We start from the raw sequence: 69,730 nt of genomic DNA, 5'->3' as shown, positions 1-69,730 counted from the left end.
TGATACCGTGCTACTTTACCCGGCTTCTGAATCAGGCTGGAAGGCCGGTCCACAGACATAGTCGGTCTAGAAATATGAGGTTTGCCATTATGTCCTCGTAGCCCACATGGGCGTGTGGTACCCGTAGGAAGTGAACTTGTAATTGCACGAGATGGCGCGGTAATTGCCACTCGATTCGGCAGGCTCAGGGCCTGGCTCGACGGCGGCGTGGCACTATGCAGTTTGCAAAATCGGGCATTATGGCGATTGTAAACCTTATCGCATTCAAAGCCATACGGATCTATAAAACCACAAGTAGCATAATGAGCAGAGAGACCAATCTGTATCACCTGATGAGGCTTGTGGATCTTCAAAGACATGGCCGCAGATGGGGCAGGCCTTGAGCCTACAGGGTCCAGGAGGAGGCATACAGCACCAAGCGGTACGTTTTCACCGCTCAGTACAGCATCTCCGAATAATAAAATTTTGATAGATTGGCCTTTTAAATTATCTATGAACCAAACAATGTAATTGCACCCATTTTTACTCTGTTTTCGCGGCTCTTTCTCTCCCAAGACGCCCACCAAGGCATAATTCGGAGACAAGACTCCACCGATATCATTGACTTGTAGTAAAGGACGTCCCGCTATCGAGTTTTCGATCTCATCAGAGGATGTTTTCAAAGTTGATAACTCGAATGGGATCAGTCGAGACATCTTTGTCGGAGCAGCATCGATGGCACATGGATGTGTAAGCGGGAGGCCTTTGCAAGGGGAAAGCGGCTGTTCAAGGGTCGAGATCGTAAGTTGTTCCGACCTGCGATCAGATATTTTTTTCCGCTTGTCTGCGTGCTCCAACAAAGCTTTTATCTCCTCATCCATCCTGTAAACTTAAAGGATAAACCTGGGATTAGTGTGCATATCGCTGCTAAGTGCGCATGTCGCTGAGGCGAAATTCGAAAAAAAGGCGGGCTCGCCGTCACGCTGCTGGCGTGCGAATGTCAAAATTGAAGGCACAAAATCTGTATAGGTCCAACGAGAGACAGCTGGTTCTGTTCTTTTGCTTCTTTCATCTATATTTCTGTTTATGTTAATAACTAGGGTCTGTCAGCTCTTCCGGCATTTTTCCTTGGGGTATGATCTGACCGCCCAGCCTGGACGGCCCACGGCCCATGCGTGTGCCTCGTTCATCATCATCCGTTGCTTTTGAATTTCACGCCACTTTTTTTTATCGCAATGGCCAGCAACTCCTTCTCACGCTCCAATGGGACTCTTCTCTAAAGGTTTCCTGAGCCTGCACTGGTGACGAGCCCAAGTGTCTCCAGTCCAACCTGGGAAATGCCGCAAGTGACGCATAGCACGCCCTTGGACTCCGGAGTATACGACGAGCCACAGTATGAGCACTTCAAGCACGGCGCTCCTCGAGGAATGGGGAGGAGAGTACGACAATCGATGACAAAGGCCTGGCGGTCGTCGTATTCGATTGCGTGCTCATTCCGGGCCATTTGCTCACTTTTCTGAAGTACCTTTTGCGCTTTAAGTCGTAGTTCTGCGTTTTTTTCCGATGCCATCTCGGGCATTTCCAGCAGACGGTGGGCAAAAGAGGCAGCGGTGATGTAGTTCTGAAACTTGAATGCCGAGACCATAGCCATGCGGAGCGCAAGCAGAAGGTGAGCGGGTTGAAGGTTACAGTGCGTAAAATATGCCGAAAGTTCTATCTGTCGTACTGCTTGATCCGACGAAAGCTCTGCGATGGCATTCTTGATGCGGATAGCCGTCTTGTACTCCCTGCAGATATCGAGCAACTCCTTCAATTCATTGCTCTCTGCACGTGAGTCTACGACCACCAAGGGTATGGCCGACAAAAGGCCACCCAAGAGGGCTTGCGCCTCAACGAACTTCCCTGCATGAAAAGCCTTGTAGGCATTTTTCAGATCGTCAATAAGTGGCGGGAGGCGATTCGCCTGAGAGGGTAGCGAGGCCGTTCCAGGGTCCTTGTCCTGCGCATTGCGTTGAAGAGGCAGCCGCAGAGAAGCAACAAGTGGCAGACAAGGCAGAGACGAATAAGCTCCTGTGAAAGCCGTGGTAAAAAGTGGCCTCATAGGCGCAAACTCGACGGCTGCGATCTGTCTGTTCAAAAGTTGCATCGCCGTCTCAAAGGACCCTGCCGCCGCGTGATCCGCCGCATGCGAGGAATTTTCGCACCAATGAGCCGTGCAAGATGTTCCAGCTTGAGGGGGGACATAGATGTCTGCGTTTGCGTCGTCCCCCACTGCGAAGCCCTTCTCGCATTCATCTCCCTGGCCCGTCCCGGAAGCACCTTTTCCCCCTGGAGCGGCTAGCTCGCCTAGGTCCAATTCATCTTCCCCCCATCCACTGTCTTCTCCCACGTGTTGATCGCCCCTCCCGTCTTGCCTTGCGCCTGTCCCCTCGTCCAAATCCAGGTCGTCCTCCCAACCGCCCCCGCCGCTGCTGCCGCCCATGTCCTCAAATCCGTACGAAGCCATCGTGGCCCCGGTCACGTTGCCGGAGGGTTTGTGGTCCGAGTAGTCTTCAGGGGGGATGGTGCCCTCGCCGCCAGCCCAGCTTTCAAACGCGCTCTTGTTCGTTACGGCAAGCAGAGGCCAGTTGTCGGTGCGGAAGATGGGAGTAGGGGGCTGCAGGAGCTGCGCGCCCGCGATGGGCAGGCCTGCGGGCACGGGCACTCCTGAGGCCTCAAGCAGGGGAAGAAGGCGCTCTACCTCTTCCGAGAGCCCGTGAGTGAGTGCGCATGCGTATGCCAGAGACAGTTGACCGGTCTGCTCGAGGATGAGCACGCGCTCCCTGACCTCGCCCAGATAGAGCGAGTTGTGAAAGCGAGCCATTGTGTCCTTCCGCATCTCTGCGATCTTGAGCATTTTACGTAGCTTTGTTGTATTACCCGTCAGCAGATACAAAAACGACAAGCGCTCAAAGTTCTTGGTCCGCTGGTAGGCTGCCTCCACGACCGTGTGATTTCCTTGACGCAAGGCCTCGAGGCCCAGCTGATGCCAGCAGTGGTCCTCGTCCAGCTCGTGGGACGTATTCAGCGCTACTTCGATGTTGCCGCAGGCCAAGGCTAACTGAAAGCGCGTCTTGTTGTCTTTCACAAAATGCAGAGCCACCTCTGGAAAGCCCTTTTGTTGTAAGTAAGCGATAATCGCCTGCCCACACATCTTCGTGCCCCGCACCATGCGCATGACTTCTCCGTAGCGACGCTCGCTCAAAGCCAACTTAAACAGGGCCTCGGTCATATCGATTTGGAAAGTTCGCGTTTTGCCCTCTCGGTCCAGGGCATGCAGCGTCTGCCCTTGGCACTTGGTTAGGTAGATGGGAACGTCTAGTGTACGCACGATGCCGGAATCACCGCTTGGAAGGATGTACTTGACATGATTGACTGTGGTGTAAATGAAGACACGCGGGTTGTAGGTGTCCCAGGCCCCGCTCTTAATGCGCACAGTTTCTGTCACGGCGCATTGCTGCTCAAGATTGCGCGTGGCGACGACGAGCGAGTGCTTGCCCATCAGGGCCACCAGAGACCCGTCTTTGTTCCAGAAAATGTATTTGATGCGCGGCGCTTGCAGCTCAGCGATCACACGACGGGATTGTTGCTCAAAGAGCGTGACTTTATCTTCGGAGCGCAAGATCACGCGACCTGAGACGCCCGCGAAGAGGAGACTGTCGGTGTTGGGGTTGGGCGGGGCCATCTTCTTCGTCACCTCGTTTTGAAAGTTTTTGATCAGAACTTGTCTACTCTTGTCGAGCACCGCGAAACGGTTCCGAGCTATGAACACAGCCGCAAGTCCAGGACCGCGGCGCACGTCCTGAGCATCTCCTTGACCGTTGGGCTCGGTGGAAAAGGTTATAAGTTCATAGCTGCCGCCATCCGTGTCGCTATGAACGAGAACGTTGTTCTCAGCGGGGTTGAAGACATTATACTGCAGAGTTCGAATGACGTTACCCAATCCGTTGCTCTGGCTCACCCCCGCCCGACGGAGGGAGACGAGGGGCAGGTCCCGGCCGGACTCAAACTCGTGCAAGCGCAAGTATTTGTCTTTCACATAGAACATATGCAATTCTTCCGCGTAATAGGCCGGTCGTTCCCGTTCCAGCTTGAAAACGATCATGCCGCTGTCATGGCCAGCTGCCAGGAGGTTCTGCTCTGGGTGCGCCGCCAAGATCCAGAAGCGGTCGCTCTCCCGGCGAAAGGTCTGGACGCCCAGGCGCTTCGAAATGTCCCACACGCGGATAGAGCGGTCCTCCGAATTCGAGACAATCAGCTCAAATTTTGGGTGAAATATGACGCAAGAAACGTTGTTCGTGTGGCCCCGCAGAGTGTCCACCTCCCAGGCCTTGGTGTCGTTCATGCGCCAGAGCTTTACTTGCCGGTCGTCCGCCCCAGAGATGACGAGAGGAAGGGTGGGGTGGAAACTCGCCCAATTTACGCCTCGGTCGTGGCCCTCCAATACGTACTTTACAACAACATCACCGCCCCCAAACAAATCGTTGTTCACGCGCGAGACCATGTTGGCTGCGTCGTCGACCGCACCAGGGGCACCCCGCACCGTTTTCTTTCGGAGGCCCGTGGTATCCCACACGCGTACCGTTTGGTCGAGCGAGGCCGACACGATAAGATCTTCTTTTGGATGGAATGCTGCACACATCACATAATGATTGTGCCCTGTCAACACGGAAATGCAAGTGCGAGATTGCCAGTTCCAGACGCGAATTGTCTGGTCATCCGAAGCAGAGACGATCCATGGGTATTCGTTGTGAAATTGTACTGTCCGAATGTAGTCCAAATGACCCAAAAGTGTAAAGAGGCAACGACGAAGCTTGTAATCCCACACTTTGACCTTGTAGTCATCCCCGCCGGAGACGATCAGCGGCTGTGTCTTGTGGAAGTCTACCCCCCGCACAGGCCCGTCGTGCTCGTCAAAACGGTCCAGCAATGTGCCCATACGATAATCCCACAGCTGAATGACCCCATTGTGGAGAGAGGTGATGATCCAAGGCCTGACTGGATGAAAAGATAAACCCTTGACCCGGTTGCTTTTGGACTCAAACTTTGTCAACATGCCGGGGGCTTGACGAACAGCGAAGAACTGTTCAAACGGGAGGCTGCACTAAACTGATGTCTGGTTGACAGTAGCCCAACACGAGGGAAGCGCGCGGACTTGCGCTTGCAATTTTCCTCTCTATTTCGTATGGAGTGCGTATGAGAATTAGTGTATTGATTGCGGCCGTCAAAGCTGAGAGTGAGAAGGAGTTAAGCGGAGAACTCGCCTAAAGACCCATGGCTCCATGGGCGAGGAAATGCCCCGCGTCCGGCCCCCTCATGCCCGCCCTATCACCACACTGCGGCCGAGGCGCATGGCTACGTGCATCCATTTGAGGGTTACAGGCGCGGCTCAAAGCACAAGTGCCACGCTCTATGTAGGCGTGTGTCCCGACGCCTTCGCGCATGTTGTCCGGGAGCACTAAGTCGCCTTGACCATCTCTCCTCTCGCAGAGGCGGGCGACCGATCCGCTTGTGAGGAGCCCGCCCCCGGTTTTAGTTGCCGATGAATGGACGGTGACTCTAATCACTCTGAGCTCTCACACCACACCATCATATTACTGTCATATGTTAAAGGCAATGTGTTTCTTCATCTCTTCCCATTCCCTTTCCGCAGTACGTGCAGTCAGTAGAAACGGAAACGCACGCCGCGCGCGAAGCCAAGCAGCGATGGGCCAAGCGGCCTCTTTCCCATTTGAGGTATCAGAGCCAGCCGATGCTTCGCATTCAGCACGTAATCCTGAAGCCTATTGGAAGCATTTCAAAGGGCGGCGCAAAGCGGATCAAGCAGAGGTTTCCATTCATAAGCTGGACAAGGTTAGCACGCCTCAGCTGAAGGTCGAGGCAGGCCTTCATGGATTCCAAAAGATGAAGACAATGCGACATCCATACATTCTCCAGTATTTGGATGGTGTGGATTTGGAAAGAGAAGTGATTCTGGTTACCGAATCAGTGACGCCACTAGGAGAATGGTTGGCTGGACTGAAAGCAGAATTTCGCGAGGAGCAAGTAGCTTGGGGCCTTCGATGCATCTCGGCTGCCCTGGACTTCTTGACGGGATCCCCGCGCCACATGACGCACGGCATGGTCTGCAGCCAGAATATTTTTGTGACCAAAGCAGGAGACTGGAAATTAGGAGGGCTTGATCTGCTCTGCGAGTGGCGCGAGGGCGGCAAGGACATTTTTCACTTCCAGCTTCACGAGGCCTTGCTTCCTGCCCAATACCGTGCACCCGAGCGTAGAAGCAATGACATGAGGGCGATGCTGAAGGGTTTGCCGGGTGCCCTTGATATTTGGGCCTTGGGAATTCTGATTGGGGAGGTTGTAGAGCAAAGTCAAGGCAAGCCCCCATCTGGAGCACTGGCTAGCATCCAACGCCGGCTCCTTTCGGGGGACAGCTCGGATCGACCCTCGGCCGGTCAAATCTTGCGGCATTCATACTTCTCACCAAGGGGTACTAAGGAGCTGATACGCGTGCTCGATTTTTTGGAAAATTTTTCTTTAAAAGAGGACGGGGAGAAGATGGATTTTTTCAACAGCCTCGTTCAGTCGGTAGCGCGGTTACCCCCGGAGGTCGGGCTCCACAAAATATTGCCCACCTTCCGGGATTACGTGCACGTCGGAGTCGGGGGTAGTGTCTCTAACACGCAAGTCCCCGATCAAGCGCTTGTGCAGCAGCAAGCGCGACAACGTCAACTTGTGCTGGCTGCCCTGCCCGTGTGCCTGGAGATCCTGAAGAGCCTCGACGATGCTGCCTTCGCGGACATGGGGGAGCCTCTACTCGTCAGCCTCTTTGGAATGAACGACCGGGCGATCCGGGCAATGCTCCTGCAGCATCTCCAACCGCTGGCGAGCAAGCTTTCACAGAACAACATCAACGGGCGGCTCTTCGACTCCGTGCTGACGGGTTTCGCCGACAGCGCTCCCCAGCTCCGAGAGCTGACCCTCAAATCCATGCTCAGCTTCAGCCATCGCCTCAACGAGAAGAATCTCAACGATCGCCTCATGCGTTGCCTCACAAAGCTCCAAGTGGACCCCGAGCCCTCCATCCGTACCAACACAACCATCTTCCTGGGCCGCATCGCCGCACAACTCAAAGGCGGCTCCCACGCGCGAGTATTGCTCCCTCCTTTTCTGAAGGCTTGTAGGGATCCCTTTCCACATGCCCGGCTCGCAGGGCTGAAGGCAGCGGCAGCCTGCATCACTTACTTCGACCCCCAAAGCATGGCAACCAAGGTCCTGCCCGTGGTGGCCAGCCTTCTCATCGACGTTGACGGGGCTGTGCGCGATGCGGCCTTTCATTGCCAGGATGTCTTCATCAAGGCCCTCCAAGCGCACGCCCAGAAGATGAAGGAAGACGAGGACAAGCGCCAGAGCCACACGCTTGGCAAGCAAGCGGGGGGAGGAGAAGGGTCCGAAAGCCTGTCCTCCTCAGTGCTCGGTGCGAGCGCTGCCAGCCTGGGAGGGCTTACTTCTTCTGTTGCCGCCTGGGGGGCGCAGAGGATGTGGACCTCGCCTGTGCGCTCTTTGAGCCACAGTGGGAGCAGTGGGGTTGATCGCGACGACCTCGTTTCTAAAGAACTTTGCGAAGCTAGCATGAAGGGCGGCACGAGCGGGCCCAAGCAAAACGAGGATGATTTTTTCGACACTCTCGCTCCCTCCGCCCCCGGGAGTCGCGTGGCCGCAGCTGCTTCTGAGGACTGGGGCATTTTAACGGAGGGGGTGAAGGAGAATGGCTGGACGATGGATGATGATGACGAGATCCTGGGTATGCAATCATCTTTTGGTACACGTAGCGCTGGCGAGAAGGAGAATACCTCCTTGTCCGTCAGCGGCCTTCCAAGGGTTTCCGAGAAGACGGAACATGCAGGAAGAGCGGTCGGGCCAACAACGGCACGAAAAGCGTCCCCGTTGACGCTGGGAGGCTTTAGTAAGGGAACTACTGCGCCGCTCGGAGGGACAGGGACACTTAGGCCTGTGACGGACGACGACCTCTTCAGCATGCTCAACGATCCCAGCCCAGCTCCACCCTCAAAGCACAAGCTAATGGCCATGCAACCGAGTCTGAAAATCCCTTTGTCTATCAAAGATGGTACAGCTGTCTCGTCGCCATTGTCTGTTTCGCTGCCTGAGTCGGGACCGAAGAAAGCAATCGGAACGGGACGGTCACGCCTGCAAGCGAAGAAGCTTGTGGCGTCTAAGACCAGCGACTGGGACGACTTTTGAGAAATTATCCTGAGCGTAAATGCACCACATTAATTACATAAATTAAAGTAACTTGTAATAGACGTGTCTCCTCGACCTGAGGCCCTGTCCCTTGTGTTACTTTGTCGATGTTTCTGATGGGGGCCTTCGGAGTGCCAGATGCCGCTCAAGGTACACCTTCAAGTCTCCAAGCCCGGACAGTGCATCCGTGCTAAGGGTGCGATTTTGTTTGCCATCTCGTCTGCTGAACGTGTAAGACACCCGTACAGAAGTGCCGGTAACGCGAATATCAATGAGAAATGCCTCTGCTTCACAATCCTCTTTCCGGCCTAATAAGACAAAATGTGACTCGGGCGCCGAGAAAGGGAAGGTCACCCAGCGCCAGCTTTCCAGGGTAGTCGGGACCGTAGGATCCTTGACCGTTCTCACAAGCTCATCCAAAAGCATCACCAGTCTATCCACGAAGAGGAGGTGGGAGACTTCGACTGTAAGTCTTGCCAGGATACCCTCAGGATACTCGTCTTCCTGTACCTCGTGCTCTTCGAACGGTTTTCCCCGCCGCGACGTCAGCTCGATTAGACGCACAAAAGCCAGCTGGCAGACTCTATGCAGAGAATCCGACCGTGAGGGCCGCAGCCGCGGACGGCCATCCAATCCTGAGCCAAAACCGATCCCCAGGTGGTGGAAAGGGTTCACCTCAACGACGACCTCCTCGCCTGAAACCTCAACAACCTGATAAGGCGAGCCCACAGGGCGCAGCCTCGCTAGTCCATCGTACGTTTTGTGTCGCCCGTCAATGCTAGATGACTCGTCCCCCACAGCATCTCGCTCTGGAAAAATATTCCTGTCCACCCACGGCTGGGCGGGGGCCGCCACTTCAAGGCGAACGGATTCGAACACCTGGCCCATGTAGGCCTCGTCTTCCAAGGCTTGAAGAGACAATGCCAGGCCACCGGGGCCATCCACTCTACCCGTATCTATAGGCCGCCAGGATGCACACTCAGCGGAAGTACCTTGGGCGCCGTCCGTAAGGTAGACCCGCAGGCAGCTGGTGGGCGGCTGGGAGGGAGCCACCCTTGTTTCTTCCTGCTCAGCCTCCACTCCGGCTCGTCCTGAAACATGCGGGATTCCGCTAGCATCAATCTTCAAAGGAAGGGCAACAGGGCCTTGTTTGGTATCGAAAAGCACTGAAACAGGATCTCCCGCTGATAGCGGTCGGGTCAAAATTGCTTTCAGCCCACCTGCTTGTAATCTCGAAGTGCGACGGAGAGCCGCCATCGTCTTTGTGAGGCGGCGGCCTTTCTGAAGCGTCTCATGCATTCTTTTCACCCATGAAGTCATGTCATTCGCAGCATGTGACATGCTTTTTTTCTTCATTTCAAAAATGACTTCGGGCGCGATGTATGAGACGGGGACTTGGGGAGTGCCAATAGATAGATGAGCATTCGTCAGGCTGTCTTGCCCTATAAAAGAGCGCTCTTCCCGCGCAACGTGCATCAAATCTGCGACGATAAGCAGATCACGCATTGCCTCCTCAACACATTCAAGCGCGGAAGCCAAGTCTTTCTCTGCAGGCTCCAAGGCCCTCCTGGCTGCAGTGGGTAGTTTTGCCCCTCCTCCTGAAAAACCTGTCCATTGCCCTTTCGAACGGAGATACCAAAGCATTGATTGGAACAATTCTGCGGGAGGTAGGGGCTGCGGTGGGTATTCAAAGCCCTCTTTGTCGATAGCTTGCAAAGGTGGCGCAGGATAAGGTTCGAGAGGTGCTGTACTCTCCATCCTCCTCACAAGTAGACTACAGATGTCGATAAGGGCCCCAATATCCTGAGCCGAATATAATCACAGTCCCTTGCAGTGCCTACCCAGTTGCTATAAGCACTGTGCTGAGGAAATTCAATCAAAAACTGGTCAGTCCTGCCATGTTACTGTCCTGATCGTCGGCGATGCTGAGGGACGCTGAGAGGAGATGATCCGCGTGACTGCGTCCAACGTCAGACGGTTTAGAGCAATTTCGCACTGAAAGTGAAGAAACATTTGTATCTTGTCGCCCTGTTCAGATAGTTGCATCTCTTCGGCTGCGGAACCCCCCGTCTTGAAACGTTTTCACGGCTCCGTGGTAACCTCCCCACTCGCTCGCTCTCCTTGCTTCACTTTGCTGGGTCTGCATGCACCCGTGTCTGCCCTGACACTGATTTTTTGCGACCTAAGATTTTCATCATATAAGCTGAATAGATCATGGCTCTCATTTTGACTGTTTCCAACTATCTGGTACGCCCGTCTTGCAGATCAAAGCTTGGTCAAGACTAGTCATGACGGACGATGAGAGAGACGGTGATGCATCTGATGCGGCAGCGCGGCTGTTACAGAGGAAATTGCGCGCAAGCAATCAACGCGAGCTATATAAAGCGCTAAATGTGCCACCTTCAGCATCATCAGAAGAGATCAGAGCGGCTTACTTGCGTGTGGCTTCCTCATATCATCCTGATCGGGTGGACCCCCCCTTGCGAGAGGACTCTGAGGCCCAATTTTTAAAAATCGACAGGGCGTACAAAGTATTGACGGATCCTCTCATGCGCCAAGCATATGATAAATTTGGAGAGCGCGGTTTACGTCTTCTCCAAGCCGTGCCACAACATGAAATGCTACCGCTTCGCTTCCCGTGTGAGGTGGCCTACATTTTAGAGGACCTCTCTGCCGAGGAGATGCAGTACTCTGCATTGAGTGCTCAAGGCTCCTCAGGTACAGTCACGGTGCACATGGAGATACCAAGACCTTTGCAGCCACCCCGTTTGAAACAGTTGTCCGTGGAGCAGCAAGTGGAAGTCCCCTTGACCGGCGCGACGAGTCTGTTCGCCGGGATCTTCGTGATCAACCGGAAGGCTGTGGGGATGGGGATGGGGTACGTGGGTGCACGCTTACAGCTCAGCAAAGCAACTTGGGTATCCTGCACATATTTGCTTAGTCAGAAGAGAAAGCTTACCATAGAATCTTCGCGGGAGCTCTCCGGTGCCGTGAACGTGCGAGCCTCTCTGTCCTGCGCCGAGAACGGGAATCTCGGCCTGAAGTTGGCCTCCTCGCGGCGCATGAGCGCGAGCTTGACGGGCACAGTGGACCTGACAGCAGGAAGTGGGGAGGATGAGGCGATAGGCTTTGGATTGACGTCCTCTAATGGCAAGCGGGAGCTGACGGGCCGGCTGCGAGTGTCGGACTCCGAGGTGGCAGTGAAGGGTATTTACGAAAACCGCATCTCCAACGCCGTGCTCGTCAAGTGTGTAGGCAAGCTTGGCACCCGGGGCGTTGAGTGTCTCTTAGGGGCAACGCGGAACCTCTCCAGCCTGGCGACAATCAACCTGGGTCTGGGCGTGGGAATGGACGGCGTGACAGTCAGCATCCAGGCCCGCAAGGGCCGTCACCACGTCCACGTCCCAATCAAGATCTCTCCGCACCTCGATCCTTGGTCCGTCCTGGTTGGGAGCCTTCTGAGCGCGGGACTTAATGCCGGCCTAGTGCTGCTCGTACGTCCCTTTGAGAAGGCTCGCATACAGCGACAGCTGCGGATGCTGGAGCGAGAGGTCTCGGAGAGACAGGCCCGCGGGCGCCGGAACGCGGCAGCGCAGGTACGGCTCATGGCGGAGGCATCGATCCGCAAGGCACAGGTGGAGAAACGTGCGATGAAGGGACTAGGCGGTCTAGTCATCTTGGAGGCCCGCTACGGCACCTCCAGCATGCCGCAGAAGGCCCCGCCAGACCCAGAGTGGTACCTGCTCAGCCGGGACAAGGAGCAGGCCCTGGACCGGGCAACCGCCTTGGACGTGCGCGTTCCCTTGCAATTTTTTGTGAACAAATCGAGGTTGCAGCTGCCGCCGGGTAGCAAGGCAGGCATGCTGGGATTCTACGACGTGAGCGCAAACCCCACCTGGCTCTACGACCCATCCACGTCCTCGGACGGCAGCGAGCCGGACAAGAGCTCAGCAACCGCCTTCCGGGCGCCTCTGCGGCCTCCACGCCCACCTGAAGCTAAGCTGAAGGCTCGAACGCGCCTGTACGTGCGGTACAGCTACCTGGGAAAAGTGTACGAAGTTAGCGTGGATGATATCGAACCCCTTGAATTACCCCCGATGGACACGTCTCACACCTGCTTGGGCACAGAGGGGCAAGTTAGGTAGTTGGCGTTGCTGCGATTGTTAGAATTCGCACGTAAATATACAAAGAAAATGGTTAGAGTGTCAATCACAACATGCAAAAGGAACTGACACGCAGCTTGGGCAACATGTGCTTCCAAGACTTTTCATTTTTTCTTTTCACCTTACACACCCCTCTGTGGACGAGAGCTACGCGCACTCCGGCCTGTCGCCAGGCAAGAAACCGACCTCCGGCATCCTAATTGACAAAGACAATTGGCCTCATCCCTTTGGCAAGCTCCCGAGCCCCAGGCCTCCTTCTACTCATCTGGAATAGTGATGTCGCCCGAATCGATCTTGGATTGAATTTCCGTAGGTGCCTCCCCCTGCACCGTGCATCCTACTGAGTTTGCCGTTCCCAAGATTTCTTTGACTGTGCCAGACAATGTGCGGGCCATAGAACGAGGCCTCATGGTGCGAGCGATGCTGATGATGTCGTCCATGGTGAGGTTCCCGCTGTGCTTAATGTTCTTCTCCTTCTTCCGGTCGCGCGGGGGCTCCTTTAAGGCCCGAATGATCATCGAGGAGGCGGAGGGCAGCAGTGAAACCGTAGCCTGACGATTTTGGATGGTCAGCTTCACTGTCACCTTGAGCCCTTTCCAGTCCATGGTCGCCTTTTGGATGTCCTCGCCCACCTTCTTGGGGGACAGACCGAGGGGGCCTACTTTGGGCGCCAGTGTAGACGCTGAACCCACTTCGCCTCCGACGGCACGAAGTACGACTATGTAAAGAATGAACAGATGAAATGAACGAGGATTAATGTCACGTTTGCTTGTCTGGTGATGGAAGGCTGTGAACCGCACCACTCATCCACCTCCTCTATCCATAACCTGTCCCGAAAGCGAACTTACCAGTCTTGATCTCACCGGGAGCCGCAGGAGGAGGGCCCATTGTGCTAGCAAGAAGTGTGTCTGTGTTAAAAAGATGTCGAAATGTTGCGTCTACAGTGTGAATGAAATTGACTTCGGGTATACATCACCGGCAAGGAGGAACGGGTAAGGAAAGGAGCAGGGGGACGACATTGCACCAAGAAGGTCGAACACGCTCCCACCCAATTAATGCGACCGCGGAAAAAGCAGCCCTACGACCATCGATGCGCTTTGCAAATGATCTCAATACGCGCTAAGGCACGTTTTGTCGTGTATGGCGCTCGCGGCGCGTTCTCTACCCCTCGCTCCCTCCAGCCGCCACCCACAGCCACCCGCCGAAGGGCCTTTTCCATCACATCATCGCCGTCATCACCGTCACCGTCATCAGCATCCTCCTCCCCGGTTTCCCTGCCTCAGCGAGGCGGTACGCCCGGCTTCGGCTTAACTGCAGCGCGATGCAGTCCGATTTATCGCATCTTTTCGTGTCGTGCAGCTACAAACTTAGCCATGGCGCTCTTGACGGTACCCTTGCCACTTCAAAAGCCAAACAGGTGCTTCCAGGAGCCACTAGCTCATCACGCGAGAGGGGTCTGTTATGTCACGTAAGGTAAGATGGGTGGTATTTATGCTTGTACCACTAAAGGATGAATTTACCACGAACTTTTTTGCAAACATCCCAGCTCCTCGTTGCAAAGAGCCTGTCTGAAGCCACGCGGGCGGGGAAACGCTTGCGGGAGTTGATACTTTCCTCAAGTGAAGATTTGAGATGTGTCAATCTGATGTGTGAGAAAGTCGGGGAGCCATGCATCTGCCGACTTGCCAGGACCCTTTCGCAAACACCTGCCCTCGAGCGCCTTGTCCTGAGCAATAACAATCTTACGGTCTTACCGGAGGAAGTGTTCAAACTGCAAAGCCTTCGGTATCTAGATTTGTCAAACAACCTTTTGCGGGAGCTCCCGCCTTCCGTCCTACAGCTGTCTAGCCTCGAGGTGCTGTCTGTGGACGAGAATCTATTGGCGGATAGTTCTACTGGCAACATTGTAGTAGACGATTCGAAAAAGCAAGTACGTCAATTTATAAGAGAGAGAACGGCGGTACCGAGCTGTAAAACAACAAAGTAATGTTATCGTAAACGTGGGGTTTCTGATGTGGCACGTCTCCTCAAGCCCTCGTACTTATTTTGCCTTGGAGCCGTTTCGTCTTTCCAGTGGACGCCTGTTCCTCAAAAAGTTCGTGAGCACATTTGAGCATCGATCCTATCTCTTCGTCGCTAGGCCGCCCCGTTCCTCTGTGATGTCGAGGGGAGGAACCGTGAGAAGGGACGATTCGTTCCAAGCTGTTCGCTTCGAGATCCTTACCTCCAGCGCATGCGCCCAAGCTTATCAACCAAGAAAACGTAGCCAACCATTCGGTTGTCGATTCCCATGCCTTCGCGAATGTCCTGAGTGGATCCAAACCGCAAAAAGGATTGTCCGTGGCGCTCGCGCTCAATGCTAGCCTTCTGCCCGTTCACGAGGAGGAATTTAAGCAGCTACGTGTTTCGTTGTGAAAATGATGAGCATGACTGGTAAAGGTTGCCAATAGCACACAGGGTCAGAGGGCTCCTCACCTTCAGCCAACTTCTGTCCTCGAATGAGACCTGTAACACCGTCATTGCCGGGGTCTGCGCAAACTCCTCGAGGAAAGGCTTTATCCAGTCAGGAAGTACACGGAAACCGGAGTCCCGAAATGATACTCCCACAAGCGAAACCTGGTTATTCGTCTGCCTGAGAAGAGCCCCGAATTGGTGTGTCACCCCCAGCAGTGACTCAGCCTGGAAGGATGGGAACTTGAGGGCTTTCTGCGGCGGCACCAACTCCTTGTCCGCCTCAAATAGTTTACTTTTCGTCCGATTGATCTGGCCCAATTCGTAAAAGTAACCCCGTCGAATTTCTTCCTTGATTTTTTCTACCTTTTTCAAGCGTGCGGCTTCTTTATCCGATATATCTGGCGGCAGGTCGGGCTTTGGATCGATGCTGCCCTTGTAAGCTCCCTGACTCGAGGGTTTTCCGAGCCGGGCTGTACTAGTGCTCCCAATTCCGCGCGTAAAGTCGCTTTTAAAAAAAAATTACGCGTAAGGGCTTATTACATCAATATTAAAATATTGGCATTGTTGGATTAGCTCCTACACTACCGATTTACCTTCTAGCAATCTTGGATAACTCAAAGGTCTGCATCAAGGACAGGGGAGGTTGAACCCTCCCGCGCATTATCTTGAGTGTGTGCATGACCAATTTGCTGTTGTGCTATCAGTAAAGACGCAGATTGAGCAATCTCCTCATAAATTGCTGCACGAGAGGCCTCATGAGGACGATTCCCAGGACAACGAGTGATGAAAAGGGCGTAAGCAAGAACAGCGATGCCGCAAGGCTTCAGCTCCGTTGCTTCTCCTTTCGTAGGTCTACTCTATCCACGCAACACGCGAACGCGGCCTATACACACAACACTGACTCTCACAGGCATTAGGACGACACATAGAACTCAAATTAGGAATGCAGTTGATGAGTGGAAGGCCTGGACTTCTAGGGATCGTGTTCATGATCATGCTGGCGAACAAAACTTTTGCTTTTCGAGTACCCGGGAAATTCTCGTTTAGAAAGCCTGACATGCATAGATTGCGCGCTATTCAAAAGCCAGGCGAAGCCAAGCAAAAGAGTCGGAAAGATGTCATCACGCAAGGGCTCGCAGCGCTTGCTTCAGGACTCACAATTGTATCTACTGGTTCAGTGCAAGCGCGGGTCCCTTCTTTGAACGCCAGCGGCGGGCTCACCGGTGGACAAGGGAAAAAAACAATCTTGATCACGGGCGCGAATTCGGGCATTGGATTGGATGCATCGAAAAAGCTTGCCGCTGCAGGCCATGACGTCTTCGTGGCGTGTCGCACCTTGTCGAAGGCCAAAGAGGCGGCAAGGGTATCGAATGCAGCGGGCGCTTTTGAGTGCGATCTCTCGAGTCTATCTTCCGTCGAAAGGCTCGTGGAAGCGTGGGGAAATCGGCCAATCGACGCTCTTTGCCTGAATGCCGGTGTGGCCATGAGCACCTCTGAAACCATGCCACACTTTACCGCTGAAGGTTTCGAAGAAACGATTGGAGTGAACCACTTTGGACACTTTCTTCTTGCACAAAAATTGCTCCCTAACCTGGAAAAGTCGTCCCTGGCTCACCCACGCCTGGTCGTGACAGCCAGTTCTGTGCATGATCCATCCACCCCTGGGGGAAATGTAGGTCCCGGAGCGACGCTGGGCAATCTCAAGGGCTTTACGGATTTTCTAGAAAAAGGCAAACGATTTGAAATGGTGGATGGCGGATCCTATTCCGGCGATAAAGCATATAAGGACTCCAAGCTTCTCAACGTCCTTTTCACTCAAGAGATGAGTCGTCGACTGCTTGATCGGAAGAGTAAAGTACGCTGTGATTGCTTCTCCCCGGGTCTGATCCCATCAACAGGATTATTCAGATCCCAAAATCAGCTTTTCGTGGGCTTGTTCAATTTTTTCGCTGTGAACGTTCTAGGCGTAGGAACAACCATATCAGAAGGGGGTGACTGTCTGGTTTACATGGTAGAGGCACCCGAGTTAGAAGACACGTCGGCAGTGTTTTTGGCCACGCCGCCCGGGAAGCCGAAAGATCTCTTCTCAAGCCAGACGATTAGTAAGGAAGCTCAAGACACTGCCAAGGCGCAGCGAGTTTGGGATTTGAGTGAGAAGCTTCTGAACAAAGTCATGAAGGCGGCCTGATCGTGACCAATAGGAAGCCGTCACGGAACCGCACAATTAAAGTGTTCAATGTATTTCACGTACTTGATTCGTTCCCCTGAACCACGATTCCTGCACTTGTCATTGCTTTTGCACCCGCGGCACGCTGCCCCTAGCAAGGCGGGGGGTAAGCATGGCGTCACGTGCCAGCTGCCAACATGCCGCCACCATGATGCACTCCTTCCCGTACTTAGCCTGCGCCCCGCGCCGTCTATCTCGAGCTCACAGTCCTTTTCCTTTCACGTCCAGCTCATGGGATGGTAACTGCTTATGATTTGAAGCCGATTGCGCAGAAGTCGAAAGAGACCGAGGAGGATGCTCAAGATCACGGGACGAGCCCGCATTCCTGCCTCGTGTCCTACCGCGACGTACTGCGGACTGTGGCACCAGGAGACGACAGCAACATTCGTATAGAGTACACTTGTGTACACATCTCTTATCAGTATCTTGTTTGTGGCTCGAATACGGGTGTTGTCGACGTTTATCGGCACGACGGGGCTGGCGGCAACTGCCGACTTCAAAAAGCGCTAATCCCTCCAAAGGGAAGCCAGCACGTAAATGTGAAAGTCACTTGCATTAAGTTAGATCCCACACAGCGCATCTTGGCGGTGGGTAACATATTAGGAGCTGTGAACGTGCTGCTGCTGAATTTTGATGGAGGGCAGCCGCAACGATTGCTTCACAGCCATATCCTCCACCAAGGATCAGTCAGATGCCTTGCGTGGGATGACCTAGGGCAGCGGCTTTACTCGGGTTGCGATGGAGGCACGGTTGTTGAAATGCTACTCGCTCGACATGACGGCCCAAGTGAGCACGGCGCTGGTGGCGGTGATAGTGTCGCAGGGGGCGGGCGAGGAGGGTCGCCTGGTCGGAGGTCCCTGGGCCCCCTCCTGGGCCTGTTTCAGGCGAGCCCGTCCAGCTCTGTCTTGCACCAAGAAGAGTCGGATACTGTGCAGTTGATATTTCTTGCTGTAACGGGACCATTACCCTCAGGCATGCAGCGCGCGGGCGACATCCCGGCGGATGGAATCTTGCTGGCCAGCCACGCGCGGCGATGCAACGTGCACCTCTTGAACCGGACATTGAGCAGGAGCCTGCTCTACTCCATCCAAGTAGAAGGGGGCGGAACCGCCACCTCGGGGAAGAGCATATATGGAGCGACGCTACAGCCTCTCATGGACAGCAGGGGCCAGCAGCTTGAGAAACTCTACTTGTACGTTGGCCGTCCTCGAGAAAGGTTTTGGGTCATCGACCTGGGGTCCGAGAATGCGGTCCAGACACTCGCCCCCCTGCTCGTCCCGACGCCGCTACCCGCGGATCACGACCCTGCTGACGGTGAGCAAAAGGACGCAGAGAGTGCGCGGAATGCCCCGTCAGCCGGGCCCTTCGGCGGCCGCCTCGTGATGACGCGCTTCCCGCCGCCAGGAGGTCCTTGCCTCCTCAGCTGGTCGCACTCAGGCGGCCTGGCGCTGATCTCTCTCGAGCGTCTACAAACCGTCCCCATCTGGGGCGGCGGTGCTTACGATCTTGCCGTTCTGCCGGGCAGTGGCGCAGTCCTGACGCTGGCGGTGTTGCGGGGACGGGAGAAGGCGGTGGGCATGCTGAACGTGAGCTTGGAGCCTGCAGACGGAACGGACGGCCGGGCCGCAGAGAGGCGAGAAGCTGCAGCCCTTCTGCAGCGTGCCTGGCGTAGTCAGCATGCTCGTCAAGCAGAAAAGATGCGGTTGAAGATGGAAAGAGTGCTGGGCGCGGTGCGGGAGGTCGGGGAGCGCGCACGGACGCATCTCTCCTTGCCGTCCGAGCAGCATGCGAGCCAGGAGCCTTCTGCAGTGCCAGGGAGCGACCCAGGGGCTGCAAAGCTCTTGGGAGAGGCTGAGGCTCTGTGTGCGGACGTTCGACAGTTTCTGGTGAGGGCTGCGCCGGCCTCGGAGGCGGCTCTGGGTAAGAGCGCGCTGGACTCCACGTCCTTGAAGCTGATGGCCATGGCCGAAGAACTGCTGCTGGAGAGTCGGCGGGTGCTTTCTCCGAGAGACGAGTGTGCGGCCAGCCCCAGGATAAGTGAATACAACAGCGGATCTGTCACAGCCTTGCCGTCTGCGATGGCGGACCTGCGGGAAACGCCCGTCCTGTACGGGGGCCTGGGTCAGAGATGGCGGGAGCGGCAGGAAGGGGAGGTCGCTGGGAACGGGATAGCTTCCCTGTCCAGGGTAGCTGGCGTCGAGGAGCTGGAGGGGGGGGGCGCGAATGTGGGATCCGCCATTTCGGCCCTCGCCGCCCTGGAATACGAGGTGCAGCTCGTGGCCAGCGGCGGGTTGGGTCTGGACCTGGCATTTGTCGGGAACGGTGTGGTGGTGCGAGGGCTCGCCTTTTTGGCGGACGGCCGGCCTAGTCCCGCTCAGCTCTGTGGCCGCATTAGAGCAGGCGACGCGCTGCTGGCGGTGAACGGCATCGCCCTGGAGCCTCTGGCGTTGAAGGACAAGCTGGGCGTGCTCCTGGCTCTGGCCCGGGAGGAGGACACGGAGATTCTGCTCCGTTTCATGGCGAAGGAGGCATCAAGCTGGACTCGATCGCTCGTAGGGCTTGGTTTGGGTGGAGCCGGAGGGAGTGGAGGCGGGCCTGCCAAAGAGGAGAGAAGCCCTTCCAGGCCTGGTGGCGAGCCGAGCTCTCTGTCGTTCCCGCCGTCGCAGGCCCCGGCTGCATTGATGCAGGACCAGGAGCGGGCGATAGAAAAGATCCTAGAAATGGGCGTAACCCTTCCGAAGCATGGACTAAGCAATGGAGCCGACCAACTCAGGCATCAGCAGTCCTTGATCCAGCACTTCCTCACTTCGACCCTATTGCCTTGGAAGTCAAAGATACGAGAAGAGGAGGAGAAGAGCAGAAGTACGCAGCAGAAGTGTGCCATTGCAGCGTCGGAAAAAAAGAGGTGGGGTGAATTTTTCCGGTCTGATATGAGCTTGGGACTAGTCTTGGCGGCTGAAGAGATGGAAAACGACCTGGACCGGATCGCGCGGGATGTCCGGACGCTCTGGACGACAATGGATCGCGCTAATGATTCGCGATTCTACGATGACCAGCACTTTGGAGCATTGCTCAGTCGAGTCCAAGCACTGGCGTCGAACCCTCCGGCAGATCTTAAGATGTCTCTCGAGCGATGCTCAGCGCACGCGAGAATAAAAGCCGGTGGTCGGACGCCACGTGACATCGCACGGGAGTATTTGGGGCTGCTTTATTTCAAGGACCTTCTTAGGACCACGACATTTCATTCCCAAGGCAAGGCGGCCATCACAAGCAAGAAAGGGATCGAATATCGAGCAAAGAAAGACGAAGAGTTGGAACCCAAGGAGTCGTCAGCTGCATTATATGGGGCATCAATGCCTGAAAGCTCCCCTTGCTCGCCCATTCAAGTGTACTTAGAAGCCGTGCCATTGACGGACGTGCTTGCAGAGCTAAGCGATGGAGTGAGAGAGAATATAGAGCAAGTGGGAAAGGAGTCTCAGGATTTGGAGGCTGCCATGGAGGTCTTGACGCATGTGCTGGAGGCCACCTTGGCAGAAATGGTCGGGTGCGCGGGCGACAAGGTGGCGGCAGAAGATTTCCCTTTTCTTGCCGGAGGCAAGCCTTGGCCGCCTGTTCAGCTGACTCACGTGACAGGCATGGCGATAGCAGTGCAGCAAGCGCACGCCATCCTTAGTTCCTCCGAGACCATGCTACAGGAGTGGCTACGATGCTTTCAGCCGCTGCCTCCCTCGCAGCGGCATATGATATGGGACAGCAGCGACTCGTTTTTAAGTCAGCACATACATCCTGACGACGCTGAGATGATCCGACAGCACCATCTCCTCACTTGCGAGCTTGCCACACTTTATTTTCAGATGCACACTGTTTGGCCCTTATTGGAGAAAAGCGTTTCAACAAAGGAACAAAGAAGCGAGAAGGACGACAATCGCGACGGCACCGAAGAGGTTCGCTTGGATATCGCGGGGGGATGCGCGGTGTTGGACGGGGGCGGGCGCTTTGACGCCAGTTTGGGAATCTTGCACGTAGGATCGAGACGCGGAGAGGGCATGCCCACCCAATGGCAGGAGGAGGAAGCACTGGCCTTCCTCGAGGAGTATGGTGCCTACGTGATGCTAGAGGGAGCTGTCAAGGCATGTCTTGCGCGTGGTTTTGAGCTTGCGCTCTGGTATTTAGTCCGAAACCTGGGTCCGCAAGAGGGGCGCTTTCAGCAGGCGGAAAAGGCGCTTGTGCAGCGTCTCACAGCAAATAAGGAGGACGAGTTGGCCCTTGTCCGCCACGTGCAAGAAACGGCTTTCCCCTTGTCGCTGGCTGTAGCTATTCTTCCCGAGGTGGTAGCCTCCCCGTCTTTTGGCACCCCGACCGTGGTGACTGAGCTGCATCGGGTATTCTTCCCACACCTCAGGCCCTGGCTAATCCGGAATATACTTGCCGCTCGCGGGAAAGAGAAGGTGAAAGTTGATCCCTACGCCGGCCATACGTTTGCTACTGCGGCCCTTCTGATCACCCGCAACGTTGACGAAGCCTGGCGTGACTACCATACCACCGCAGGCTTGACGGCCATCACAGCCACGGGACAGGACGTTAGTAGGACAGCGTTGTCGCCGTTGGACGACCTGATTTCTCCGATGAGATGCCTCTCCACGACTATCGCTGCAGCGAAGGAGGGTAATGCTCCACCTATCTCTGATGAGGGTTCAGGCGTGCCTCGATTGCAAGCGGCTTTGCGACAACGTCTTGAGCTTTTGCGACGAGCTATCGTAGCCGGCGATCTGATGACGCGCATTCAGACCCACATATGGGACATGGGTTCTGCCTCCTCTGCGGTAGCAGGTTTGAATGTGTTACCACCCTCGTTGCTGGGTATCGCCCTCGTTGAGAATGGTACCAGGGGACCGCAGCTCTCAACGCATACACCCTCTAAGGAGGAGGGCATGCGAGAGCCACCGGCGTTCTCGGTAGGAATAGAACGAGATGGGGCCAAAACTCCTTCGACGTGTGCCTGGAACCCAGTGGAAGGGCAAGGCGGAGTCGGCATCGTCCATGACCTGGCCGAGGAGTATCTGTGCGGGGTCTGTCAGCTTGACTGCTGCAGGGAAGTAGTGCGCAGTCGGCCCACACGGCACCGTGGGCACGAACATGGGACCGAGGAAGTCAGACGGCTGAATGGAGATGCTGAGGGAGTAAGCGGTGAAGGGTGTTCGGGTGCAGGCGATGGGAAATCGATTGTTTTTTTCACATGCGGCCACGCATTTCACTCTCTCTGCCTACAGGAAAAGGCCTGTGTGGTTTGCCTGAGAGGAAATTTCCCCCCCCTTTGAATGCATATTTACCGGGTACGATCGTGAGCAAATAAAACAAATAATGTAAAAAAGTATGTAAAGAACTCCTAAATGACTTGGCGTTTTGAAACACGTTTTATTTACATACGTCGCTATTTCCGAGCTCTGCTTTCAGCTTGTCGCAAATTTCAGACATCTCGTCTCCTTATGTGTTGCGGCGCACTTGCTAGAGCAATATCTCATCCCGCACCGAGTGCAGGTGTACAAGCCCCAGTACCCGCAAACCGAGCAGAAGCACCGCGTCGGCAATGATGATGGCTGCGCCGCCGCCGTCAGGTAGTTCGGACCGTTCGAGCGCTCGTAGCCCTAAGAAGGATGGAAAAATATTTAAGACACGCGGAATCTTGACGAGATAAGCAAAAGGCACTCATGCATCCGATTAAGACTTTGTAAAACGAGAAATACATATTGGGCTCACGAAGGTGGACGACGGGATGCACGAAGATTCCATGAAAGCATCTTCACAACGCACCGCTTCATAGACCCATTGAGCAAGAGGCTTCTTCCTAAAACTTGAGCTGTGTGTTCGAATGGTGCGATGAAGAGCTCTTGAGTCCGTTATCCCACTCTTTCCAACATAAAGGTCCTTACATGAGTTTGTTTGCCATTTGCTGCCTTTGCGCCATAGAGCGCTTCCGTTTAGCTTCCCTTTTGACCTTAGGGCGCCCTTCCTCCTGCGATATTTGTCGAAGTGAGATTTTCCTATTGAGGGCCCTTCTACCTCATCTATCCAACCAGCCCCCCGATTCACCCTACCTCGGAGTCTACGTAGGCCTCGTCCATTTCTTCTCCAGCATTTTCCACATAGTTATCGGCTTCAAGGGCCTCTAGCCGTGCGTCCCGAACCTCTCTCCGTGTTTCTTCGTCCACAACCTGCATGGCCTTGCTCAGTACCGCTTGTCGACCTGATGAACGCTTAGCTCCCTTTTTCTTGGTCTGCTTTATGCCGGCGCCGGCCAGTCCCATGGCTTCATCCCATGCCGACCTTTTATTTGTCGACATGATCAAGGGACGATTTTCGCCTGCCTTCAATAAGATAGGAAAGCAGAAGTCGATTTTCAAGGAGTCGGCAGTGTATGTTCAAGCTGTGATGACCGCGACGTCCTTCTCTTCTTCTAGACCTGTGGGAACGAAGAAATCAGCGGGACAAAATTTACATTTGGATTGAAAATGTCAGGGTAGAGTAAATGGTAGTCTATAAGTTTTAAAGAATGTTTGTCGAGACTTGGTCTGATATGTATTACTTCGCAAGATGGTGGCCTGGGAAGAAGTGCGATACTCCGCAGCAACTGTACGGCGATTCCTCTAGAACAAGAAAAGTACGACAAATCCCGGAGCACATAACAACAGAATCATTTTTGGGCTCTGGAACACACAGACGTTCATTAAAGCAATACTACACGCCGAAACCTTAATTTGTAACTTACGTGCACTGCGAGCTGTCTATTTATTCCCTCACGTTCACACAGGCCGCTTCACCCTGGGAGGCCGAACGCATCCCTTTTTCGTTGACGTTTCAAGTAGGAAAGAGCATTCGGCAAGTCTGCGCGACAGGTTTCCATCGAAAATGCGCACACAAATTGCGGACGGAGAGCCTTTCCCTTACTCTTTCCCCTCTCCATCACGCAAACGGCAAATTCCACACGAGGACCGGGATATTCTAGAGATCAAGCGACGTATGGGCGGTCTGCGCTTCGGGGAAGAATTACCCGACCTTGGCAGCAGTTTACAACCTCCAATAGATGATAACCTGACCCCTCTACATGGAAGTCCCGACTCTGTCTTTGGCTCGAGTGGTGGGCCTGGCGTGCCCCCCCCCGTCCCCGGCCCCAATGGTGCTGGAAAGTCGACGGCGCCCCATGGATTTCCTCAGACCCCGTCCATCGATGAAGGCGCTACAGAGATGGACAGTGAAGAGAGCGAGGGGGATGACGAAGTGGCGGGTGTGTTGAACGGGAGATCAGACACCAGGAGTAGGTTTTCTGGACATGAAAAGGACCTGGCAAAGGACGCGTTTCGCAGGGGCACGCAGGACGTTTCTCGCATCGACGAGGATGATCCGCGTGCCACCATGCTGAATATCTTGTACAAGCGACGTCCACCACGGGACAAGGTGGAGGAAAAAATCGAGAACCTAATTCGTCGCTCGATGCTGCGCGCCACGCCTGGTGGTCCCGCGGCCCCTCCGCTCTCTCTATGCGACGCCCCGTGGCCGGTGACAGAGTCGCAGCGCATGGACGGAAGCGGGAGCAGCGCGTCATCGCATTTCCTTCCAAAGAATGATGACGGTGGCGGCGATATGGACATGTGAAAGGAAACGGGCAACCAGGTGGTACTCGGCAGGTGGACCTTCCACAGGCGAACTCGTTTTTTCTTCTTTAACTAGATCACAAAAGGAATGAGCGCCTTGCGACTCGGTGGGTATTTATGCCCAAAGTATTGCCTGTACCATAGGTGATGGTGCCAGGCACGAGGGGCCAAATTGAGCACGGTGAAGGCGGCGAATGTCACACTCGCGAGGCTCCCGCCACAGGCGATAGCGAAGCCGGTCCACTCCACCATCTCGCCCAAGAAATTGGCGGCTGAAACATACTCGAAGAGGCCACCCCGGGGGATGGAATAAGGGCGTGCAGCGAGTTGGAAGTCCTCGGGCTTTGGGAAGGAGGCTCCGTGGGAGGCCATGGGCCGCGTCCGCGAGTTTGGAGCTTCCTTGTCGGTCCCGCGCGGCATGCCATCTCTCAATTGACGCAAGATATGATCTGAATCAAGATTGATGTAGAAGCCGAGAAAAAAGATGCCGAGTCCCGCGATGAAGGTCGGGTGGGAGAGCCAGTGGCCTGGGAAAACGTGGAGCCTGGAGAGAGAGCGGGCCTGCAGGTAGCTGTTGAGGGAGCAGAAGGTCCAGGCCATGAGCATTACGCTCAAGGGCATGGGCCTGCTGGGGGCCATTCGGAGGGGGTAAAGGAAAGCGCGGTTCACATAGTGCAGGAGGAAGAGGCTCACTAGGGCCCGGTTGGCGACGCTCCTGGTCGCAGCCTTGTCGCCCCACAGCCAGAGAGCCGCTGTGACGAATACGTTAGGACTCTCCATTAGAAACCAAGCAAGCTTGGCGTTGACGAGCGGTCCCCATCCGCGGGCCTCAGAGTACCGGCCGTATGGAGCTGGGCGCATCATGAGGATAAATGCAGTACCAAAGCCCGAGGCCAGCATGACGAGGGCCAGGCAAGAGTGAAACAGTGCTTCATCCGCAATACTCATTGCGAGCCTTCGTTCCTGTACACTGAAACATACGATATTTCGTTCAAAATGTATATCATGATATCATTTGGCTCGCTAAAAGGTATGAAGATGCATTACAAGGCATGGCAGCTTCAGGAATACTTCCGTTCCCGAACCGCGCGACTCGTGTGCCATGTAATGTACGAGTGCTTTTAAACAAATGAATTGGTTCACGAAACAGCTTGCTCCATTTTTTCCCTCACAAACACAACAAAACCTCTCAAAATATCTTCACGTGAGAGGAAAAGAAGAGTGAACTCATTGTAGATTGTCTTTGTGAAGTGATTCCATAATTGTTGCTGCTGGGCCCATTCCTTTTTGTTGGTACGAAGCTCTCCCACAAAGTTGCAAGACAGCAAAGTCTCTCATAATCAGTGCTTGTCTTGTGCCGGAGAGTCTCACATTGAAAAACTGTCATATTTCGTATAACGCGATGCTTGCGGGTTTGGAGCGTCATTCTGTGTCGTGACCTGGACGCGCCACTTGCTCGGAATTCCGGCTTGAGATCGAGACAAGTCGCCATCAACAGGCGCAGTTATTCTACAACCCATGCACCATGTCCAACTGAGACCTTGGCAACTAAACATGTGAAAATATCCCACGTCCTTCCCGTTCATGGAATCGGAGTGGCGGAATCACGGGGTAGGCAGATCGTTCTTGACCACCGGGGGAGGGCGGCAGTGAGAAGGAAGCCGTCGCTCGAGAAGAAGCTTGCCGTCTTCCGCTCTCTCGCCCCGGTCGTGCTGCTTTCTTGGTTTGCCTTGGTGAGATCTCTTTCACTCGCTCATCGCATCTTCTTAACAATTACAGCTCTACTTGACCCCTTTCGACTGAGGGCGCTCCTTTAGTCATGGCAAGTCGGTACGTATTTAATGAAGAAGACGACGAATTCTAGCGATAGGCCTCCATTTGCTCCCTGCGTCCCGCAATGCCCTTTTCTCTGGGCAATTTGGTCACAATCTTTCCGACATCGATGTATATTCATATTCATATTCATAATATGTATGATATTCATGTTACGAGGGAGGACCTTCTTACTCTGTGACCGCAGTGAGATTCCAGGATATTATGATCCTATCAGGCCGCTCTGCATTATCTAGGACCTGGCCGTTTTTTTTCCTCCATTTGTACAGATGTATTTTGTTCACTCTCATGAACCATTATTCCCTTTTGAACATTTCCGAACACAGGTATGACCGTGCAATTACTGTTTTCTCGCCGGATGGGCACTTGTTTCAAGTGGAGTATGCCATAGAAGCTGTCAAACGAGGGTCGTCTGCAGTCGGCGTACGGGGGAAGAGTTCTGTTATTCTGGGGGTGGAGCGTCGCGCAACAGCGAAATTGCATGATCCTCGTACCATAAAGAAGATTTGTAAGATTGATGAGCATGTGACGCTGGCGTTTGCGGGGCTGACGGCGGATGCGCGCGTGCTCGTGAATAAGGCCCGCCTGGAGTGTCAGAGCTACCGGCTCACGTACGAGGACGCGCCCACAGTAGAGTATGTGGCGCGATACATTGCACGCACCCAGCAGAAGTACACACAACGGGGGGGAGTGCGGCCATTCGGCGTCTCGTGTGTCATCGCAGGGACCAACCCCGACGGCAGTGCCGTGCTTTATCAGACCGATCCTGCTGGCACCTATTCGGCGTGGAAGGCGACAGCCGTGGGCGGCCGAAACTCTTCCAACATGCAAGAGTATCTTGAAAAGCAGTGGGCGGATGACCTGGAGGAAGAAAATGCCATCCGCTTGACGGTCAAGACACTGCTGGAGGTGGTGGACTCCGGGGCCAAGAACATGGAGGTTGCCGTCATCACGCAGGGTCGGCCCATGCGTATGCTGGACGAGGCCACGCTGGCAGCACTCTCCGCCTCCATCGAAGCGGAACAGGAGGAAGCAAAGAAGAAAGCGAGTGCGGGATCAGGGGAGAGTAAAGAAAGCTAGGCAAGAGAAAGGGGTTCAACGGCACGTATACGAGGAGGGACCGGCAGGCTTAAGATGAAAAGAAAAATGCAAGCTGCGCGCATGTGCTTTCGTACTTGTATCTTGTCTTATCGATTTTTCAATCTTCCGTTTGTGCTCTTTGTACACTTGAAATGGAGGTTTTCCCGTCAAACGTCTCGCCCCTCAAGGAGGGGTCTGGGAGGCAGAGGAGGCTTGCCTCGCGAGAAGGTCCAAGACCAATCCGTAAGTAACTTGGTAGGGACTGAGATCTTCCTCGTTCTCCGCCACCTCTCTTCGCGGCAAGACTTTCCCGCCATTTCTGTGGCATGGCTCCGCCGCGCGCTTCCCGAGGCGGCCCCGTGCCCGGCGTCGGAGGTCGAGGAGTTCGAGGAGCTTTAAGGCCGTCCGCGTTTCCCCCCCTACCCGACACGCGTTGATAGCCGATGACAGGTCAACCGTACTCGGCTCCAGTCCTCGCTTCTCACGCATGTGCAGGAGCATTTCCAATGCGTCTCGCCAGCGCCCTTCCTTCGCAGCGGCGTTCAAGAGCACGCTGTAGGACATGGCGGGGACCGGGACGTGGCCCTCCACTGTCTCCGCATCCTTGATGGTGCGCCAAGCGTCCTCCCAGTACCCTTGCTCCAGCATTGTCCGCACACGCACCCCAAAACTTCGCTCGTCCTCCTGCATCCCCTCGGCCTGGCCCGGGCAATCGACCTGCGCCAAGGCGTTGGCCTCCAGGCGGGAGGCGAGCCGGCCGGCGTTCTCCACGTCACCCGCTTTCAGGCACGCGTCCACGAGACAGGTCAACGCCACGTGGTCCGGCGTCACGCCTGCCTTTGTCTCCATCTCCTCCAACAAGGCCAGCGCGCCCGCAAGCTCCCCCGCTCGGCCCATGCCGGACAAGACGCTGGTGAACATGATCACGTTGGGCGCCGACACCTGCCGCAAAAAAGCGAGAGCTTCCTTTAGCTGCCCCTGCTGACACAGACCTTCGATGACGACGCCTATCCCGGCCTCGTAAGGCTCCACTCCGCGGCCCTGGAGCTCGTCGAATATGGCCTTGACGAGCTCCCACTTTTTCTGCTTCCCAGCCACGCTCAGGGCGATGTCCCCCGTGCCCGCGTCAGGAGCCAATCCTCGGACGAGAAGGAGATCCCAGAGGGCCAGCACCTCCTCTGTCTGACCTGCCCTGACTAGTGCCCGCATGGTGGTCGTGTAACAGGGCAGGGTCCACGGGGCGTCGCAGGATGGCGGGGCGGGGCCCTCCAGGAGCATCGCGTAGGCGCGGCGCCACTGTGCGTCTTGACAACAGGCAAAGAGGGCCCACCGATGGCACTTCTCATCTGGTCGGACCCCACCGCGCGTCCGCATGTCTCGTAGGAGCGCCAGCGCCTGCTCGCTCTCCCCTGCTTTGGCACAGGCCCTCATCGCCGCCACATAATGCTGACGCCCGACCCGGAGCTGCCGCCGGACGAACGTGCCTCGAACGTTCTTGTATTCCACTTCCCGACCCATCTCCTCGATTAAATGCAGCGCCCGTCTCCAGTCGCCCAGGTCGGCCGCGGCCTCCAGCGCCGCCCCGTAGCACCCGCCGTCCGGAATGACCCCTGACGCCAGCCCCCGAGCCTGTCGAAGCGCTCCAAGGCTTCGGCTGGGCGGCCCAGGTCCGTGAGGGCCCGGATCGTGGCGGCCAGGACCAAGTGTGACCCTCGAGGTGCCGGCCTCCCAGGAGCCTCGGCCATCCCGCACGCCTTCAGGTCCTCCAGGAGGGCCAAGGCCTCGGAGGCGCGCCCGGACCGGCGGTAGGTCTCCATCATGGCGGCGTAGCAGGCTGCGTCTGGGGCCGGCTCCCCGTTCACCCCCATCTCTGAAAAAAACGCCACCGCATCCTCTGGTCGACCGCCCTTGCTGCAGGCCACGATGATGGCGACGTAACACGGCGGACCCCAAGCTCGGACGGGCCCTCTCTTCCTCCTTGCCAGCCGACGGAAGACACTGACAGCCTCGTCCGTCAGACCCTCGGCCGCACATGCATAGATTGTGGACACGCAATCTATCTCTCGAAGTTGATAATCGTTTACCATGCCTAGATACCTGAGTGCTCGTCTACCGTCGCCAATAGAGCGGCATTCTTTGAGCGCGGCCGTGAGGAGCCCTTCGTCGTCACCCACCCCAAGATTGGTTAATCGATCCTCCTCCAGAGCGTTTTCCAGAAGATCGATCGCAGGGGTTGTTCCTACGCGCCTTAACGACCATTCAACGAGGGGTGATGTAGATTTGCCCTTCCCATGTGGCGGCTGTTGTGCGTGCGGCAGGAGGGTTGTAGGAGATGGATGGGGCATCCGACTCTGACCTGTCTTCTCTCTGGATTCATGGCGGTATGGGTTGGAAAAACGTAAAGCGGATATTGAACAGAGATGCGGTGGTGCTGGACGAGTGGCGAGGAAGGGGATGAATCTGAAGGCATAGGTTGTCGTCCTTCTTGAGAGCGCCCCAACGGTGAGGAGGGAAAGAAGGAGGCGCATGCTGGTTGTTTGGTCGTCAATGGGCAACAAAAACAGGAGCCTCTGTTCCTGGCAACATAATTTTCCGCTGCATGTCAATGAATGCCTGTACTACTTGTGTTATGCGGTAATATAGAGTGCTTGAGCAGTCGTAGAGGCAGAGAGCGTAGGGCAGGCGAGGTAGAGTCGCAATTAGCCGCGCGTTCTCGAGTTAAACCACAAGCACCTACTCATTCACGCTTTGGCCTCTGGGGATTACCATTTATTACAAACCTGATGTTGAAGATATGAAGAATACCAGAGCCCACAGTAAAATGAGCCAGGACAAGAGCAGTGTGCATCGGCAACGCCGCATCTGACCAGGAGGTTGCTTTCCCGCCCATTCCTTATTTGAATTGCGGGGTACTCGACGACGAGCTTTCTGACTTCATACTTCCACACCCACGCTTATGCCGTACACATCATGTGCACAGGAGCATGGAGACCCCTGTGTGCATATATGCTGATCCCTCTGGCAAAAATGGTTCTTTGGATAAAACTTCTCCCATGCGAGCCCCAGGACGCGAGGGAGGTCATATTAGAGAGAAACTCGAGATACTTACCTCGGCTGAGCCTTCAGGCTCCCCTCCTAAGACGGAAGCGAAATGCTCAATCCCACTCCGACGATTTACGCCTAGTGGACGGGTAACATCCGTCGATTTAACGCCCGATGGGGCCTACGTTATTGCCGGCTGCAGCGATGGCACTCTTCGGCTCTACTCGATGCTGCACCCGTCCTGGGGTAGCGAGGGGCTGCTTCTGGGCCAAATTCACGCCAAAGGGCTCATCACTAATCTTATATTTCATGTGGAGGTGGCAGATGACGGGCGTTTCGCATTTGCGGGGGTGCTGCGGGGTTCAGTGGAAATGTTCGCTTATGACCTGACACGGCTGCCCCGAGGGCATTTCGGTGAGGGCCTGGATGCCGGGGGCGAAGAAAACGAAGACGTGAATCTCAGCAAGGCCACTGCAGAATTATTGATCGAATGTCACACCAATTTGGACGCTAAATTGCGAGGGTTTGGAGCGGTGACCCGCGTCGCCCCCACGCGAGCCGCATCTGGTCTCGGTGCTTGGGAGATGGAGTCAGAGGCAGAGCCACCGGAGTATCGTCTCATTTGCGGTCTTGGCATTAAAAATCTTCACATTTGGCGCTTTCAACAAGGTAGTCAGGTGGAATGCTCGGCGCCCACGTGGGAATGCATTTTCGACTTGGCTTCGAACGGTATGAGCATCGAGCTCCTGACAGTGCGAGCGGGAGGATTAGAGGCAGTTTCTAAAAGCTGTGGACAGAACTTACGAGTGTGGGATTTATCCTCTTTGGAAAAAAAGGACAGGGCCCCATACACGGATATCCTTAACACGCAAGATATAAGGGCCGTCTGCGGGGACTATGCCTTCGGCGGCACGTGCCAGCTCTCCTTAGTGCGCTTAGACGCCTGCTGCGAGCTCAACCGCATGGAGCTCCCACTTCCCACAACGGTGAGCTCCAAAGCGCTATCGGGCGGCAAGGCCAAGCGTCGCCAACTTTGCTCGGTGAAAGACGTGGTCGGTACCCAGGGGGAGGGGACGCAGGGGGGTCGAGTCCTGGTCGTCTGCTCCGATGGGGGGGTCCACTGCTATGAGAACACGGGCGCCACCTCGGCAACTGGGAAGCTGGTGCCGGTGCACAGTCTGACCACGGAGGTGGACGAGGATGTGAGCTTCTCCCTCGCTTTGGTGGGGAGCCCCGAGATGGCAACCCCTGTAGTGATGCAGACTCGCTGGCTGGCGGACGAGAACTGCGGCGAGATCACGGTGGAGCCCCTGCGACTGGATCAGGCGAAGGAGGAGGCCGTCGCCGTACGCCGGAGAGCGCTAGGACAATTGGAACCCAACAAAGTCGGCAGGCAAGGATGCAGGGAGGGGGACGGTGGCGTCGCCAAAGGGAAGGGCCCGTCAAAAGGACACAGCCGCGGCAGCATCGGCAACTGCCCGTTAATGAGCCCTGTGGACGCACTGGCCCCCAAGCTACAGAGCGGCGCATCAACAGTGACGCCTTGCAGAGGCAACAACCCCCGCGGTGCACTCCCACAGGGCCCCGCCCCGGCATCGGTCAAAAAGTCGGCTACCAAGAAACGTGCCAAGTCCCTTCCTTCGCATGGGGGTCATGCCAGCGAAAAGCCATCTATTGAGGATTTTAAGGTGGGTGTGGCGGTAAAAGATGCGTCAGAAAGAAGCGCATCGGTAGCTTCATCGGGACTCGTTGCAATCAAGTCCTCAGTGCCGATGCGCCGATCCGCCCTAGTAGCTCCCCCGCTCGCCCACTCACGTGCTGCGGCAGCTTCCGTTAGAGCGCCCCCTTTAGCAGGTGTGCAACCACATCATCCCCTCAAACGCAGGCCTTACGATCCCTTTGCAGCTGTCACACGACCAAAGCGGGGCAAGAACGCGTACGAAGGTCCGTCGAAAGCCATGAGGGATTTGGAGGCCAAACGTGCGGCGGAGGAGGCTGGCAGCAAGACACAAGACTTCTTTCTGGAGCGTGTCGCTCGCGAGGACATCTTGCGCGAGATGCGTATTGCTTCAGTGCTGGAGGCTCGTCGTGAACGCATTCTTGCTACAACAAGCGGTGGGTGGGACGAGCAAACGCCCTCTTTTGTCGAGGCGGGGCCTTTCTCTACTGTCACGACATGGGGGGGTTTGCGTGAAAAGCACCGTCGCGACACAGAGAACTTGAGGCTGAACTTCAAAGCGGAACATGACCGGTAAGTTGATTGAGAGGGCAGTCACGCTGTAACGACAGAGCGCTGAGGAGGTATGATGACATGTATTTTTTGGGTGCAGAAAAATTCTCATAATACCACCATGTCAACACTTATAAGGTTGCGAAGCCGTTTTCTTGAAGCTGTGGAGCGTGAGCGCCTCATGTTTCACATACAGAAGCATGCCTTGCCTTCCTGTGTACGGGACCCTCTCGGCTTCCTGTGGTGGCACAGCTCTCGGCTCCCCATTAAGAAGCAGTGGGGACGTTACAGAGCCTTTCCACAACAATCACTAGAGGTTATGGCCTTGACAGGCCAGCCGGATGTAGCTAATCGCCGATTTTCCCTTTCGGGGGTCATAGCTAGCTTCAAGGCACAAGTCGCTCGCACACTGCGTCGGCAGCAAGTGGAGGCGGACACGCTAGCAGCCTTGCAGTGCATGGACTTGCCATTCATACGCCCCTCGCCCATTCAAGTCTCCTATCCTTATGTAGACGACTTCGCAATTCAAGATCCTGTAGGACAGCACCTGAAGCTGGCAGAGAAGGATGACGATGCTGCAAATGTGTTGCCGGACGCAAACACGACACACGCGTCAGCTGCGAAGGTTGGTGGGGAGAATGTTGCACGGCACCCGGCTTCAGTCACGCCTTCTGTGACCACGTAGGCTTTCCACGAGCACGTACGGAAAAGACTTAGTGAATAGGCTTACTAAACTAAACCGAGTAAGGTATCAAAAAAGTGGGAAAAGCTAGAATATCAGGCATTTTGACGTGAAGAAAAGTTTGCTTTGATTCGTTTTACTGTGAATATTCAGCGTGTCTTCCATGGCATATGGAAGATATTCTGCCGAATTGTTAACCCCTACATCTGGTTTATGGCTCCTTCAGTCTTCTCAGTCACCACCACCTGCGTCGTGAGCACTAGGCTAGCGATAGATGCGGAATTGCTCAGCGCATGGAGCACCACGCTGGCTGAGTCCAGCACACCCGTCTCCAAAAGGTTTTCATATTTCCCCGTGGCCGCGTTCATGCCAAAACCCCACTCCCTTTTCTCCTTGATCTGCTCCAATACCCTACCAGGGTACATGCCCGCGTTCCGCGCAATCTGCTGCACGGGTTCCTCGATTGCTTTCAAGACGATTTCTGCGCCAGCCCTTTCCTCCTTGTCTGGAAATGCAGCAAGGATCTCGTCTCGCATCTCCATGCCTAGATAGACCAGCGCGGAGCCTCCTCCCGGCAACACGCCCATCTCGATCGCAGTACGCACGGAGTTGAGCGCGTCCTCGTATCGTAGCTTTTTGTCCTTCAGCTCCGTCTCGGTCGCCGCCCCGACTTTGATGACGGCCACCCCTCCCGAAAGAGCTGCGACTCGATACTGCAGCTTTTGTTCGTCATAGACGTTGTCGCACGCATCCAGTTCTCGTTTCAAGTTCCCCACGTGCTCGGCGATGATGTCCTCAAATATCTCAGACGTGCGGAGCGTTGTATGCTCCCGCGTCGTCGTTGCCGTCTCAGCCACCCCCAGCATCTCCATGGTCGCCGTTTGCAGCATCATTCCCAGGTCCGAGTCGATGAAGGTGGCCCCAGTGGCCAGGGCGATGTCCTGAAGGAACTGCTTGCGCCGCGCGCCCGCAAAGGGAGCGCGCGCGGAGCAGACGTTCACCAAACCGCGCAACTTGTTGACCACCAGCAGCGATAGCGCTTCGTCCTTGGTCTCCTCGCTGACGATGAGCAAGGACTCCCCCGTTTTGGCTACCTCCTCTAGGATCGGGACTAGCTGGTAGGAGTGGAGGAGCGGGTAGTTGGTCACCAGTACTCGCGGCTTGCGGAGCTCACAAACCATGCGCTCCGTGTCCGTCACAAAGTACGCCGTGTCATAGCCTGAGCGGTCCAGACGCATGCCTGAGCTGACTTCCAATTCGTCCTCCGTGGTGTTGCCGTCCTCGAGCAGGGTGGCGCCTCCAAGTTTGGCATCCAGGTCCACCCGGCCAAAGACGCTCGCAATTATCTTGGCCATGTCTCGATCTCCACCTGTTGAAACCGTGGCGATGTTTTCAAGATCCTCCACTCCATTCACCTTGCGCGCCATCGTGGGGATGCGTTGGGCCAACATTTCCGTAGCACCCGTTATACCCTTGCGCAGAGACACGGGGTTCATGCCCGACTTGACGTACTTAAGCCCCTGGTTCACTATGGCCTGGGTGATAATAATTGATGTAGTTGTGCCATCCCCCGCCCGGCGGTCTGACTTCTTGGCCACCTCTTGAATCAAGCGAACCCCTACATTCACCTCCTCGTTGGCTAGGTCTATTTCGCGGGCGATGGTGACGCCGTCATTCACTATTTGCGGGTACGGCTCATCGGCCCGGGATAGCACAACGTTCCGTCCAGAAGGACCAAGCGTGACCTGAAAGATGAGTTTGTTATCTGTCTGTCAGTATGCGCAACCAGCCAGGAAATTTAAGTCCGTGCGGCAAGATACTCAATGTGTACTAACCTTCACGGCATTTCCCACGACGTTTATGCCCTCCACAAGCTTATCCAGACCTTTGTCTCCAAACTTCACGTTTTTGGCCATCATTCGTAATGTGCCATGCCGTACGGAATGCGTCCGCGGTGTCAGACGGATGCCTCCTTGATATAGAAACGCCAGGCTGGGGAGGGTACAGGAGGCTAGCACAAGAAGCAGAGTCAGCGGCTGCCGTGATCTAGGCCGAATCGACATCGTTGTCCTGGTGCCGGTAACTACACTTCCTCTGCTTGAAAGAAAAAAAGGTAGAGAAATCAGTGGTGACGGATTTCGCAGCCCAAATTGTTGATGCCCGTCGAGTTGTAGTTTTCACGTTCGAGAAGGTCGCGGTGGGTTGGGGGTTGCAGTCCGTTCCACCCATTCGATCTTCCAACAAGCTCCTCGATTACTGAATCAAATCCTTCGGTGCGAATGTTGATTTGAGGCTATTTTTTGGATCTACGATTCAGCATTCCGTATTTACATTCTTGATAGGATAATGACCACAGATTGCCCTTACTCATGGGTTCTTCCAGTAGCACCTTCCTCCGCCGCCTCCCCTCTTGACTAGGCCCATGCGATCCCCCGACCTTTACCCAGGCAAAGTTCCTCTGCGGGCGGTTTGTGTCATCCTAAAGAAAATTTCTCCTTCCTAAATCTAGCAATATACCTATGGAGCATTGATATTGACATTCTTTTGCCTTATGAATGCCAAGAAAGCGTTTGATCACTCTTCCTCAGGCAAGTACGATCGATGGGCTCGTAATGGTGAAGAAGAATTGGCGCAGAGAATGACATGAAAGACCGACTTTTGAGTGATTCACAAGTCTCAAGAACGCTAATAAAAGTCCGAGTCAAAGCTATCTCCGGATGAATATGAAGAATTATCGCTGTCGAAGTCCTCGTCCTCGCTTGAGTGATAGCTTCCAGTACTGCTGCTCCGCGCACGCGCATAGCTCTCCTTATCCTGTTTGCGGTTATTTTGACCTTTTCTGGGCGCTTCTTCCTTTCTTTCAGCCCGAAGCTTTTGACCTACTTTGTCATTTGATAAGGCCGCACTGCGACTCCCATTGTCGCTACTACCACCGCCACCCCGCTCCTCGTCTTCCCCTCTGCCGTCCTCGGAGCCTGAGTCTTCGTCCTCGTCCTCGTCCTCACTTTCCTCCGTGACATAATCTGAATCTTCCTCTTCACTCTCCTCATGGTCGGCGCCTTCAGCTTTGCTGTCATCTGCGTCCTCGAGCAGGCTTTGTACCCGACGAAAAGTCCGTGCGCGCTCCTCCTCGACCCCGTAGGCGTCCAGCACGGCGTTCGAGAGCCGATCATAGACAAGCTCGCATCGACTGCACCACCACTCATCCTCCTCCTCGCCAAGGTCTTCAGGCCGGAGGGGTGGAGCGTGGCAGTCTTGGTGGTAGGGGACGCGACATTTGTCACAGATTGCAATGTCATTCTCGTCCGTCGCCTCCCCCCCCCCGCATACAGCGCAGGTGGCCTCCTCTGCCTCCCAGTCACTGTCTTCCAGAGCCTCCTCTTTGTAAAGGTTCAACAGCTGTGCCATAGACTCGCGGAGTTGACGCTTGGCTGTCGTCAATTTGGCCTCTGCCTCCGTCCTCGTTTGGCGCAAGGGGACATGCCGCTCGTCCGCCTCCACGTTGGCTGTGCCCGCCCACCGATCCGAAAGGGCCTTGAGCGTGAAGAGATTGTCCCCCAGTGCCTTCAAATGCCTTTTGGCGCGTTGGCCGAGGATATCTTCGGGCGCTTGTACCGTTACGACCCCTTTCACCCAGGCCCTTCGCTTTCGTCGCATCCTCTTGCGGCCTGCCCTCGCCTCTGTGGGAAGCTCTGCACAAGATTCCTGCGTCACCACGCGAAAACCATCCTTTCCATAGACGCGTCGATCCTTTCTGGCCAGTCTGCTTGACCTCTTTACTCTCGTCCTTGAGCGTGTTTGCAGCGGAGGGAACGAATGACGGCGAGGGTGAGGGCGCTCATCCGCCTCCGACTCCTCCTCAAGCGGCGGCCTCTTCTCCTTCTTCCTCCCCCTTCCTTCCTTCTTCCCCTCCTCAAACATGCGCATGGAGTGCGCATGAGAATAATCATGTTTGTCATTCTTATGACGCCTTCGAGTTGTGGAGGCCTCAGCCCCTTTGCTGGGCGCGGACTTGAGGCGAGAGTCCTGCGCGGCTCGTGGATCCCCTGCCCGTGATCGTGTGCTCCTTTTGCTAGCACCTGCTTGCCTTCCTGACCTTTTTCCTTTCCCTGCGTTTGATTGCTCTCCCTTCCCATCTTTCGCGTCGTCGTGTTGTCCCTCCGATCTGTCATATCCCTGTTTGTTATATACCTGCCTCCCCAGGGCTCGTTTTCTCGACGGGAGCGCCCATCTGGTCGCCTCCTCGTCTACAACCCCCTCCGCATTGTAGTGACGCCGTCCTTTGAGTGCCAGCCGCAAGGAGTGCTTCTCCTTCTGCTGCCTCTTATTTCTGCGCTTTCTCTCTTGTTGACGTGCGGAGGTGCTTGGGCCCATATCGCCACGATCCTTCCTCTCCGTGCTCAAGGACTTCGTCGACCGGACTGGCCTTTCGTCAGGCCCCCTTTCTTTCACTTCAGCACCAGCATGGAGCGTGGAAGCCAAGATTTGATCCTTTGATAGGATTCCTGCTTTACTGCAGCGACGACGAGGATTGAGAGAGAGGCGCGGGGATGCTTTGAGGGCAGCCGACTCCGAATCTTTCGAGATCGGGAGGTACTGCGCTGCCTCACTGTCTGTCGACGCCTCACTTGGGCTTTGGATGGGCTTTTTAGGTCTTTTTAGAGCTTGGATTGACGAAAAATGAGCCGATCGTTGGGTGTCCGCTTTCTCCAAAGGGCCCTCTTTCTGTCGATGGCCGCTAACTAATCGAGCCAGAGCTTCCAACAGTCCTTTCTTCGCAGCTGCAACTTTCCTCCGCATATTAAGTACCACGCCTGACTTGAGCCGATCGTCAGTTTTTTGGTCGGCATCATCAATGCATTTTGTATTCGCACCTGTGTCGCTCTCATCAATATTCATCTCTTCGTTACTGGCATTTATTTTGGTCGTAGTTTTGCGCTTAGAACGATAAGATGACGGGTCCGCACTTTTGAGAACACTATTGATAGCAGCTCCTGCGCCTGTGACGCCCATAAACCGACTTCGCTTGAGGCAAGGCTCTGGTGCATTGGTCGCGGCCGTGACACTCCTTCCCTCCTCTGACGAGTCTTGCCGCGACCGCTTTCGCTGTTCTGAAGGGAGGATTCCCCCACGTGGAGTAGAACCTCGGCTTCGACCACGATTTTTTCCAATCTGCCCGGCAATATATTTATTCGCCATGGTACGCGATTAGAAAAAGCTTTTTGCGCTTTCGAGCTCCTCAGCGACACGCTACAGAACGCAAGGCCTTGATGGCTATGAGCAAGGGAGACTTTACCAAGCCTGTCGTGCCAACAGATCCCCTTCCCTGTCAATACGCTGACACCTACTGCTGCTTTTGAATTGAACGAAATCGGGATCGGAAATATAGTAAGACGTCCCAAATTCAAGCCAGAAGCCAGCAACACGTCCATGTCTCGCCGAGCACTCGCAGACGGCGAGGATATGGGCCACCAATTTGGCTTTTGACATTCACAACTGACTGCGCCGTAATAAAACTTTTCAAATTAAATCGCCAGGGATCACACAAGCTTGTACACAAATTCTACTTATAAATCGACGGTTCGTCACCTCCTTCTATCCTTCTTTAATTTCGTCATTTTTTCATTTGTTGTGGGTATCGCCTCCCTACATGGAGCACCCCGATGACCTTTTTGGGGAACAAGAAGAGACAATGGCAGACATCCAAGCTGAAAGCATCTTTTTGAAGGATCAGCTGCAGCGCTGCCTGAAGGAGCTCAAATTGTATCAAAACATTCAGACTGGCCGCAACAGGGCCCACATGAACCGTGCCTGGTTGAGGTCCTCAGCAGAGGCTTTGCCTGACTTCCCGGAGTGGAATCTGGACGTCGCCGCTATGACGCCCTTGATTGCCGCATATGATGGACGTATTGAGGAATTGGAGCATTTGAATGGTTTACAGGCGGAAAAGCTGGCATTTTTGGCGGGTAAGGCCGAAGTTTTGGCATTAGAAAATGAAGACCTTCATCGAGCTGCATTCGCGCGAGCCGAGCAAAGCTGTAGCTGTGAAGTCCAACCATGTCTCACAGTAGATAACGAAGAGTCTGACAGAGAGTCAACCCGGGAATCAACAGAGGGTGACGATGCAGCAACGGAGAGCACCGTCCAACATACAATCAAGGACAGAGGTGAAAGTGAGCTGGCCCTACGATCCAGCCATTTGCGTGGCGACAATGCTGCTTTGGTGAAAGAGGCCAAGATGGCGACTTTAGAGCTGAGAGAGGCCAAACGCTCTCTATTGGAGAAAGACCTTTTCATCGACACCCTCTATCGCGAGCTTGCAGAGGTCTGCGACGCCTCAAGAGGCCTCAGGGGGGACGCTACCCCGACGGAGAAATCAAGAAATTCTGAGGACCCCGCGGCCTTGACTCATGCCCATCTTCGTGATGTAAGAGCCTCTCTCATGGCCGCCGATAGGAAGATAAGGTCTCTGGAGCAGAACTTGCGGGAAGCTAAGGAAAGCCTGAGCAGTCGAGAGGCGACTTGGAGCGAAGAGCGCAAGCATTTGGAGTCTCGATACGAAGAGGCAGAGCAGCTCGCCCGAACTTTGCAGGCTCAGGTAGAGACCTTGACGGAAGAAAGCACGAGGGTGCGTTCGCAACTTGAGAGTATGGAGAGGACGCAGATGGAACTGAAGGAGGTGAGGGAGGCATTGGGATCCACGCAGCGGGACGCGACGGACATGGTAGGTGTGATGGAGGAGCTGCAGGCCCAGGTGGAAGGCTTACAGGCGCAGATTAAAGACAGCACGAGCCGTGAGAAGGAAGTCAAGGAGCTAGAAATGCAGTGTCGGGCGCAGGTAGAGGAGGCGATGCGGCAGCTAGCGACAGCGCGAGAGGGCGAGGCTCAGGCTCGTATGGAGCTCCATCGTCTTCAGGAGATTCAGACTGTCGCGGTTGCTGATCTAGGAGCAGGGACAGAGCAAGGCAAGGACAGAAGAAATGCTAAATTGCTGGAGCAGTACGAGCGGCAGAAAGAGGAGCTCAAGGAGGTGGCTGAGCACCAGGCCCGTCTGCGGGCGGAACTAGAGCAAGAGGGCTTGGAACGGCGACGGACCGATAGGTTATACGCTGAATTATGTACCGTGGTCAAGGGTGAACAAGGCGGTGTCCGAGAACAGGTGCTAGAGCTGACGAGACGATTAACGGAAAGCCACATGGCACGAGGCACGGCGGAGGCGGAAAGTACCAGACTTGCAGAGGAGCTACGCGCTCGACTTTCGGATGCAGCGGCGCGCGACAGAAAATGGGCGGAGGCTAGGCGTCGTTTGGAGACAAGAATCCGGGCGCGCGACGAAGAGCTGGCTGCCACGCGCGAAAAATTGGTAAATGTAGAGGCGACGCTGGGAGAGAAAGTGAGGCAAATTGCGCGGTTGGAGCGGAGGCAGCAGGAGGCCGAGACGACGTGGCGGTTCCAAGTGGATGAACTGCAGGACAAAATCCGCGAACACGTCAAGAATTCAAAGCTCAAGCTGTCCAAAGCTGAGTCAGTCTTGCGCGAGCAGGAGCCTGTCATGTCAGATTTCCAAGCTCGCCAAGGCCGCATCCTCCAGCGCGTCAGAAGGGAATACAAAGACGTTATAAAAGAGATGCATCGCAGCGTGGGAGAAGAGAGAGAGGCCGCCCAACGCATTTCTCGCGACAATAAAATTTTGCTTTCGAACCTGGCTTCCACGTCTCAGGAGCTAGAGGCCAGCAGAGACCAGCTGGCTTCCTTGCGTGAGGACCTTCAAACGAGCAAATTGCAGGTCTCTGAACTCAGCAGTCAGCTTTCGGAGAGTTTAAGGAGTCAGCAGCTCTTGGTAAAGGAGGAAATTCGTCTGCGCGCGAAGCTCAACGGCAAGAATAAATCAAAATGTAGCATTCGTGGGAACGAGGACAAGGAGCATTCAAGCCGTGTTGATGCTCTTTCCAAAATGGCGAGTACCCACTGCGCGGTCTCGTTGTGCCATTGAACGGCCAATGCGCAAGAGAAGAGACATGAAGAGAGAATTAAATTCTTATGCTGCTGAATGTATACTCAAAATGTAACTGTACGAATGTAATGGCGAGTATCCGAAAATTGCTGGACGATTTTCATTTGATTACTGCGCTATTTATGTACTCTCGAATTGCAAATTGAGGAATGAAAGCTGCGTGCAGCTCTGAATTTCTTATTTGTAGTGGCCGAAGGACGGGGTCGAGGCCACCGTCGGCTTGCTGCCTCTCCTCTTCTGGCGTTCGGGGCGCCGGAGGCAAAATTCCCTGGAAGAGGCCACAAAATCGTCCAGAGCCGTCGAGCACAGGCCCACCACTCATTCCCACTACCAGTCTTTCTTTCGTCTTGGCATACGTCCGACCCTGTGTGTCAGAAAAAGATAGAAGCGCCTTTCCTTGTATGTGCATCAGGCAAGCCTTCTTGTCGATGTTGATTGTGTCGGTAGAAGGGAATCCCAGGAATGTCAAATTCTCCTTTTCGATCATTACTTCTCCGTCGTCCCTCTCATCGTAAGGTACCAATGCACAGGTTTCAACTATACCATCTTCCAAAGGGATAATACACAGGTCCAGACAACTATGGTGAGCTGGAGTCCCCTCTATTCTTGCTTCGTTGCTCCATCGTCCCGCTTCTGGGTTTCCCGCCTCATACGTCCAAATCTTAATCCTTCTTTCAACGTGCTCATCTTTTACAAATTCAAGCCAGGGCTTTTTGAAGTATTGCTGCCATCTGTACGGCGCAAGGACGTGCGAGCAACTTAAAAGGATGACTTTGGTAGACAAAGCTGGTGGACCGGATAAACAAAACCCGGTTCCCTGGCTGAGAAGCTCATAATCTTTCATTCCTTGCTCGGGAAGCTTGAAATAGGACGATACACTCAGAATAGTACGGTAATGAGAGGCCTTGGTTCTTATTCCCGGACTCGTCATGCTAATATATCCCTGTCGGACGCCGTGTGAAGGCGTGGTGAGGCACCAGGAGGTTAAACACAGCAGGCGACGACACCATCCTATTTGCTTCTGCTGCTTCGATACGGGCGCTTTCGAAGCCAGCATAGGGCATGGCACTCCCCACCTTCCGAGTCTTCACATCTTATTCGTGAAAAAATATCCGTAGACAGGATTCAGGCGAGTGAATGCACGCTGGTCAATGACCCTCGGAACCGAAGGCATGAAAATAACCTCCCTGCGCCTATCACCGGCACTGGGACACAAAATGGGCAGACACCGGTCCTTCAGCGCAGGAGTCAGCTCGACCAGCAATACCTTGCCCTTACATCGCATAAGTGTGTCTATTAGTTCCTGGTTCCGACTGGCCGATCAGGGCATGTTGCAACACGAGATGCTCTGCCGTGGCACGGCTTTTGGTGTACAATTGCCACAACGGAAAAGCAAGCATGCCCCGTTGATTTTCTTTACATGCTCTCATGTGGCGGCGCCTTGGCGTTGGCCCAAGCTATATCCAGTACCTTGGCTGGAGCACGTGCGGGAGGAGCACTCACGATGTGTGCTGCATGTGACAGAAGTGCAGACAGGCCGGGTACTAGAACGGTTTTTGATGGATTCGAACGTGGTTCACCATGATTCGTTGGATGTTTGTGCTCTTCGGCTACAAGACCAAGAAAAGGTGATGCAGCGGATGGCGAAGCATGGCTTGCCGTTGCACCCACTGATCTTGAGCGAGAGGGTCCCGTCCTCGGGCAACGCAGTCGTGTCCCCCGGTTTCGCCGTGGAGCGCCTGCAAAGGAGGGCAGATGATGGGAGTTTGAGCGATGGAGAGGATGGAGAGTACACAGAGGTTGTGGAGGATTTGGAGACCGGAGGATCGGTACGGCTTGATCTCAGGACGGACCAGGAGCCTCGCCGCTTGTGTGTGAGTATGGGCACGGTCAGCCACTACAAGGACAGGCAAGCTCGGGGGTTTGCCGTCATGGACCGTGTGCTGGGGGACGGCGTGTGTGGTGCCCCTTTGTTGGATTTGCGGCAAGAGGGTCGATGTGTGGGGCTTGTGGAAGGCATAGTGCCCCCTTTGGAGGACGGGGCGGAGGCCACGCAGACAGGGTCGGGCCTGGCGGGGCGGGAGGTAGAGCTTCGAAAGGCAATTGCTGGGAATGCCGGTTTTATTTATGGTCAGCAATTGATTGACTTGCTGGAAAAAGTCAGTGACAATAAATAAGTAAAATCAGAAATAAAGCAGAATGCTCCTAAGGGTTCTCATCTAATCGTTCTTCCCAGCCTTGACGATGAAGGGCCGCAGCCGAGCCATGGTGATGGGCACAGCCTCCTCGGTACGGATGGTTCGGCTCCCCTGGTCGGGACACGTGTTCAGCCATACGTCGAAGAGTGTGTGCGTCTCGCTCGCGGACAGACCAAGCTCCGCCGTCCCCTCCACACAGGCCTCCAGGCCCGCCACCCCTCCGAACACCACCAGAAGGTGCTTGAAGGCGGGCAATACAAAGTCTGCGTCCTCAATGCTTTGATGGCCTCGTTCCGATGTGCCCACAGTCACATCGTAGCCTCCCTTGAAAGGGCTCTGCGCGAAGACCTCGGTCAGATTCTTGGCTAAGCGGGTGGTGTAGCCCCAGTAGAGCCCCGCGGTCTCACGAGGAGCTGCGGGAGAAACCGCAACACCGGACAATTCATGAGGACGCTGTTGATGCTTCTGTCCCGAGCCGCCGACAGGGTCGGAGGAGGTTAGCTTTACAGTTACGCGGACTCCCGGCTTGAGGCGGCGGTCTAAGTGCACATAGTTGCGTAATCCCACGTTGACCAGAGACCCTCCAGCGCTGTTCGCGGGGGTATCAACCGTTACACCTTCACGATACACGAGGTTCTCGTGGGCCCGCGGGTGGTGAGGGGCATCTAGAGGGCTCAGAATGCCTGCAAAACGAAGGTCCGAGTGATGTGGGAAGATGGCCTTGCGAAGATACTGAGGAGTTTCGATGTACTGTAAAAGGCGCCCAAAGAACAAGTTGGGATCCCCCCAATTATAGGAGGGACTCGCTCCTGAGCTGTCCCCAAACACCACAATCTCATCTACTTGAAAAATTGCGGCCGCTCGGGCGATCTCCCCTACTAAATACGTCCGCAATTCCGGTGATTGCGCATTGAGTACTATCGAGCCCGCCACTGCTATTGAAACAGTATAATGACGGGGAGTAAGGGATACATGTTGCTGTGGTGCCACATCCTCAACGGCCGCGGCAAGATTCGTAGCGGGATGTTTGCGCTTCCTGATGTTCGTCACTTTTTTGTGCTGCCCTTTCCTCCCATCCTGCGTAGTGAAATTTTTCCCTCCTCTTGTTATCTGCATGATACCCCCGCTCTTTTATCACTTGATTGATTTATAATTGACTTGGGGTGGTCGTGGTCTGTATGTGCGAACTTCACGAACTGAACTATTTTGGGGGCTCCTCCTAATGCTAGCTGCCGGCGGCTCGACCAAGGAGTGAATGGATACTGGGCAGGGCTGCTCTCTGCAGGGTAACATTTTTCAAGATATAAGAAGTAGGGGAAAAGGCGATTAACAATCTTGACCCTCATACCGCACATGTTGATAGAAACAGGCGGCTGCATACTTGCCGTAGTTAACTCGCTGCCCGCGACCGCCCGGCATCGCTTCGGCAGCTTTCGCCGCCCAGGCGCGTACGTGCGTTTACCACCCAGATTGAACTGCAGGCAATGCTCGCCTCTGGAAACAGGATGGAATGATCTTCGTAAGAAAGCAGGAGGTATAGTAAGAAGAGCAATTAGGAGTAACAAAAATGGCTTCAGCCCCTTATTTCTTTTTGCAACGTTGCTAAACCCTGATACACATGCCAAGACGCACATTCCAATTCGTCGTGACTTAAATAAACGATGGGGAGAAACACCTTTCATAGAAATGTGTAAATTTTCGGACATCTTTTCTTGGCTTTAAATGGCTTGTCGTTCATCACAAGGCCTCATACTGCTTTTCTGCTGCTTCGATTTACCCACAGCACTTGATACGGCTTTTTCCTGCAACTCTTGCCTCGTTAAGGGCCGATCTTCTGCATCATCCTCTTCAAATGATGGATGATTTATGCTTTTGATAGTCTTACTCACAGTATAACCTCTGAATTTGGTGGCTTGGGCATGCGGCTGCGTCGCAGCCTCCTCGTCACGCTCTATTTCCGATAGGGAGGGAGGCTGGACGGTAATGCGAAATGGTGTTGATGATGAGTGAGCGGCTTCATTTAATGAGCTAGTAGCATCTCTGCTCTGTCTCGCACGATAGAGTTGAAGGATTTCGATGGTACGCTGTTCGATGAAGCCCAAATATTGCATCATATTTGACTCTGTTACGCCCTGGTTTCCCAGAATCTCCTCCATGGGGGTTGTAGTCGCACAACCTAACCGTGAAAAGATTGAGTGTATGCTCGTTTTTAGCTGATTAATGGCTTTGGTGGCGGCAATGTACTTGAGCTCGTACTCATCCGCTTTCGCTTTGATTTGCTGCTGGCGTTCTTCACCCGCCCGGGCCAAGCGTTTCTGCCTGGAGTCAGCGTTGCTACCCTGGTCTTTATTTTTCTCTATTTCATTTTTATTCTCTCCAATGAAGGATTCCAGTTCATCGATTTCCGTGTTTAGGTCATTGACATAGTTGAACAGCGAAAAATTCTTCTCTTCAGCTTCAAGAAATTTCGTGACCATCTCTTCAATATCAGCGAGTCCCGTTGCTTCTTGTACTTGGGCGAAAACCTCTTCATATAGTCGTATTTTCTCGGGTGTGAGGGACAGTAAAGGAGCCGTCGTTGCACCGGATGATGATAGTGGGACTGCGGATGCAGTGGCGCTGCTTGACTTCTCATTGAGAGCGTTCCTATCGGGACTGACGACTTCACCAGGAATGCCACTCTCATCCCCTTTTGATTGCTTGTTCACATCCATTGGTGAATTACCAGAGGAGTTATCTCTTGGCTTACTTGTCACCAGGCCAGTTCTTCCTGCTGGGCTCTTGGAGCGATGCGACTGCTCCGAGAGACGTTGGCTCCGTCGCTCGGCTTCCATCGTTTTCTGTATGGAATCCCTAGCCTGCCGATCCTCTTCAATCAAACGGCCCAACTCTGCCCACTCTCTTTGAAATTCGGCCTTTTCTTTTTCAGCCTGCTGCTTAAGATTATTAATTTCGCTCTTTGCCTTATCCCTCGCGACGCAGACCCGTTTTGCGTCCTCTATAACTTGCGCCATCTCTTTCTTCTTTTCGTGAAGGCATCGTTCTAGTCGCTTGTAAACATTGTCGTAGACAACTCGATCCATACGTAGGCGGTCGATTCGTTCTCTAAGCCTCTTATTCTGTTAATGTGTCATTGATAAGTCAACACGCAAGCGTGCGCATGCACATGTGTGTACATGAGAGATACAGAAGGAATGAGGATAGTTGTACACCTCTTCATTTTGGAGAAGGCGTCACAGTATGCTCTGCACTTCGTCCGAATGTTGTTTCCTGTGCAATTCTACAGGTCGTTGCCCTGGTCATCTCCAGATTTTCGCGCATTTAAAATTGCACATTAAGAACATTTAAGGTTGCACTTTTTATACACTCACCTCTCCTAGAGCCTGATTAAATTTCACCAACGTTTTATCTAGTCGATTTTCGAGGAGTTGAGTTTGCTTTGCTAGTATTGCGTCATTTTCTTTTGACGCATTTACACCTCCCATCTTCTGTTTTTGCTCGAGGACTTTCATTTGTGCAGTATTTACTTGCTCTTCTAGCTCTGCCACCTTGCGCTATGGTGCAAATATAAAGCTAGCGAGTGAGTTTCTGATTAGATATTGTGATGGTTTTATTGCGCTTCGTACCCTTTCCACCTGAATACGCCTGAAGTACATTGCTGCCTGATCTTGAAGGCGCGCCACCTCTTTTGACACACCCGTCTTCACATTGATCTTGGCCTCACGAGCCCCTTGAATTGCATCAAGGCGGATCAATGCATTTGCATGATTGATGGCATCCAGGTCCTGACGCTTTAAATAAGAAATTGAGAAACGCGTGTCGAATTGAAAGAACGAAATAATCGAATTACCTTCACCACCACACCCTACCTCTTTTTGGACTCGTTTCAGCGGCGTATTTTCTCTTATCGATTGTTTTCCGCGTGTGGGTGTTATAGCTCTGGCTTTATTGTTCAATTTAGCCGAAAGGCTACTCCTTGAGGTCCCCGGTTTGTCTCGTGTGAGAGCACGCGGCGTTGCCGTCGAGGACATTCCTCTCAAGGTAACTTCTTACTTTCTTCTCTAGAAGGCACAATTGATGCCCGAGCACACTTTCTGTCTGAGTAGGGATAGATATTCAAGAAGAATTCCCTCTGAAAATTTGGGACAAATGCATTTCAATCACCAAAATTTTGAACGACTCTTTCCCGGTTTTTGGAATTATCCAGTCGAAGAAACGGAGATGCGTACGGGCGAGAAGTCGTTTAAAAACAACGGCCACTTCAACCTCCTACTTAACCGATAAAGTACAGCACGGGAATTGGATTTCAGCAGTAATCACGACAAAAACAGAGCAAAAGCAAATATATAAATATATATCAGTATTTTATAGGGTTCATTTTTGACTTCCAGTATCTGAATTATTGTCGTTCAACCGTTCACATTATCAGTCAGGAGACGCTGGGGAAGTCAATGAGTCACGACTTGAAAACTCAACTTGAGAAGAGTCTATCGTCCTACTTAAGGCAAGCTCGTAATCTCGCTCTTCCTCAAAACTCTTTAAGTACGAAAATCGACCGCTATCTGGGTCAACCGAATATTCCGCATGGCAATTTACCGCAGCAAATTGTACTCCTTGAAGCCTGCAGTCGCGAATAACCTTGAGAAGACGCACACGGTGCAGTCTGATGTGTACGCCTAGCTCCCGAAGGTCTTCTTCTGATAGCGTTTCATCCTTTAGGGTGAAAGAAATTTTGGCGCTTTTAAGACATAAAAGAATCATTGCATACGATGTGTTGTTTGACTTACCGCTAAAGTGACTCCATCTACACAGTTTTTATGGAAGGTACTGACGTACAAAGTCAAGTTGTTAGTTTCTAGCAGCTGGCCTACTTGGAAAATTGATAAAGACTGGAGAGGGACATACTGTGGGTGAAGTTTTATTGCTGTCGCCCACAGAGCGTCTTCAGGATCCACAAAACGGAAACGCGCCTGAGAATCCCCTGTCGAAACCCCCGGAAAATGGGGAAGACTTTTATCGCTCGGAGCTGCTTGATTTGCCACAAGTTCCGTTCCTGACTCCCTCGCGGCCAATTTTTCAGCTTTCACTTCAGCAGATAAGTCTTTTTTCGCGGAAGATCGTTGCAGGCGGTCGAGTTGAGCTTCAATTTCCTGCATATAAAGTTGTTCTTTGACGACGTCGCTTTCTACGATGCGTTGCCGCATTTGATATTGGAATCTTATACTCTCCAATAATTTGTGGGATGCAGAAGTAGCAGCCATGGATGTGCTAGCTTTGTACTTGTTCCTTCGTTCCAGAGCGTCAGGGCCGTATCGGCTGTCGCGACTGTGCATGTAAACATACATAAGATAGAAGCAGTAGATATTTCTTATAGTACCCTTTCAATTGTACACCAAATACCTTCGCAAGGTGGTAGTGGTTGTCGTGCTGGTGGTGGTTTGCTTTTTCATTGAAATCCTGCGGGACACACGCCTTTAGGCCTAAATGGACAAGAAACGTGGATAATAAGACGACATATAGCCATAAATTGCCTTTTTATGGTATAGGGCAGATACAAGAGATTAAATACCATGTTTTAGCGTGATCTACACCTGACATCGCTATAGATGTACCATGATTTTTTCTACAATTTTGAGCGATGGGCCGTCTAGCGTCGAAAAACCGTTACGAGGAAGGAGGAGAATGCGCTAGGCGCACTAAGCAATCATGGCATGCTCCCGTTCATTGTCGAATAAGGATGGCTTCCCGTGACATCAGCACGTTCATTACACTTTACATGTATCTTACACAGGAATACGAAAAAAAAACACGGCCTGTTTTGAACGGTATGCAACGACAAGGACATGCCGTCGTGCTGGTGCTTGGCGACGTAGGGCGGTCGCCGCGGATGCAGTACCATGCGCTGAGCCTAGCTAAGGAGAACCCCACCATTCAAGTTTCTCTGGTTGGCTATCGGGGTGAACAGTGTATCCCTGCTGTTAAAAACAACCCGCGCATCCAATTGTGTTACGTCGACCCTTTTGCGAGTGAGGCGCTCCGGTAAGTACCTTTGAAAGTTAGTTAACTTAGAACCTACTTGTTGATTCCTCGCAAGATTGAAAGGCATCATTTTTGGGCTTCTGCGTTGTTTGTATCTCATGAAAATTTTGAAACAGCAAAGCAAGCTTCCTAATCTTCGCGGCCGCCAAAGTTATCGCCTTGATTCTTCAGCTTATAAAGCTCCTTCTCTTCGAGCTGAAGACACCCCCAGCTTTAATCCTTGTACAAAACCCGCCCAGCATACCCACACTTTTTGTCGGCTGGCTGGTGGCCAGATTGCGCGGGTCGATGTTTGTGATTGATTGGCATAATTTCGGGTTCTCTATCCTCGCGCACGCTCCTGAACGCACAAGAAGACATCCTATGGTGCGGATTGCCAGATATTACGAGCACTTGTTTGGGCGAATGGCAGACAAGCATCTATGTGTGACCAACGGCATGCGGAAATGGCTAAACGATAATTTTGGCGTTCAAGCTCATGTACTGCACGACCGCCCACCATCATTTTTTGGTCCTACGTCCCTTGCTGGCCAGCATGAGCTTTTTATGAGAATACGGAGGCAATTACGAGATTGGAAGGTAGAGGAAAAATATACCGCAGCAACTGGCATTGTCGTGGGGGAAGGGGAGACTCTTTTCACGACTCTTATTGGGTCTGCACAAAAGTCCACGAGGGTTAACAATGCTGGCAGCAGGCTTAAGACAGACATAGTGCTGCGAGACATCAACCGGCCCGCTTTACTGGTGAGTTCCACCAGCTGGACGGAAGATGAGGATTTTAGAGTGCTCTTAGCGGCTTTGCGGGATTTGGACGCGAAATGGGCAGTGAACCCGTCCCCATCAACCGGGACAAGGGGGTCCAACGCCTCGAAACCTTTTGTTGTGGTGGTGGTGACAGGAAAAGGGCCGTTAAAGGCCCACTACGAGGCATTGATTCGTGCTCATCCACTTCAACGGGTTGCCATTTGCACAATGTGGCTAGAGGCAGAGGATTATCCCAAATTGATCGGATCGGCAGACTTGGGCGTGTCTCTGCATACCTCAACCTCTGGAGTCGACTTACCCATGAAAGTGCTTGATATGTTTGGCTGCCAGGTACCAGTGTGTGCGATGGGCTTTCCTTGTTTGTCTGAACTGGTGCGAGACAATGTAAACGGTTTTGTTTTCCAAACAGCCACGGAGCTGGCCGTGTGCTTGGATACCCTTTTGGGGCGCTTCCCGATGGACACATCTAAGCTGGATCAGTTGCGAGCCGGTGTGAAGGGCATGGAAAGATGGGAGGGGCATTGGCGGAGACATGCGGCATCATATCTGGCAATAAAGGAAGTGACCAAAAGCTGGTGTGTGTTTGGGGCTTGGTTCGGGCTGTTACTTGCATTTGTGTTTGCCGCCATTGTCGCGAGACCGAGGTAATCATTTACTGTGCGAAATTGAAGAACGAAAGGCAATTAAGAACCGAAAAATTGTAGCATTGAATAGCAAACACGACGATTCATGGCATGTTTGTGTGCGTAGTGAGCGTGTCTTGTGTATATGACCAGATGAATGCGGATATGGGCCATGCGCTGGGGGCGAAGAACATCGTTACGGGCTGTCTTGCGGGTCGCGCGGGCACGCCACCCCCGCTGAAGATACATTCCTAGTACCACGGACTGCACGTTTAGTTCCCAAGTTCCACCCTATTTCGTTGGGAAATATTCTAAAAGTACAACACGAGTGCCCATTTCTTACTTGGCGTACCCTGAACCCCATGAAGCAGGGTCGAGGCTTGCTAGCTACACTGTCAAGCTTTCTTCCGTCCGCCCCTCCATCATCGACCCCACCACCTCCTGCCCCGGTCTTCATCGTGGATCTTACGGCCTTGCCCCTTCATCCATCATAGGGAGGCCGTCTGATCTCTGGCGCATTCCACTCTTTTGCGTTGCTGCGACCGGGACCCTTTTTTTCTCATCTGGGGTGGTACGTGCAGAAACCAAGCAACGAGAAAAACGTGCCCCTCCATTTGGGTGCCCCTTTTCGTAGGTCAAACCGTCTTTGAAGTGTTCTCACGCGTATCTCTCTTTTCTCCTACAGACTTCTCTAGCTGCCACCCTTTGGCCCACGAGCAGCACAAGTTTTTCACCACTCTGCTTCCTCCGGAATAACCCTTGCTCAGCCCTCCCACCTATGAGCGGGACAGGTGAGGGCACCAGCGGAAGCCGTGCGCGTGTGTACGCGAACGTGAATGTGCAGCGACCTAGAGACTATTGGGACTATGAGGGTCTCACGGTGACATGGGGAGATCAAGAGGATTACGAGGTGGTGCGAAAGATCGGTCGCGGCAAATACAGCGAGGTCTTCGAGGGCGTGAATGCAGCGAATGGGACGCGATGTGTGGTGAAGATTCTTAAGCCCGTTAAGAAGAAAAAGATCAAGCGCGAGATTAAGATCTTACAGAATCTGTGCGGAGGTACCAACATCATCGAGCTGCTGGACGTGGTCCGGGACCCGCAATCCAAGACCCCCTCGCTCATTTTCGAATACATCCACAACACGGACTTCAAGGTCCTGTATCCTACCTTATCCGACATGGACATCCGCTACTACATGCTGGAGCTCCTCAAGGCATTGGAGTACTGCCACTCCAACGGCATCATGCATCGGGACGTGAAGCCCCACAACGTCATGATCAACCACGAGCGGCGCCAGCTCCGGCTCATTGACTGGGGCCTGGCCGAGTTCTACCATCCAGGTAGGGAATATAATGTGCGCGTAGCCTCGAGATATTTCAAAGGACCGGAGCTGCTGGTGGACTTCCAAGAGTACGACTACTCGTTGGACATGTGGAGTCTGGGTTGCATGCTCGCGGGCATGGTTTTCAGGAAAGAGCCCTTCTTCCACGGGCACAACAACTACGACCAGCTGGTGAAGATCGCCAAGGTGCTGGGCACGGACGATCTCTTCGCCTATTTGGAGAAGTACGACCTGGAGCTGGACCCCCAATTCGACGGCATTCTCGGCCGGCACTCGAAGAAGCCGTGGCAGAAGTTCGTCACCTCCGAGAATCGGGCCCTGGTCTCGGACGAGGCCATCGACTTCATCGGCCAACTTCTCCGCTACGACCATCAAGAGCGACTCACAGCGCAAGAAGCCATGGCGCACCCCTACTTTGCGCCCGTGCGGGCGAGTGCCGGGACGGGGGGCGCGGGGGGAGCGGCCGCCGCGACCACAAGCGAGGCGACCACCTCGAGCAACAAGAGCAGTGGGTCGTCGTCGGCAGCCTCTTCCTCAACTTGACGCTGACGAGAGCCTGCGCTAGCCTCAATGGCCTTAGAATGTTTGATGCAGAGAGGGCAGAGAGATGGGGAAAGACGCAGGAGAGAGGGAGGAAAAGGAGGAAGTGGGTGCAGGTCAGATCGGATGCCATGGAGGCCTCCTGTACCTCTTGTCTCATGCCAACTTGGTGCTTTCTGTCCTGACACGACAAGGTCCTCGTGCATTGGCAGGCGCAACAATCGTCATGGACGGGAATGTTTTTACAAACGTTCAAATTATTCATAACATGGAGAGCGATAGCAAATTTGTACGAAAGAAAAGACGAAGAGGCTGTGGTCAATTTCGTTCCAAATTGTATCAAATTTTGGCTGCATTCGGGATCTGATTTCATTTATAAACATGATCAACGCACACGTTGTGAATATTTTCGCCCACCTCCAAGTCTCCCTCTTTCTTGTCTGCATCTCGTCCTAAAACCTTTCTTCGTCTTTTTCGGGTCCACCATTCTTCTTGGCTCTGTACTGACTATGCGAAATACCTCACAGGCTCTCCGAGCGATTGCTTGAGTCCTCGCGCTTATTCCTTCGCGGATCCATTCTTCGTGGGGGTGTGCCAGGGCTTCTGCTTGTCTTGCTGGTGCTGGCCCTCGGGCATAATGCGCTTCGTAGCCATCTCGATCTTCTCGTACGGCGTTCGGTCCTCTGGCCTCTTCTCGAGCGGGTTCAAGGCCGACCGCTCTCCTGCTCCACCGCCCTCTCCCTGCTTATTCGCTTTGCCTCGGGTTGCCATGGTCGACGGGGAATGTCGTGTTGTACTACCTTTCCTGTGTCAAGTGCACGCAGATAATGTATGGCTGGATGGGATCGAAATGAAGTATAAACAACACGCCTCCCGAAGGAGGTATCCTTCTGCTTTGTCACGCTCACTCATGCACATCTCAGGCATGCGGGCGTCGGATCGCAAGGGGGTCGTAAGGCAAGGCGCGGTCCGCGGGTGGTCCGTGGCTCGGTTATCCTCTCTCCAGGTTCTCTTCTAATCGTTTTTTCTTTGAGGGCTCGCATGTACATGTGTTAATAGAGCCATGTCACGCATTGCGTATGCTTGTGCGCCATGGTACGGGAAGAGGGAAGGCTCCCATCCTGCGAACGCACTCCCTCTCAGCCACCCTGGTTCTCTGCCCCTACATAAAATTAAGGCTGACACATATATTCCCCCGCGTCCTGCTCAGCATCCATCCCACACAACGCACGCATGCCTCCGCCCTCGGAGCACCCCGACTGCCATCCATGGCATTTCCCCCCCGTCACTCTTGCGGTCGGCGTTGCAGGGTGCTACTATCTTTCCCCCATTTGCCCACGCCCCCACCATCCGCTCCATCTTCTACTTGGCCGCCGCCTTGAGCTCCTCGGTGTCGTCCACCTTCTTGTTCCCCAAGAAGGACAGGAAGATATTGTACCCGATCTGGATGGAGTTGATGTAGAGCTGCGGGGGGGGATATAGAATGTAAATAGTGAGACAAGGTCCTCACGCGGGTCATGCATCATTGAGGGTCGTATGCCACCTTTTCCCCAGCCTTTCAGAGATCATTCCCGGTCGGGCCGCCCGAACCACGTACCAGTCGCTGATTGGAAGGGACGAAGCGGAAGTTGATGAAGTGCGCGGGGATCCAGACCGTCCAAGAACCCACCACCGCAGTCGCAAGATCATTTTTGATCTTCGCCTGAATATCCGTGAAGGACTTGCCCTCGGCCAATCCCAGGTAGCTGAAGAACATGACCCCGAAGCAGGGGTTCCACAGGAGCTGATCAATAGCCACCTTGGTCGCCACAGTCTTCATGGCCGTGCCCGGAATTTGCTTGTCGAGCCATCCGTAGAAAAAGTGCCCAGTAGGGCCGTGGACGAGGAAGCCGAAGGAGCCCAAGCGCACGGTACGCATCAGGTCGTAGCCTTTCTCCTCGTCCGGCGTGACGAACTTCTGCGCCAGCACGTCCCCGATGGTAAAGCCGGTCAGGGAAGTCAGGGCCTTGATTAACAAGGGGTTCTTCTCAAGCGCGACATTGTATTGCGACCACAGGCGTCCAAACATGGTGTTAGGTAGAAAGGTGACCTGTATCAAGTACGGGAACAGGAGGAAACGTTAATTGACTCGCGTGTCGAAACCCGTGAGCCACTTGCAGCATGTCTCTCCACACCCGCCGGGACAACGACGCACTGCAGGACAGTGGAAAGGTTAACTAATTGTCCAATGTGATAGGGTTGTTCTTGAACAGGCACCGCATAGTAACGGGACAGAGAGAAGAGATCTATCTCATGAATGGCTACACATAGTCTCAGTAGGGCTGGACACAAATCTGACCTCGGCCATTAATGCCGCAAAAACTGCCTGAAATCAAATATCAGTCTTCAATCATACCTAATTTTCAAAGCATAGTGTAATTCTGGTTCGGATTATAGCCCAGTCGCGTCTGTCAGACAGGAAGGGTTCACACGGATGTTAATGCCCCACGGGCCACACAATAATATGTGATGCCAGATCTATTTGACTGAAGACAACGTGTCGGTCATCTTGCAAAACAGGCATCAGCACGCACGGAGATGTGTGTACCCTCGTCGAGGGGGCGAGGGGTTACTTTGAGATCAAATCTCTCAAAGGGCGGCAGGAAAGATCGTCGAGGATAGCGCGGACGTGTGCTGAGTCGCCCCGCGCCCTGGTCGGCGAGGGAGACAAGGCCTGAGAGATGCCTAGCCACCGTGCGGTATGTCAACCCCTGTCCGTGACACACCCATAGGAATGCGTCAGGAAGCACGGAACAGCGGTCTGCTGGGAATATCGACATGTGTGGTGTCGGGCTGTTCTTGCATAGGATCACAGCCGCGACAGCTGGACAGGAATCAACGGCGGCCGTGGCCTCTCTCGAGGAGGCCATAGCTCCTCGCGGCCCGGATCAGCAAGGGAACATGGTCTTAGCGCTGGGCAATGAGTGGTCGCTCGTTCTCCTGGCATCCGTGCTTCACATGCGCGGACCTTGTATCTGCTCGCAGCCCGCCCAGGACGCATCAGGGAACGTTTTGCTCTGGAATGGGGAGGTTTTTGCCGAGAGTCAAGGAAGGGAAGAAGATAAAGACAGATCAGGAATTGATGAAGACTTTGGGGGTGAATCAACACTACAATTAATGAATAACGACACCGAGAAGCTGCTGCAAGAGCTTGGAGGCCCTTGGGATGGGAGGGTCAGCGATTTGGATGAAGGCAGGTCCGACGCCCTCCTTCCGATTTCTCGGCATGTGCGGCGGACGTTGGCTAAAATCAAAGGCCCTTGGGCTATGATTTTCTATCATAGCGCATCTAACACCTTACACTTCGGCCGAGATCGGCTGGGAAGGCGCAGTTTGGTCATGAGCAAGGCCTGTGGCCGGGATGACGAAGAGATGGATTGGATGGCCGTTGCCTCCACCAGCACTCCCTTTTCCCGAATAAATAAGGGCGTAAGGGAAAGGGGGGCGAGGGAAGGCGAGCACAAGATATGGGAGGAAGTCCCTGTCGATGGATTACGGGTGTTGGACCTCTCTTTCGCGTCGAATGGTTCTTCTTTGCTGCGCCGCCCACATCTTGTGCCGTGGGGGCACCCAACCCCCCTCCTTTCGGGCCCTCGGCTCCTACCCATGACTCACTCGCAGGCCATTGACAGCCTATATCATCTTCTGGGCGAGGCAGTACGGCGGCGCGTGGTCTGTGTACAGTCCCCTCCTTGCGCACGGTGTCCCTCTCCTTGCACTGCGGCCTGGCCCGTCGCCGGCCTGACGGAGGAGCAGGAACAAGCCTCCGCGGGCCCTCCCGCACACGTGGGCGTACTCTACAGCGGCGGCGTGGACTGCCAAGTCCTGGCCGCTCTGACCCACCTCCAGCTCGGCTCCGAGCCCGAGGCGAGCAGCCCCGTCGACCTCCTGAACGTGTGCTTCGATAGCCCCGGGGGACACCGCTCCCCCGACCGCCTCGCTGCATTGGCAGGGTGGCTGGAGCTCCGCCGCACATTTCCGACGCGACGGTGGCGCCTGATTTTGGTGGACGTGGACGACTACGGGGAAGAGGTGGGGAGTGTGGAGGAGGAGTTGAGGAGGCTGATCCTCCCTTGCTTCACCCCTATGGACTTCAACATAGCCTGCGCCTTCTATCATGCCGCGCGAGGCGTGGGGAGGGTGGCATGTGTGGAGGAGGCGGCGCGGGTACTGAAAGAGGCGGCGGCGGCGGGCTTGGGGGGAAGTTGTTGCGCTACGGGAAGGCGACCCCCGAGGAGGGACCCCGGGAGGCGGGGGGGGGAGGGAGGGAGACAGGGCCCTCTACAGGGAAAGTGAAGGAGTTGCCGGGGCCCTGCACCGCGCCTGGCTGCCGGCGTGTGTTCAAACCCGGGTGCGTGGACCGGCTCTGCCACTATTGTTGTCGCAAGAGGCGGAGGGAGGCATTTGGGGCGGCCGAAGGAGCTGCAAAGTCTGAGGTCCTCCGGGGAGGGAAGGAGGCTGAAGGCAACCATCGATTGGGGAGAGGAAACAGAGCTCAGCGGCAGCCTTTAGAGCAGGGTCAACGGTGTCGTGTGCACGAGCCAGGCAAGCGCTCTCCGTTGCCGTCGGGCGAGACGCTGGGACGCGCCGCCTCTCCCTCGTATCTTCCGCAAGAGCCTCCTCTCGTCTCTCCTTCGCCGCTGAGTACACCGTTGTATCGCAGTCGAGCCCGCGCATTGCTGGTAGGTGTAGGAGCGGACGAGCAGCTGGCGGGGTACGGCAGACATCGTGCGACCTTTCAGAAAGGCGGAGAGGCCGCTTTGGCGGCGGAGCTCGCCATGGATCTTGGCCGGCTCTGGACCAGGTGGGTATCAAAATATATCCATGTATGTTAAAGTATTTATAAACGATCGTCCGTTGTATGATGACTGACAGCACGCGTGTACTGTTCGGGTGAGGCTCTTTGCGGGGCCTCTCCGTGCGCCACGTCGGGTCCCAGGCGTTGCCGATCCCCTAGCGCCCTTCTCAAAACGAGTCGAGGCCACTTTTCGAAGAAAGGTGTGGTGCGGATAGGGAAAAGGTGTCAAGGGACCCGTACAGCGATCATATCTATGGGGCCCGTTTTTTAAACCACCTCTTCTGACCTGCGTGCTCTTGGGCGGCGGGATCGTCGTAGAGGAGGTGACCTGTCGACCGGCACATTCCCCGTCTTCTTGTTTTTCCACCGCATGATCTCTGACTGCCGGGCCAATTTGAGGCATGATACTGCACTGCGCTATCTCCCACTCGACATTTTGTAGAAGTCGGCACTTCGCCAACGGGATGAGGGTCTGTGATGGAGACTAATTTACAAGGTGCTTTTTGTCCTGCCTTGCATATCAAACAGAAACCTGGGCCGCGACGACCGGGTGATTGCTTCGCATGGGCGCGAGGCGCGATTTCCGTACCTGGACGAGGACGTGATGGCTTTCCTGTCTTCCCTCCCACCCACCCTGAAGTACACCCTGACCGCATCCATGGGCGTGGGAGATAAAATGATCCTCCGGGAGCTGGCACGTCAACGACTTGGTCTTGGGGGGGCGGCGGCCCTCGTAAAGCGGGCAATCCAATTCGGCTCTCGCATTTCTCGAGAGGCAAGTATGCACAATTTCGGCTCGCACCGAGCCGGGAGGCAGAAGCACAGGGAGGAGAGAGCGGGCGGCAAGGGGGGCGAGGGTCGGACTCCGGAGCCGGCCTGTGGAATGGTAGATGCGGGCAGGCACGAGGCCAACAAGTTACAGTAGGGTTTTATTAAGGCGTGGAGTTGGATTTAAAGGGGAATGTAGATGTCTGGTTCGAAGTCTGTACAGGGGGCGATATGGAGTGAGCAGATGTGTCCGAAAGGAATGTTACGCCTGCAAGGATTTGTAAAGTAACGTTCATAATTTCAGAGCCGTGCACCATCGATTTGAAAGGTTGTGTTACCAATAAGATACTCTGTACACTGCGATTACTCTCAATTTTCTACCCTACGCGGCAACGACCTGACACGACTGGCTTCCCTTCGGACCTCGCTTCCCCTTCTCGTCCCGAGCCAGCCAGCCACTTGCAAGGCACCGAAACCAATAGGCGTCACGCGCCGTCAGAATCGAGGGTACTCCACCCCCTGCCGCTCCTGTACACGCAACATCAGCAGCCTTTAGCACGCGTCGTCGTTTTCTCCCTCCACACTTCTCTCTCTGCCCTTCATGCTCCTATTTTCCCCTCCCGTCGACCAAGGGGAGCATGGCCGAACAGCCCCCCCCTTCAGGTACCTGCTGTGGTGGAATGGCCTCATGATTCGCAACGTCGCATTCCGCCGACGTTCCACTTGGAACCAGTGCGCCCGGGCTTGCACTGATGGCAGTGGTAGGTTCGGGAGCAGAGGAAGGGGGGAGGGCAGTGGGAGGCTCGAGAGGTCTCCGACTAATAGTGTCCAAGACCGACCTCCAGTCATCCTCCTCGCTCTCGTTCCACACACCCCCACCGTCATCGTCGCTACTCAAGGTTAGGTCGATTGCAACAGGATCTCTGAGGGCCGCCCCACGCTGCTGTGCTTGCTTTTGCTGCTGCAAAACTTCTTGCTGTGTGTGATGCCCTTGCGGCACGTGCTGCTGCTCTTGACGCGGGAGCTGCCCGTTCTCTTTCCGAGCCACCTGCTTGCAAAGATCCGAGAGCGCCACATCGTCGTCATCAGCGACCTCAGGATCAACGACTTTCCCGTCACTTACTGCTTTTCCTTCTTCCTCCCCTGCGACATTGCCTTCCGCTTTCCTCTTCCGGCTGCTAGCTGCAGAGGAATTGAAGAGCTCCCACTCTCCCTGATGGTTGATCTCGATCGAGTCCAGATCCTCGTTCATCTCCTTCCGTGCTTCAATCTGAGCAAGGATATTCCGCATGAAGGCATCCACCCGCAAACCCTCCAAGGTAAGGACCATATTACATACCCCACAACGCCACCCAGCCGCTGCCCCCCGTTCGTTGTACCTAAGAAAGGTATCCAAGTCAAAGCACTGCAGATGGTGGCAGTCTGTCCCGCGGGCGGGAATTCTGATGGGAGTCATGCCCAATGGACAACGGAGAGAGAGGCGGGTGACCGTTGCCATGAGCTCCCCGTCCTCTGTGTCCGAGTCAACAGAGCATCCGCGGAAGGACTGACGGATGCGCTCCAAGCTTTCCTCCGCCGTCGGGGTATCCGGGGACTCCACCACCTTGCGGAGCAGACGCTGGACGCCCACCACCTTCACGATCTGCACCATTATCACAAAGCCCTTCCCCTCGTCGTTGTGCATGAGGCCGACGCGGTTTATACCCGTGCGTGCGAGCAAGAAGACGTCGACGGGCTCTGAGTGACCTTTCGACTTGCGTTGGGAACCGTAGAAGTAGGTCTGTCGCTGCTTGATCGGCACACACTCCGTGTTCACGCGTAACTGCGATTCCAGGGGCCAGCAGTGCGTGGGATAGAAGGGGAGCTTGCCCTCGTCGTGTGCCGGAGAGGGCCTGGCCGTCTCCAGGAGATTTAGAGGGAAACAGCGCACGAGCAGCTGCAGAGACCCTTCATTTCGAGAACCGCCCTGCCGGGAGGCCAGCATGTCTCGCTGCTGCTGGTGGCTCAATTTGAATTGAAAATTTGTCTCCATCCTTGCCCGACTCGTCACGCGTGATGGCGGCACCAAGGTCTCCACCACCTCCAGAAATGGGTTTTGCCTGCGGGACAGGCAGAGAAAGCAGGCGGCTGAGAACGTCTTGTTGCGCGCGCGCATGGAGGTACCGTAGCACTGGTCGTGGAAGGCGATGTGGCACTCTGCGCACTTCACTTCATCCCAGGGGGTCACGGCCTGCCCGCACACGCATTGCACAAACGTTCCAGCAAGCTTCCCAGCCGGCGCCGAGTGAGGCCCGCCAGGCCCCCCTTGCTGTCGCCCTAGCGCGGCCAAGGAGCCCGAAGCGGAGGCAGGAGCGCTCCCCGGCCATCCACTTGGATTTCCTCCATTGCCTGCTCCGACGTTCAGGCGAAACGTGAACGGGACCGGCGCCCTTTCCCCCAAATTTCCCTCCCCGCCCACAGGGGCGAACGGGGGCACGGCACCGGAAACCCCATTGCTACCGGCGGCTGCCGCGTCCTCCCCACCCGTGCTACTGAAGAGCTCCGGTAGACGAGAAAAACCCTGGTATGCTATCAGCTGCTGGCGTATCAGCTCAATGAGCTGATCCCTCTGAAATAGAGTTTTTGGATGGTTGAAGGCCTCAAACTGAGCTACGAGGCGTGAAACCAACTCAGACTTATTGCCCGACCGAGGTAAGTGCAAGCGCATCACCATGTGCTTGATTTCGGGAATCCGTAATCGACTTAACTCCGCAGAAAGGAAAAGTTTGAAGTTTTCCAGGTCCTCCGGGCTGCATAATTTGTTACTCTCCATGGTGTGTGAAGGCTTCGTTGTAGAGCGCCTTGGCCAAGCGCTGCTTTTTACGACGGAACCTGCGGCCTCTCCGTCCCGAGTTCAATATAAATGTACAACTGCCCAGATGATAATTTCAATATTGGGAGAGGCTGAGAAAATTGTGGCTTGTGCGCTCCCCTCTCGAGAGGCGGCACCAAGGGCCTATGACCTCCGTGGCGACGCCCGCGCCGATTCGTCCATGGACCGCCGGTTTAATGAAGCCGTGCAAAATGCTGTGAACACAAAAAAATGATGCTACAGTGAGTGCTTTCACTTTCAGGAATCGCATCATATTCAGAAATGTGATAAGGCGGTGGGTGGCCAGCGAGCGTGAAAGAGGGCCTGGAGCGTGTTCGCTCCAGACACCCGGAGAGGGTGGGGAGGTTTTTTGAGTGATGTAGATTGCGTTTAATACTTCGAGAAATACAACAAAAAGAGATGAGGGAAACGTGATGTTCAGTCTATTGGTTCTTTTTCCCTAAAATTACGTCCCACGACGTAATCCATCGCGTCCTATCCCTCCGCCGGCGCGCCCCTCTCCTCGAGATGTTCGCCCTCTGCACGTGTTTCATCGCGTGAACTGTCGCGAGTCCCCCGCTTCGCGCCTTCCGTAAGGATTGTTGGCGGAAAACTTGTGCCCGGTACTCCCAAATCGCTTGTCCTTATGTGTGTTTTTCAATCGGCCTTTTGGACCTTTGCTGCTTAGATTTATGTCGACGCGGGGGGGCACCGAGAACCCGAAAGCGCGGGCCACAGCTTGCAAATCGAGCTCGTGTACGTTAAATATATCCTTGTGCGAATGCGACGCGTAGGCTAGGAGGTATGATCGATAGGCATCCCGGGCCGACTTGTTCAGGTAATAGTTCTTCTCGACCAGCTTGGTCAACTGGGCTTGGACGTTCGCCACCTTCTTTTCCGGAAACTCGTACTCGTTCAGGGCAACCTTGGCCGCGCGCAAGTACTTCAGAAAGCCCACTTCCTCTGCTGTCAAGAACAGCAAAGCACGGCCTTTCCCCGCGGCCCCGCGCGCCGTCCTGCCCACACGGTGGATGTACTCACGCGGGTCGTCTGGAGGGTCATACTGGATGATCCAGTCCACGGCCGGTATGTCCAAGCCTCGGGCCGCAACGTCCGTACAGAGCAAGATACCTTTGTCCTGTCGGCAGAACTGGAAAAACGTGGTTGTTCGACGCTGTTGTTTCTGCCGGCCGTGGATGTCCATGACGGGGAGGTCGATGTAGTTGAGCAGCTCCGCATGGAACTTGACCGAGTTGCAGGATGAGAAGAAGACCATGATCTTCCTCTGCTTGTTCCGCTTCAAAAAGGTGAAGAGAAGGAGGAAGCGCTTGTCGGATGGACAAACCACGTAGCCCTGCTCCAGGCCCCCCACGGTGGCGACGGCTGCCTCCTCGTGCGCGCCCACAAAGACGGGCCGACCTTGCATGGAGAGCCGCGTCAAGTCCTCTACTTTCTTGGTCTGCGTGGCGCTAAAAAGCATCGTCTGCCTGTGCTTGGGCAGGCTCTTGATGATTTGGTGCATGTCCTCCTCGAAGCCCTGCTCGAGGATGCGGTCCGCTTCGTCGATGACCAAGAGCTGCAGGTTCCGGGTCAAGAACCCCTTCGTGTTCTGCAGGTGGTCCAGGAGCCGGCCCGGCGTTGCCACCAGGATACTCACTCCCTTCACCAGCCGCTCCGCCTCGGCGCGTCGGTTGGCGCCGCCCATGATGAGGCCGTGGGTGAGGGGATGCCGGCCCTCATCGCACAGGTCGCGGAGCACGCCGTAGATCTGCATGGAGAGCTCCCGCGTCGGGGAGATGATTATCGCACCCGTCCCGTTCCGAGCCGCCCATTTCATCTTGGAAAGGAGCTCGACGACCGGGACGAGGAAGGCGAGCGTCTTACCCGACCCGGTCTTCGCCGCGGCCACCACATCCTTGCCAGCCAAGAGGGGGGGGATCGCCAGGGACTGGATGTGCGTCATCTTCACGAACCGGAGCCTCTTGAGGGCGCATTTGGTCGCGTCCGATATTGGCAGGTCCTCAAAGGGCTGGTTGGCAAAGAACACGGCCCCGCTTTTTCCCGCCCCGCCCCCACTGCCCTTCCCTTCCCCAGAGCCCGCTTCCGGACGCGGCGTTTCGGGCAATGCCGTTCCACTTTTTTCGTCCACGCCCTTCCTCACCTTCTTGGCCTCGGAGGATGAGGGTAGATGCTTGCGTTTGGTATTTACACGGGAGCGCTGCTCATCATAACCATTATCTTCAGCCTCCCCTGCCTCTCTTCCTTCTTGATCGACTTCGACTTCCTCCTCCTCCTCCTCCTCCTCCTCCTCCCCCTCCCTCCTCCGCCCCTTCCCTCCTCCTCCTCCTCCTCCTCCTCCTCCTCCTCCTCCTCACTCTCTTTCTCACCGTCCACTTCCCCCTCTGCTTCCTCCTCCTCCTCCTCACTGGCGGACGGATTTCTTTCTATTACACCATTTTCTTGCATCTCCTCCCCGTCAGACTCCTCTTCATTCAACTCTTCCTCAGTCCGTCTGTTTGCGGCCTCTTCTTTCTGGTCTTTTGTCCATCGGGCCATCCGGGCCTCAAGCTCCTTGCGCTGCGCTTTGTTTGAGGCCTTGACCTTGGGTTGCGTCAGCGTTTTGGTTACTTTGGCTACTTTTTTCTGGTGCTGTCGCTGCTGCTGCTGCAGCTTTTTATGTTTACCCATGACGTGCAGCCCTGTGAATGCGCAAGTCACGGGCATGAGAAGACGTGAGGGGTCGCTTGAGTGGCCATGGGCAGTGACTCGGAGGGGAGAGGTCGATCCAGTGAAAGGTTGCCCACAACTTTTTGATGGACAGGCCAGACACAGAAAATTTACCATAGAGAGTACCACATATACCATCGTAACGTGCTTTGTCTTCACAAAGTACGCTGACATTGCCAGGACAAAGGGTCTGAGCGCAGGATGTATCTTTGGCCGCCCTCGCCGACCTCCCCCCTCAGGCCCCCGCTCCTTGCACTGACGCGCCTGCCGTACTCACACGACAACCGGTCGATAGGTTTTCCGCCGTAGTGTACATGCCGTCTGTGAAGACAGGAGGAGATCACGAGCTTTCACGGCGGAAGCGTAAAAGTACCCTTTTGACCTCGCTTCATGCTGCAAACCTTTGCTGCTTCGGTTCTGCCTTCTTCCTCGTTGTCATCAGTCCAACATGGTGCCATCTCAATTATTTGGCCAACGCTTTCGTGCCATTGGTGTACAGCGGGAAATGTCAGCTCCACAACTTCAGAGCCGCTTCGTCGGCAGGCACTATGGGGCCCCAGCTTTGTGCACGACCCCGTCGTGCAGCACAGCGTGTGGGGGCGATAGCGATGCGCGTGAAATTCGACGTAAAAAAGGATTACTATGCCCGCCTTGACATCGACAAATCGGCCTCACTCAACGATATTAAGCGTGCATACCGACGGCTGGCCCTGCAGACACACCCCGACGTGAACAAGGCCCCCGACGCCGCCGAGACCTTCAAGCAGGTTTGTGAGGCCTACAAGGTGCTCTCGGACGCCGAGGCCCGCAAGGGATACGACCTGGCCAGGGGTATGCAAGGGTCAGGGTTTGGCAGTGGGGGCAGGCGGTGGACTAACGTGGGTGGGCGGGGCACGGCCTCCTCCTCTTCCTCCTCCTCCTCGAGAGGGTGGTACGACCAATATGGTCCGTTCGGGGGGGGTGCGCCGGGCGCGAACGAGGAGACTGCGGAGAGCATAGACGACAGTTTCAGCAGCATATTCCGAGATTTCGTGGGTAACGTAGGGAGCAATGGAGGGCGGAGTTTCCTTGAGGACGTGGTTAGCTTCCTGGAGAGCAACGTGGACGGGTTCAGCGAGGAGAGCGACGCGGAGTTTGAAGAGATTTTGAAGGGCGAGGATCTGCAGCTGGTGCAGGACGAGATCGAGAACCTGAACTTTCTGATCCCCAAGCTCCGGGAGAAGCAGCAGCAGGCAAAGATCGACGTGATGGTCGCGCAAGGCAAGCTCAGGACCCTGCAAGCAGCCGCGGCCCGGGACCTCGAAGGTGTGGACCGGCAGCTGGAGGCGGTGGAGAAAGTGGCGGCCACGCAGGCGCGCGTGAAGGACTTAGAGGGGCACATGAAGCGGGCGGACAAGCGGCAGCGGCGGCTGATGCTGCGCGCAGAGGAGTTGAGGTGGGGGGCGGGGGGAAGGTCCGCTTACTCGAAATATGCGTCGCCGGGAACGAAAGGAAGCGCAAGTTCTCGGAGCAATACGGGGGAGAGAGGGGAGAGGGTGGGGGGGAGAGATGCGGGGCCATCCTCCTCCTCGTCGGCGTCGGGGGGCGGGCCCCGGGCACAGGGGAACGTGGAGGAGGAGCTCCAGAGGCTGAAGAGGGAAATGGGTCTGTGAGGTCGCCCTGGGTGGCGAGGAAAGGGGGGGAGGAGGACCAGGGGTTTGCGTGACAATGAGCAGCAGCCGGCAAATATTTTGGAATGTGGGAGTGCGGGGGGCTGGGAGAGGGAGTCGGTGTGACATAGAGGGGGGAACCTGAGCACACCGTGCGTGCCGCGCGGGGTTCGTGTAAATTATGCGATCATGGAAAAAGAAACCACCTGACATTCATACCCGCAAGTCACCTTCTGCCTTCTTTTCAAGCCCGCAGCGTAAGAGCCTCCCCCCCCTCTCCTCTGTGCCCATGCGTCGATCCTCTCTCTAGAAGTCGAGCGACGCGCCATGCCCGCCCCGCCCGCTCGTGGCACACATCATCCCCGGGACTAGACCGCCGGTTTTCCCCTCCTCCCCCCGGTCCCCCCCCCCCTCCTCCTCCTTCCTCCTCCTCCCCCGCTTCTGCATCTCCACGTCCTCCGTCAAGGTCCGCACTCCCTCGGGGGGGAGGTGGAGCGGCTCAATGTGCAGCTTTCGCCGGTCCCGCTTCACGCCGAGCTTGTTGGACGGCCCCCTGATAGGAGCCAACGCATTCAGATGCTGCAGTGCCTTGATATGGAGGAAGCCGGCGAAGGCCTCGAACTCGGGGGCCGTGCGATGCCGGTGCCCAGCGAAGGACTGTAGCTCTAGGACCGTGTCTGCCACGCGCGCGAGGAGTCGGCGCTGGCGCTGTGGGATATGGTGGGCGGAGAGGGTCACAAAAATGGCCACAGGGTGATGGCGGATGAGCCGGCGCAGGGAATGGAGGAGGAGGAGGGGCTCTCCCTCGTGGGCCGACGCCCAGGCGCCCGTCTTGGTCAAAAAGGACTTGATGACCACGCGAAGAACAGTGTTCTCTGGAAGGGACTTGATGGCACTAGCCACCGACTGATACACGCGAGAGCATGCGGAGGAGGGCTCTTGCTGCCCTTCTTCCTCTTCGCTCACATCCACCACCACCGGCGGCGCTGCCGCTGCCAGAACTTCCGGCTGAATGTCTCGGCTCAGGTCGTAGCTGTTGCAAAATGAGGAGGAAGCGGGTGCGGTAGGAGCCGATCCTCTTGGGGGCGGTGTCGGTGTGTTGATGTACTTCCGGTACTGCCACGCGATGCTCAGGGGGTCATGGCGCGGCCCCCCCACCGAGGGCAACGAGTCGCCCATTTCCCTGGAGAAGGTGGACAGGGGCCCCGTCGGTAGAGCGGACGATGGATCGCTTCCTCCTGTACATGGTCTGTCTTCTCGCTCTTGTTGCTCTTGCTGATTTTTTTTGTACGTTAGATCAAATGGAAGCTGGACAACGAAAGTCTTTTGAAGCGCCGCCTTACTGCCCTCAGCACCTATCACCAGGCATTGATGCATTCCACTTACGCCCTGAGCAAGAAAATATTTCGATAAAACCAAGGCATGGTCCGAAAAGCGATCCTCTTCAACAAGCGTCACTGTGCCCAGACATATTCCCCCCCCCAAGACGCTGTCCAGGTCCCTGTTCCCCGACGAAATTAGGGTGTTGCCATTTATCCAAGGCTTCGTGCCCGGTGCTCTAGGTGGAACTGTAGGAATTGATGAAGAGATATCATATTGTTTTGGTACTGATGTCGTTACTGGTCGATCTATCCTCCTAAAAGAGGACAAAGACGCCATCCTATATGGACCTGTGGAGGGTGAGGAGGTAGTGGTTGACGGAGGTGGGGAGGTTGAGAAGTCACTTCGATCAAATCAATCCCGCAATCAAACTCTTCCATGATAGAACCAAATGTTCATGAAACCTCCGGGCACAAACCTCTGGTGTTGAGAAGTCGTGCACGTGAGGTTTTGATCATCTCAGGGAAAAAGACATCAACCCCATGGCCGGCATCGCCAAAACAAGGAATGTGACCCTCTCACTGTTTCAGCCTGACCAAACTTCCGCTCGAAAACATAAAAAGTGGACTATTTAGCAACAGATTTTATAACACGATCAATTTTGGCTGGAAACGCGCAATATAGCCTGGATGAAATGGTTCAAGACGAAAGATGCGTAAAATTCATTCCAACCATATTCCTTACCTTTCTTTCCCATTTACTTCGCCATCAAGCATGCTTTTTTTAAAAATAAGAAGAAGGCGGCTGGAATTAAATTTGACCTCAAGTGTTGGGTTCATAATTCCAAGGGTCTATATTCGCGAGATACACGATGTTGCGGCTGCAGGCTTCCGAAAGCAGGCGGAGGGATACGAGAGGACCCGGCCATCTTATCCTGTAGCGGCCGTGAACTACGTAGCAAAACTTATCGGATTAAGCAAGAGAGATCTGGGGAAAAGTACAAATGTACTGGACTTAGCAGCGGGCGGTGGCAAGTTTACCTGTTTAATAAGCAAGCGCAGAGGATTTCACGTTGTCGCTGTGGAACCGGTGTTGGCGATGCGAGAGGTCTTTCAGCAAAAGCTTCCCGAGATCCCATGCCTGCCAGGTACGGCAGACAAGATCCCTTGCCGTAATCAGTCCTTCGACGCCGTGACAATCGCCCAAGCGTTCCATTGGATGAGCACATTAGACGCCCTTCGAGATATCCACCGCGTGCTTCGCCCTGGAGGCCTCTTGGCCTTGCTCTGGAACATGGAGAGCCGATCCGTCCCCTGGGTGGCGTCCTTGCGCGATATCTATGAGAAGTACGACACCAACATCCCCCAGTACCGTCATGGGGACTGGAAGGAGGTCTTTCTCCTTCCAGAGGCGCAGCGGCTTTTCCCAGGACCCCTGACAACTCGATTTTTCCAACAAGACATGCTCGTCACGAAGGAGAGGGCTTGGGAGCGGGTATTGAGCAAGAGTTACATCGCGTCGCTGACAGAAATGGAGCAAGCAGTCGTTCGCTCGCAGGTGGAAGGGATTTTGCATGAGCACCGATCGGCTTTTAGTATTCCAACGAGAAATCCGGTCACAAGTGAGAAGGAATTTGCCGCACACCAACTCATCGACACCGAGGTGACCTATATTCGTGCAGCCTAGCACGACTTAACCGCTGAGACACAGTCAGGATGTGACCTGGGAAGCAATGCTGCGGAGAGACGATGGGCCACCTTTAGCGTGAAGGGAAACCGCATCATTCACAAGCGTTACCCTGCGGTCACAGTTCCAGGAGCCCTCTAACTTCTGGGAGAGAGTAGTGCGTTTCTTGAACACGCAAAGGCAGAGAAGTGGATTCTCACGGCTCTACGCGGAGAGGGATCCGGCGCGCTGAAGTCGATATCTGACATCGCACCGCATTTGGCTTCGGCATTGCGCTCCCGACGAACTCGGGCGGAAGGAGAAGCAGCCCTCAACAGTCTGCGACGCTTGCCGGAGGAGGAACCGACGGAGCTAGGAGACCGATACAACTCGGCTTCAGCGGATGCCCGGCAAAGGCCGGAGGTCCAGCTACAGGATGAGAAGCTCTTTGTCAACCTCCATAGGCTGGTCAATGCGGTGGCTCCTCCTGTCAACGTCCTGATTGAGACGTTGAGCATGCAAGAAGGCCAAACCTCAACACAAAGTTTCTTCACGCGTTGATTAGAGCGGAAAAGAAAGACAGCAGCTTATACTCGACTGGGGCAAGGAAATCCGCAATCCATGCGATGGACGACCGAGTTGCAGCGGCCACTAACGCAAACGAAGAGGTGCGTCAGGCCAAATTCAGCTTAAAGAGCAGTGGAGATAAAGTACAAAAAAGATAAAACTATGCAGGGAATGTCGGACAA

The 69,730-nt window shown here is 54.9% G+C and overlaps 9 protein-coding genes across 9 annotated transcripts; 5 read left to right on the top strand and 4 right to left on the bottom strand.

Moving 5' to 3' along the window:
- Window positions 1-6,033: 6,033 nt before the first annotated feature.
- NGA_2117000 (n-terminal kinase-like protein) lies at window positions 6,034-6,291 on the top strand (the record flags this gene model as incomplete). Its single annotated transcript, XM_005856295.1, has 1 exon — window positions 6,034-6,291. A coding segment is annotated over one exon (258 nt), but the record flags the coding sequence as incomplete, so codon positions are not given.
- Window positions 6,292-7,037: 746 nt separating this feature from the next.
- NGA_2050800 (uncharacterized protein) lies at window positions 7,038-7,312 on the top strand (the record flags this gene model as incomplete). Its single annotated transcript, XM_005856293.1, has 1 exon — window positions 7,038-7,312. A coding segment is annotated over one exon (275 nt), but the record flags the coding sequence as incomplete, so codon positions are not given.
- Window positions 7,313-10,690: 3,378 nt separating this feature from the next.
- Window positions 10,691-10,941, top strand: NGA_2045800 (chaperone protein; the record flags this gene model as incomplete). Its single annotated transcript, XM_005856292.1, has 1 exon — window positions 10,691-10,941. A coding segment is annotated over one exon (251 nt), but the record flags the coding sequence as incomplete, so codon positions are not given.
- Window positions 10,942-27,768: 16,827 nt separating this feature from the next.
- On the bottom strand, window positions 27,769-29,473 carry NGA_2006800 (pentatricopeptide repeat10; the record flags this gene model as incomplete). Its single annotated transcript, XM_005856285.1, has 1 exon — window positions 27,769-29,473. A coding segment is annotated over one exon (1,604 nt), but the record flags the coding sequence as incomplete, so codon positions are not given.
- On the bottom strand, window positions 29,461-29,964 carry NGA_2029700 (mitochondrial protein; the record flags this gene model as incomplete). Its single annotated transcript, XM_005856288.1, has 1 exon — window positions 29,461-29,964. A coding segment is annotated over one exon (504 nt), but the record flags the coding sequence as incomplete, so codon positions are not given.
- An 11,880-nt stretch (window positions 29,965-41,844) lies between these two features.
- NGA_2002400 (uncharacterized protein) lies at window positions 41,845-42,576 on the bottom strand (the record flags this gene model as incomplete). The annotated part of the gene is made up of 1 exon (XM_005856284.1): window positions 41,845-42,576. A coding segment is annotated over one exon (732 nt), but the record flags the coding sequence as incomplete, so codon positions are not given.
- A 22,060-nt stretch (window positions 42,577-64,636) lies between these two features.
- On the top strand, window positions 64,637-65,263 carry NGA_2028810 (chaperone protein; the record flags this gene model as incomplete). The annotated part of the gene is made up of 1 exon (XM_005856287.1): window positions 64,637-65,263. A coding segment is annotated over one exon (627 nt), but the record flags the coding sequence as incomplete, so codon positions are not given.
- A 16-nt stretch (window positions 65,264-65,279) lies between these two features.
- Window positions 65,280-65,898, top strand: NGA_2044510 (heat shock protein 40 like protein domain containing protein; the record flags this gene model as incomplete). Its single annotated transcript, XM_005856291.1, has 1 exon — window positions 65,280-65,898. A coding segment is annotated over one exon (619 nt), but the record flags the coding sequence as incomplete, so codon positions are not given.
- A 1,344-nt stretch (window positions 65,899-67,242) lies between these two features.
- On the bottom strand, window positions 67,243-67,672 carry NGA_2042910 (elongator complex protein 4; the record flags this gene model as incomplete). Its single annotated transcript, XM_005856290.1, has 1 exon — window positions 67,243-67,672. A coding segment is annotated over one exon (430 nt), but the record flags the coding sequence as incomplete, so codon positions are not given.
- Window positions 67,673-69,730: the final 2,058 nt, after the last annotated feature.

The sequence above is a fragment of the Nannochloropsis gaditana genome (genome assembly GCF_000240725.1).
Source record: "Nannochloropsis gaditana CCMP526 unplaced genomic scaffold scaffold010, whole genome shotgun sequence".
Taxonomy (NCBI): Eukaryota; class Eustigmatophyceae; order Eustigmatales; family Monodopsidaceae; genus Microchloropsis; species Microchloropsis gaditana.
This window is presented reverse-complemented; position numbering and strand designations above follow the sequence as displayed.